The sequence below is a fragment of the Fundulus heteroclitus genome, unplaced genomic scaffold, assembly GCF_011125445.2.
Source record: "Fundulus heteroclitus isolate FHET01 unplaced genomic scaffold, MU-UCD_Fhet_4.1 scaffold_59, whole genome shotgun sequence".
Lineage (NCBI taxonomy): Eukaryota > Metazoa > Chordata > Actinopteri > Cyprinodontiformes > Fundulidae > Fundulus > Fundulus heteroclitus.
The window spans coordinates 45,244-115,505 of NW_023397022.1; the positions used below are offsets into that span (position 1 = coordinate 45,244).

Sequence of the window (70,262 nt, forward strand, 5' to 3'; positions counted from 1 at the left end):
GCATATTTTTCATTATTAATTGAAGAGAATAAGAATAATCCTATATTTCTCTTTAGTACAGTTGCCAAACTTACACAGAGCCACAGCTCTGTTGATCCATCCATTCCCTTAGCTCTTAGTAGTAACGATTTTATGGGATTCTTCATAACTAAAATTGATTCCATTAAAAATAAAATAATTGGCATCCTCCCAAACATGATTACCTCGTCCTCAGTAAGTGAGGCAGCATTGGAGGAATCTTTAGAACCTGTGCAGTGTCTGAACTGTTTAAAAGCAGTAGAGCTTTCTGAGCTATCTAAAATTATAGCTTCATCTAAACCTTCTACCTGTATGTTAGACCCAATCCCAACCAAGTTGTTTAAGGATATATCCCCTTTGATCAGTGGCCCTATTTTAGACATAATAGTAGCTAATCAACTATGTGAACATTTACAAAGTAATGACCTACTTGAGGAGTTTCAGTCAGGCTTCAGAGCTCATCATAGCACTGAAGCAGCTCTGGTGAAGGTCACTAATGATATTCTCATGGCCTCAGATAATGGACTTGTGTCTATACTTGTCCTGTTAGATCTCAGTGCTGCATTTGATACAGTTGATCACAATATTCTCCTACAAAGACTTGAACATACTGTAGGGATTAAGGGAAAAGCATTAAGCTGGTTTAAATCTTATCTGTCAGACAGATTCCAATTTGTTCATGTTAATAATAAATCTTCCTCAAACTCTAGGGTCACCTGTGGAGTACCACAGGGTTCAGTCCTTGGACCAATTCTATTTACTATATATATGCTTCCGACTGGACAAAATTATCAGACAGCATGGGATTAATTTCCACTGTTATGCTGATGATCACTCAGCTATATTTATCCATAAATCCTGATGAATCCAATCAGTTACTTCGACTGCAGTCATGTCTTGATGACATCAAAAGCTGGATGACTTTAAATTTCCTGCATCTAAATTCTGACAAGAACGAAGTTGTAATCTTTGGACCAGAGTCTTCAAAAAATAAACTTCTTAATCAATCACTTAATCTGGATGGCATTAACTTGGCCTCTGGTAATAAAGTAAAAATCTTGGTGTTATTTTTGACCAAGACATGTCATTTAAATCCCATATTAAACAGGTTTCCAGAGTTTCCTTTTTTCACCTCCGGAATATCGCCAAAATTAGAAACATTCTGTCCAGGAGTGATGCTGAAAAACTAGTCCATGCATTTGTTACTTCAAGGCTGGACTATTGTAATTCTTTACTATCAGGAAGTCCACAAAATGCAGTTCAAAGTCTTCAGCTGATCCAAAATGCTGCGGCAAGAGTTCTGATGAAAATCAACCAGAGGGATCATATTTCTCCAATTTTAGCTTCCCTTCATTGGCTTCCTGTTAAATCAAGAATAGAATTTAAAATTCTCCTTCTAACGTATAAAGCCCTTAATAATCAAGCTCCATCATATATCAGAGCTCTGATTACCCCGTATGTTCCTAACAGAGCACTTCGCTCTCAGACCGCAGGTCTGCTGGTGGTTCCTAGAGTCTCTAAAAGTAGAATGGGAGGCAGATCCTTTAGCTATCAGGCTCCTCTCCTGTGGAACCAACTCCCAGTTTTGGTCCGTGAGGCAGACACCCCGTCTACTTTTAAGACTAATCTTAAAACTTTCCTTTGTGACAAAGCTTCTAGTCAGAGTGGCTCATGTTACCCTGAGCTATCTCTATAGTTATGCTGCTATAGGCTTAGGCTGCTGGAGGACATCAGGGTCTATTTCTCTCTCTCTGCTGAGTTCTCCTACTGCTCTCCAATTTGCATTGTTTGTTGTTATTTCAGCTTTTAACTTTTTGTTCTCTCTCTTTTTCTTCATAGTAGGTACACCTGGTCTGGCGTTCTGTTAACTGTGACATCATCCAGAGAAGATGGCTCACCCGCTACTACCATCTAATGTAGAACAGATTACTAGATCAATGTGTGCTTCTGTGCTTTTTTGTTTCTCTTGTTGTGTCTCTGCTCTGTCTTCTGTAACCCCAGTCGGTCGAGGCAGATGACCGTTCACACTGAGCCCGGTTCTGCCGGAGGTTTTCCTTCCCGCTAATGGGGAGTTTTTCTTTCCACTGTCGCTTCATGCTTGCTCAGTATGAGGGATTGCAGCAAAGCCATCAACAATGCAGACGACTCTCCCTGTGGCTCTACGGTTCTCCAGGAGTGAATGCTGCTTGTCGGGACTTTGATGCAATCAACTGGTTCCTTATATAGGAAATTTTTGATCAATCTGTATAATCTGACCCAATCTGTATAATATGATTGAACTTGACTTTGTAAAGTGCCTTGAGATGACATGTTTCATGAATTGGCGCTATATAAATAAAATTGAATTGAATTGAATTGAAATGTGTTTTAATTATAAAAGATAATAATAATAATAATAATAATTGTTATAATTTAAATAATTAGATGTTTTTTTAACCTCAAACTACTCGCTTTATATTTTTATTCTCCCTTATTATTATTTAACGTCTATGGAAAAGGCGACAGAACCGGCCTCGTTCTACAGTTGAAGTTTTTTATCCTTTGTAAAAGTTGGATGATTTATTGTGTTTCATTTAATTTCCTTTCAAAACGTTTTCTTTCTGGCTTCTGGGAAACGTTGTTCTGATGCTTTTCTCTCAGAACCGGAAGGTTCCTGATCCATGTTCCAAAGCTGCTGAGCTGTAGAACCTGCTGGATCCTGGAGGACCTCTATGGAACCTGGAGGAACCCGGACCAGAGAGGTGATGCTGCCACCAGGGGGCAGCAGAGTCCAACCCACCTCCAGGAAGGTCGGTGCGCCTCAACGAGCGTCTGAGTCCAGACCAGAACCAACAGAACCAGAACCAACAGAACCAGAACCAAAACTCTGGATCCATCCTGCTATGAGCAGAAAAATTATAAATTATTAGAAGCGAAAGCCTCCTGTCTGCTGCTGGGTTCCATGGTTCCAGGTTTTAGAACCAAGATGGTTCTGGTTCTTCATCATCATAATGAAAGGATTAAAATCCGAACATTCAGTCCTCCAGGCGGTTCTGAGAGCGTCGCTGTCGGCACAGAATCCCGCTTTTATTTTGAAAGGTCACTTATGACACCGACTGTGTTCTGACCCCCATCTTCCTCCTTTATGACCCACCATCATCATCATCATCCTCCATAAAGTCAGGTTTTATGAGCACCTGGGTTAATGATTCACCTGCGGACAGGTGAGAGGGAACAGAACCTCTGAGCTTCAGGGTTCGGCTCAGTTCTGCGTTTCAGCTTCCGCGACGCTCAGAGGAGCTGATTCACTGATTCACTGATTCATTGATTCACGGATTCACTGATTAAATCAGGCGGATCCGTTCAGCCGGTCCTAGTTCAGCCCAACACCGGGAACACTGAGTGGACCGGGTTCTGACCGGGTTCTGTTGTTTCCCCGGGTTTCTCCAGGGAACTTTAGAACCTCACAATAAAAGTTTAGATCCCGCAAAATGAAACATTTCAAATAATAATAAAAATAACTGGTTGTTCTGACAGAAAGACCGACCCGGTCCAGTCCCTGCCCAGAACCGTTTTTCCGTCTCTTTTATTTTTATTTTACTTTTTTTTAAATGTTGTTTTTCTGAAACCAGAAGATTTTGGTTCTGGTCATTAATTGTTCTTCTGCTTGGTGCTTTTACAGAATAAATCTAATATTAGTTCATCACAGCTGTTTTCATTCTTTAAAATAAGATCAAATCGATAATTTTATTGCCTAAATAATTAATAATAAAAAGAAATTATATAAGGTTTATTATTTAAAGGTTTCTACCAAAAACGAAATGATTCAAAGTGTTGAAACACGTTGATGAAGGTTCTGGATGTTCCTCCTGAGGTTCTGGATGTTCCTGCTGAGGTTCTGGATGTTCCTCCTGAGGTTCTGGATGTTCCTGCTGAGGTTCTGGATGTTCCTCCTGAGGTTCTGCTGCAGGCAGAAGGTCAAACATCATTAAAGCTGCAGTCAAACACTCAAACACATGAAATCTGACTAAACTAAATACTCATCAGCGTAAAACAATAAATCTCCCATAAATCCATAAAGACTCATTCCTCAGCAGGAGGCATGGAGCATTTCTCAGGGTTGTCGGTTTGAATCCCTGCCGGGAGAAAACACTCCGAGGCTTCCTGAGTAGAAAATGTGATAAAAGTTAAACTAGAGCTGCGGTCCATACTGGAAAAACTGTTATAATCAATAAAGGAGAATATTATTAAAAAGTGCATTTATTCAGTGAAAAACACACTTAGATTAATTAAACATAGGCTGATGTTTTCAAGCTTTATTTCTATTAATTTCTATTATTATGCTGCTTCAGATACTACTACTACTACTAATAATAATAATAATTATTATTATTATTCTGGTGACTATTATTACAGCTACTGTATCATCAGCGACCATGATTATCCTCGTAATCAGTTCTGTTTGCCATGTATTTTTATTTCAGATGTTTATTTTAGTTTCCTTTTTATTATTAAAGTGAAATGAACTAACAGCCTCTGAGTGGCTTTCTGACCTCCTGCAGCTCAAAGGAACCAAAGTTACGTGTGAAATAATATAAAAATATAATATATATATATATATATATATATATATATATATATATATATATATATATATATATATATATATACACACACACAGTCGTAGTAACAATTATTTTACAATATGCATTTGTAAGATAAAAGTATCTTTGGAAAAACTTTTAAGCTGGTAATAAACACACTTTTCATCAACTTCCCATTTCTGCATGAAAAACTTTGCAATAATCGGATTTTATTAGCTGGAGCAGGAAAAACTGAATTAAAGGCTTTAAAACATCATCAGTCTGTTTTCATCACTATACTGATCCATATATAGCTATGGAATTATGGAGTTATGGAATTAAGATATGTAATGAAGGAACTGAAATAAATAAACTTTTCTTCGATAGTAGTCAGGTTTATTGAATAAGAGATTATATATATATATATATATATATATATATATATATATATATATATATATATATATATATATAAAATCTCTTATTCAGTAAATACATATATCGGCTCGTTTCCGGCCCTTCTCTTACCTGCACACCCACAGGTGTGTTTTCTTGTGTCTTCTACCTGCTTGGCTCCGTCTGAGCATGCGTGCTCCTGCGTGGATCCGCGCAGGTGACAGCGGTCCAAAGGTAAAGTTCGGTGCTGGTCGTACATTGAACGGGGGAGGGGGTTCTGGATCAGCCCCGCAGAGCTCCGATGAAGCCGGTAGACAGGGCCGGTCCGGACACCAGAACCCGTCCGCGCCCGAACCCAGGTCCAGTTTGATCAGTTGGATGAGGAGGACTGGCCGGCTTCATGTTCATGGGCCATAAAGGAGGCAGAAGGTTCTGAGCTCGGTTCGGTTCTTCTGGAGCAACAAACTGCAGTAAATTACAACCTGGCATCCAGGCGGCCCGGTTCTGGTCCGTCCAACAAACACAAGGCGTTTTAGTTTTAGTTTCACTTTAATGAAGATTTTCGTCCTGAAAACATTTTAAATTCTCAGCCTTAGAATTAGAATATTTCTATTAAATTTAAAAGATTGATTCAGATAAAATAAACCAGCGGAACATTTTTCTCATAATCTCCATCCTTCATCGATTCAGTTCAGAACCAGAACCAACAACCTTTTGAAGTCTGACTCTACTGTATTTCAACCTGTTTAAATGTTTAAATTTCTGCTATATTATTATTATTATTATTATTATTATTATTATTATTATTATTATTATTATTATTATTATTATTATTCATTTGCAGGAAAGCTGAACTTAAATTAATTTCGTTAGACAAGAATCAAACGAAACCAAAAAATGTTTAAGTTAATAAAAAAACTAATATAAAATAAAGTGTAAATATATATTTCCAATTATAAAAAACACATTTCCAATTTTTTATAACTTCAACTCCAACAATATCAAATTATTTATTTGTATTTATCTAGATAAATATAATCAACATTTTAACATAAATTATGAGAAATATTTATTCCGATCTTTAATATCAGTTTATTTTTTTGGTTCAGAAGGAAAAAATCTAGATTCAATTTTTCTGTAAATAATTTGATGGATGATGGATGGATGGATGGATGGATGATAGATGATGGATGGACGGATGAATGGATGGATAAATGAAGGATGGATGGATGGATGGATGGATGGATGGATGGATGGATGGATGGATGGATGGATGAAGGGTGGATTAAGGATGGATGGATGAATGATGGATGGATAGATGATGGATGGATGGATGAATGAAGGATGGATGGATGAATGATGGATGGATGAAGGATGGATGGATGAATGATGGATGGATGGATGGATGATGGATGATAGATGATGGATGGATGGATGGATGGATGGATGAAGGATGGATGGATGAATGAAGGGTGGATTAAGGATGGATGGATGAATGATGGATGGATAGATGATGGATGGATGGATGAATGAAGGATGGATGGATGAATGATGGATGGATGAAGGATGGATGGATGAATGATGGATGGATGGATGGATGATGGATGATAGATGATGGAAGGATGGTGGATGGATGGATGAAGGATGGATGGATGAATGATGGATGGATGGATGATGGATGGATGGATGATGGATGGATGGGCGGATCTGTGCGGCTCATTGATGAGTGCCGCCACGGACTGTGACGTCACCGCGGCGGTCCTGCAGGAGGCCGCGGTGAGGAAGAGGAGGAGGAGGAGGAGGAGGAGGAGGAGGAGGAGGAGGAGGAGGAGGAGGAGATCGGAACCATAAACGGACCATGTGACCGCTCCGTTTTTAACAGGTGGCAGCCGGAGCGCGCGCAGACAGACGAGCAGCAGGTGGAGGCGCGCGCAGGCCCACGGACACGCGGACACACAGAGCTCACCTGCGGACAGGTGAGCGGCAGCAGGCAGGCTGGAGCCGCAGTATGCTGAGGGAGAGCCCTCACCTGGGAAGATGTACGTCAGTTACCTGCAGCTGGACAAGGAGCCCGGCATGTACCCGCACCAGAACCCGGTGGGCCGCCATCCGGGCCTCAGCCTCAGCCCGCAGAGCTTCGCGGTACCGGCTCCGCCGCAGTACTCGGACTTCGCCGGTTACCACCACCACCACCACCACCACGGCCTGGGCAACGAGCCGCAGCAGGCCGGGCCCGGGCCCGGGGCCGGCGGCTGGAGCCCGGCCTACCCGCCGCCTCCTCCCCCGGCCCGGGACGACTGGTCCTCCCATCACTACGCCGCCGCCGCCGCTGCCGCCGCCGCGGTGGGGGGACCCCCCGCCGGGCCCGGGGTCAGCGGCCCCACGCTGAGCTTCAGCCCCGCCGAGTTCCCCGGACAGCCGCCCGCGCTGCTGCCCGCCGGCCTGAACCCGTCGGCGGGGCAGCTGTCCCCCGGATCCCCGAGGAGGAGGAACCCGTACGACTGGATCCGAACCTCCGCGCCGCCCAGCAACCCAAGTAAGAACCGGAACCAAGCAGAAATCACGGTGCCGGAATAATCACAATAATCACACTTTAAACTTTTAGTTTTATTTAGTTTAACATGAAAAATGTTCTGGTTCTGGTGGTTCTGCGACTTGGTTCAGGGCCGCTTTGGACCGTCAGTACAGCCGCTGCCAGCAGAGACTGTTGAACATTTTAATATGAGGGAGATATGAAAAGAGAGCAGATAGCAGCGGACACAGGCGCCTAGAATAAGAATAAAATAAGAATAATGTAATAATGACATAAGAATAAAATAAGAATAATGTAATAATGACATAAGAATAATGTAATAATAACACAAGAAGAAATTAAGAATAATGTAATAATAACATAAGAATAACATAAGAATAATGTAATAATAACATAAGAATAAAATAAGAATAATGTAATAATAACCCATCCATCCATCCATCCATTTTCCGAACCGCTTAATCCCTCATGGGGTCGCGGGGGTTGCTGGTGCCTATCTCCAGTGTTCAATGGGCGAGAGGTGGGGTTCACCCTGGACAGGTCGCCAGTCTATCGCAGGGCAACACAGAGACAAACAGGACAAACAACCATTCTTGCACACACTCACACCTAAGGACAATTTGGAGAAGCCAATTAACCTAACAGTCATGTTTTTGGACTGTGGGAGGAAGCCGGAGTACCCGGAGAGAACCCATGCATGCACAGGGAGAACATGCAAACTCCATGCAGAAAGACCCAGGGGTGTACTTGAACCCAGGACCTTCTTGCTGCAAGGCAACAGCGCTACGCACTGCGCCACTGTGTAATAATAACATAAGAATAAAATAAGAATAATGTAATAATAACATAAGAATAACATAAGAATAATGTAATAATAACATAAGAATAAAATAAGAATAATGTAATAATATAATAATATGATAATAAAATAATGATGATAAAAATTATGCTGATTATATTATAATTATTATCATTTTTATTAGTAGTTAATAATAATAATAATAATAATAATAATAATAATAATAATAATAATAATAATAATAATAAATAATAATAATAATAATAATAATAATAATAATCTGAGCCATTTCTTTTTATCAATAAATCTAATTTATCATTTAGCTCCCAGGAGGTTGGATCTGATTTTTTAATTCATAATAATTTTAGAACCGTTTTGCTTTCTTCTCTCACTTCAATTTCATTTTATCAATAATATTAAACTTTTCTCGTTCAACTGAAGCATTCGTTCATTTTTAACCTGAGAACCGAAACATTTCATCAGAACACGTCGGAGTTCTGACCCAGTTCGGCGGCCGCGGTCCGGTCCACCGCGGTTCGGTGCGCCTTAGCGGCGCTTTAAATGTGCCGCCGGGACGCACGACGCTGCTGGATGAAGCGGAACCAGAACCGCAACTTTTTCCTTCGTTCATTTCTGTTCCTGAATCTTTTATTTCTGCCCTGAAATAAAATACAAGGAAAAAAAACATCGGAACAAATGTGCCGAACCTTTAAAGGCCCAGATCATCCGAACCCAGCTGGTTCTGTCCTCTGAACAGAACCAGACTGTATCTTCATTCTGCCTTTCAGGATTCGGTTCTAAGCTTGAGACGTAAACCTTCGGCTGGTTCTGTGATAACTGGACCCGGTGCTCAGTGGGCCGGTTCGCTCCAGTACCGGCGGCACGCTGCCGTGTTTACCTGGATCCAGGAGGCTGAGCGGACCGGAACTGGACCGGAGCTGCATGATACTGACCAGTCCTTCAGCAGAACATCAGCGGGTCCAGCAGAACCTGCAGGTCCACTGCAGGCTCAGCGCGTCTCTGTCTGCAGAATAACTTCATAATTTAATATTAATTAAAACAGCAGCAAGAGAAAATAAAATCCTGCAGAAACAAGAAAATGATTTTATATCAACAATGGAGCACAAACCTCCTTATGAAGGACGATAAATTAAAATAAAGTAGAATAAATTAGAATAAAGTAGAATAAATTAGAATCAAGTAGAATAAATGCAACACCAGGCAGTTTGATACAGAACCGGGACACAAAAAATTATTCTGTCCTGATTCTACAGGTTAGTTTGATGAAAACGCCTAAAAACATCATCAGTGGGAGACTTTAAACCGCGCGATGATGATGATGATGATGATGATGATGATGATGGTGATGATGATGATGGTGAGGGTGATGATGATGATGATGATGGTGATGATGATGATGATGGTGGTGATGATGGTGATGATGGTGATGGTGGTGATGATGATGATGGTGATGATGATGATGATGGTGAGGGTGATGATGATGATGATGATGGTGAGGGTGATGATGATGATGATTATGATGATGGTGATGATGGTGATGATGATGATGATGGTGGTGATGGTGGTGATGATGATGATGATGATGATGATGATGATGATGATGATGATGATGATGATGATGATGATGGTGGTGATGATGATGATGGTGATGGTGATGATGATGGTGATGATGATGATGATGGTGAGGGTGATGATGATGATGATGATGGTGATGATGGTGAGGGTGATGATGATGATGATGATGGTGATGATGATGATGATGGTGGTGATGATGGTGATGGTGGTGATGCTGATGATGGTGCTGATGATGATGATGGTGCGGGTGATGCTGATGCTGATGATGATGCGGGTGCTGCTGATGATGCTTCTGCTGCTGCTGCTGATGGTGATGATGGTGATGATGCTGATGATGGTGGTGCTGCTGGTGCTGATGATGGTGGTGCTGATGCTGCTGATGGTGGTGCTGCTGCTGATGATGCTGGTGCTGATGGTGCTGATGCTGATGATGGTGGGGTGCTGCTGATGCTGCTGCTGGTGCGGGTGATGGTGCTGCTGCTGATGCTGCTGCTGCTGATGGTGATGATGATGATGCTGCTGATGATGGATGCTGATGCTGGTGGTGATGCTGATGGTGGTGATGCTGCTGATGATGGTGCTGCTGCTGATGCTGGTGCGGGTGATGATGATGATGATGGATGATGGGTGATGATGATGATGACTTATGATGATGGTGATGATGGTGATGATGATGATGATGGTGGTGATGATGGTGATGATGATGATGATGATGATGATGATGATGATGATGATGATGATGATGATGATGGTGGTGATGATGATGATGATGATGATGATTAGTTTTCCTGAGGAAGGTTAATTAGGAGGAGCTCGTTAAGACGAGAGGAACCGCTAGTAGAATCTGGGACCAGTTCTAATTTCTTACTTTTGTTTTATAATTTTAATGTTTTTCATTCGTTCAAAGACTTTTATTGTTGCTTTATTGAAAAACTGCAGGTGAAATGATGCTTTGCTGCTGTTTAGTTCCAACAGTCCTCGTGGCTTTTAGCCTCACCTGTAGCTCAGGTACCGTTTCTCCGCTCAGTGACACGCGGGGCTCAGACTCGTTCATCTCCAGCAAATATATCCATAATATTTATTTATATATATGATAAAACGCTTCAAAATGTTTTAAATATGCCGTTATTCTGAGGACGATAACCAGGATTTTACTCCAGCTGGAGCGGCTGATCTGATTGGCTGCTCCCTGATGACGTCACAGAAGGGTCGTCCCCATTGCTGTGCTTTCAAAATAAAAGCATGTGAACAAAGACGGATGTTCTGGATCCAAACATGAAGTTCTGACCCAAAGACCATCATACAGACCAACGGAACCAGAACCTGGAAGGATCGGGTCAGAACTTTCTGCTATAAATGTCCAACATGTTTAAAATTAATCACAGCGGCGCCGTCTGGACCGTCTGGACCGGTCCAGACTTTTAACAGATTTCATCCTGGTCGGCTGCGATGATCCAGAACCAAATGTTTGGTTTTCAGTCCAAACTTTGATGACACGGAACCAGGCAGCTTCACTGAGTCCGGTTTGACCCTCAGAACTGAGACCCGACACTGATGCTGGTGCTGAAAACATCTGGGGGTCACCAGGTCCACACGGCCAGCTTCAGTGGCTCGTTTTGGGCCGGTACCGGGACCGCGGCGCCCGACATCACTGTAACTGGACTGCGGGCGGTTCAGAACCAGCTCCATGTGTGGTTCTGTGGGCCCGTTTGTCTGAGAGCCCGGTTAGAGTCCACGGCATCATGACCTGTCTGACCCAACAGCACATTGAAGATGCTGGCAGAACCCTGATAATGGGTCGGTTCTGTCTGGATGAGAGGAGACCCGGTACCGGAGGTGATCCAGAGATGGTCTCAGCTTCCTGTTGCTGAAACCTTTGGTTGCTTTGAGCTTTTTAACGGGTCCAAAGTTTCGGCGTCTCGTCTCCCAGAACTCTGCAGAACCTTTGCCATGGTTCTGGTTCTGATCTGGGCTCTGGGGACAGCCTGCAGCTGCTGTCCGTCCAGCCGGTCAACGCCTGGATGAACAAAGTCGATTCCTTCTCCTTCATTATGTCTCGTTTTATCCGCCCACGTTGGTTCTGACTCGGCGCGGAGCGGGTCGGACAGATGTTGCTGCGGCGCCGACATGTTTGAGTTGGTGGCGCTGAGTGGGGGGGGGGGGGCAGCCGGCGCCGACCGGACCGCTGTGTGTTCAGAGTTAATGTGGAACCGGAGCGTGATAATGAGCGCTTTAATCGGACCGCTCCGACAGGCCGGCAGCAGAACACGGCCCGGTCCGACAGCTGGTTCTGCTGTTTCCTGCTCATTCAGCTCCAGCTGGGATGGTTCTGTCTCCTGGAAGCTCTTCCAGAATCCGCCTGGCGCCCCAGAACCGGGCCAGAGGTGAGGGTCCAGCTGTTGAGGCCCAAAGTCGGGTTCTTCTGACCCGCATCGGGTCCTCCAGAACCAGCTGTCAGAAGGACGGCGGCCTGGTGGAACCAGGAGACGTGGACCTCGGTGGCTGTGGTGACCGCCAGAACCTCAAATCGGACCTTTCACACGATGTTCTGGATGGATGCGGTCAGAAGGACATCCGGTTCCGTAGAGGTTCTCTGGGTCACAGCTCACATGGAGAGAGTCCAGAACCTGTGTTCTGATGGCAGGGGCAGATGTCCTGTGGTTCTGTTGAACCTGGCTGGTGAACAGAACCACCAGGACTGGTTCCGCCAAACTGGTTTCAGTTACAAACCAGGTGCTGGGCCCAGTTCTACTGGTTCTACAGAGAGTCCGTTCGGACCGCAGACAGAGAACCACTTTGATGGTCCAGTCTTTCTGACATCAGCAGGGAGACTGGACCAGAACATCTGTGAACAGTACCAGCAATATGGACCAGCACATCTATTCAATTCAATTAAATTCAATTTTATTTATATAGCGCCAATTAATGAAACATGTCATCTTGAGGTTCTTTACAAAGTCAAAATCAATCAGATTATACAGATTGGTAAAAAATGTCCGATATAAGGGAACCAGTTGATTGCTTCAAGTCTCTCCAAGCAGCATTCACTCCTCCTGAAAGAGCGTAGAGCCACAGGAAGAGTCATCTGCATTGTACATGGCTTTGCAGCAATCCCTCATACTGAGCATGCATGAAGCGACAGTGGAGAGGAAAACTCCCCTTTAACAGGGAGGAGAACCTCCAGCAGAACCAGAACCAGGCTCAGTGTGAACGCTCATCTGCCTCCACCCACTGGGGCTTAGAGAAGACAGAGCAGAGACACAGAAAGCACAGAAGCTCACATTGATCCAGGAGTACTTTCTATGTTAGAGAAGACAGAGCAGAGACATCTGTGAACGGTACCATGACCTGGACCAGAACATCTGTGAACGGTACCGGCGATCTGGACCGGCAGCCAACACAATGTTCCCAACGTTCTCTGGTTGTGGATCCAGCAGAACATGTGGTCGTTGACTCGATGAAGTGACTCGACCCACTGAAGTTCTGGGACGGGTGAAGATCAGAACCAGAGTTGAGGCTCAACGGGTCAAAGGTGAAAGTGACTGAGAAGCTTCAGACGTGCTGATCGGGTTCTGGTCTTCCCTGTCTGGTCTGGGCCTGGTACCAAACAGAACCGGGCTGTTAGGGCTGCAGAACAGATCATTGATACCAACCTGGTCCACGTACATAACAGTGAAGGTAATTCTCATTTTCTGCACCCATCACTGTGTGTATGTATGTGTATGTGGACCGCTGCAGCACTCCCACCTCCTACATGAACATAATGATGAAATTATATCTCCTCCTGCTTCCTCATCGCTGCTTCATGGCCTCAGTCTGTCCGCTAGTCCACAGTGTGTTCATGCTTTCTAGCCTGAGTTTGATTTATTGCTGCATTATTGATTTATGGTATTATTGTATAATCAGCTAATCATGATCAGAGTCAGATTCCTCCAGTGGAAACAGAAGCACTGGTGAATTCTGCTGCAGGTCAGGTTTTCTTTAGGCCTTAAAAGCATAACCCTGATAGCCTGGTGCAGTGCCAGATGAATTGTGGGTAATGTAGGCCCCGGGTTGTGGCCTGAACACAAACAGCCCAGGTTGTGTCAGCTTTTAACAGCAACATGTGAACTCGGAGCCCATAAATGAATAAAAGCTGATAAAAGCTCAGTTCATGCAAATGCAGCCGGGGCAGGGAGCCATTTGAATAGAGGAGTGATGGTGAGAACACACGACTCCTCCAGTCTGACGGCACCTTCTGCCTCAGCTTTACAACACATAATATAAAAAGTTACGACTTCATTCACATTTTTACATACTGACAGCTGTGATTTCACAGCTCGGTGGAATCATGAAAGGCTTGGCCTGCCTGCAGTCAGCAATAAAACCTCTAAATGACACTTTCATCAAACAGATCGGTTGCTGGTTTGCTAATTATTTACATTATTTACATTAATTACATCCAGTGAGAACTGAAAGCACTAAGCTGATGGATGGATGGAACCAGAACCAGAACCCAACCTGGAGAAGCAGTTTTTAGTTCCTATGCTCCACTTATCTGGAAAAAACTCCCAGAGGGCTGGAAAAGAGCTGAAAGCCTGAGTTCCTTCAAATCAAGATTAAAAGCTGTTTGGTTAGAGTTGCCTTTAAATGTTAATGCTGACGTTTGAGTCCAACTTGTCTGATAGCTTAACCTGCTGCTACTATTTCTCTGCAATGTTTTCTGATCTGGTCGTTTTCAACACTTTGAATTGTCTGGTTACTGAAATCTGCTAAACAAATAAACTGATGATGGATGATGGATGGAGCTCTGTCACACTTTCACCAATCAGGCATTACATTATGACCAGGTCTCTCCCCGTTTTCAGAGAAAACGGAAACACTAATTATCGCACCTGAATGTAAAATCCCTCAGATAAAGCAATATATTGCTGACTGAGGCTCGTCTGTTCAGCCGAGCCTCAGGAGCTTAGGTGTTGTGTTCAATACAGCGATGTCCTCCTTGGAGAACCACTCCAAACAATTAGTTAGAAACTGTTATTTCCAACTAAGAAATATCTCCAAATTAAGACCATTTGTGTCAAAGGGTGAGTTGGAAATGATTATTCATGCTTTTATCTCCTCACGGTTGGACTATTGCAACAGTCTTTTTACACGTTTGAGCAAGAAGGAGCTGAACCGTCTCCAGGTTGTCCAGAACTCTGCTGCAGGAACACATTACCCCAGTATTGCCGGCTTTGCATTGGCTACCGGTCCAGTATAGAACGCAATTCAAAATGTTTGTCCTTACTTTTAGAGCCCTGCATGGTCTAGCTCCTCCCTACATTTCTGAGCTGATACAGCTCCATACTCCGACCCGTAGTCTGAGGTCACTGGGCCAATCATTGTTAGTGGTCCTACACTCTTATTTTAAAACTAGAGGGGATCGCTCATTCCAGGCAGTGGCTCCGAGGCTGTGGAATGTTTTGCCTCTTTCTTTACGTTGTTTGAACTCTGTTGCTTCTTTTAAAAAGCAACTAAAGACGCTGCTATTCAAGCAGGCTTTTAATTAGACATGTGGGTTTTATGGTTTTGTTTGTATGTTTTCCATTTTGTTTTAAAATGCTGTTTAGTATTGCTGTATACTGTTTTTTCCTTTGTATTTGTATTTTACTGTGAAGCACTTTGTGATTTTTATCTGAGAAAAGTGCTATATAAATACATTTTACTTACTTACTTACTGCTGTGACAGCAGGCCTCACCCAGCAGCCATGGACTCCAGCAGATCCCTGAAAGCCTGCTGAGGTTTCTGGCACCAAGCTTCCTGAGTAGTGGAAGGTGTGAGACGTTCCTCCAGGTTCTCTAGAGTTGTTTGTCCATCACATCCCACAGACCAGGGCAGTTTGGAGGCTGCCAACCATACCTGAACCATTTGTGTTTGGTGGCAGGGAGCATCCTCAGCCACCAGTGGTTGAGTGGGTGGTACGTGCTGAAGTAACATCAACATGGATGGCACAGCCTTTTCCTGCTCTGATGCCCACACGCCTGTTGTTGGTGGACAGGAGTGGTCAGCAGCCATGAAGTCTCACACAGAACATCCCTGCTGTAATCTACTCTGTGTTCTGACACCGTTCAATGTCAGCCAGCATTAACTAGTCAGAGCTAGAGTAGCTTGTCTATTGGATCAGAACACGTGGGCCATCCTTTATGACTCTGTTGCTGGTTCAACGATGTCCCTTCTTTGGTCCACACTTGATAGATACTGACTGTTGCAGACCAGGACAGCTCCAGTTTTGGAAATGTTCTGACCCAGTTGTTCAGCGATCACAGTTAGATCCTTCTTGTCCTGCTTGCTCAAATCCTCACGCTGGCCATTCTTCCTGTAACACATCAGATCTGATCTTCACTTGCTGTCTTCCCCATCCCACCCTTAAACAGATGCCATCATAAAGAGACAGAGCTGCTTACCAGTCAGTGGTCATAATGTTGCTAAAAGCAGAGATAATGGACTGAATGCTTGATGTATGTAAAAACACCTGATAATTTAGCTGCCAGCATGAAATAATAGCGTCATCTGCATAGAAAGATCTTAATATCATATCATCTGCATAGAAAGAGCATAATATCATCTGCATAGAAAGATCATAATATAATCTGCATAGAAAGAGCATAATATCATATCATCTGCATAGAAAGATCATAATATCATCTGCATAGAAAGATCATAATATCATCTGCATAGAAAGATCATAATATCATATCATCTGCATAGAAAGAGCATAATATCCTATCATCTGCATAGAAAGAGCATAATATCATCAGCATAGAAAGAGCATAATATCATCTGCATGGAAAGATCATAATATCATCTGCATAGAAAGATCATAATATCATCTGCATAGAAAGAGCATAATATCATCTGCATAGAAAGATCATAATATCATATCATCTGCATAGAAAGAGCATAATATCATCTGCATGGAAAGATCATAATATCATCTGCATAGAAAGATCATAATATCATCTGCATAGAAAGATCATAATATCATCTGCATAGAAAGATCATAATATCATCTGCATAGAAAGATCATAATATCATCTGCATAGAAAGAGCATAATATCATCTGCATAGAAAGATCATAATATCATATCATCTGCATAGAAAGATCATAATATCATCTGCAAAGAAAGAGCATAATATCATCTGCATAGAAAGATCATAATATCATCTGCATGGAAAGATCATAATATCATCTGCATGGAAAGATCATAATATCATCTGCATAGAAAGATCATAATATCATCTGCATAGAAAGAGCATAATATCATCTGCATAGAAAGATCATAATATCATATCATCTGCATAGAAAGAGCATAATATCATCTGCATAGAAAGATCATAATATCATATCATCTGCATAGAAAGAGCATAATATCATCTGCATAGGAAGATCATAATATCATATAATTTGCATAGAAAGAGCATAATATCATATCATCTGCATAGAAAGATCATAATATCATCTGCATGGAAAGATCAAAATATCATCTGCATAGAAAGATCATAATATCATATCATCTGCATAGAAAGAGCATAATATCATATCATCTGCATAGAAAGAGCATAATATCATCTGCATAGAAAGAGCATAATATCATCTGCATAGAAAGATCATAATATAATCTGCATAGAAAGAGCATAATATCATATCATCTGCATAGAAAGATCATAATATCATCTGCATGGAAAGATCATAATATCATCTGCATAGAAAGATCATAATATAATCTGCATAGAAAGAGCATAATATCATATCATCTGCATAGAAAGATCATAATATCATCTGCATAGAAAGATCAAAATATCATCTGCATAGAAAGATCATAATATCATCTGCATAGAAAGATCATAATATCATCTGCATAGAAAGATCATAATATCATCTGCATAGAAAGAGCATAATATCATCTGCATAGAAAGATCATAATATCATATCATCTGCATAGAAAGATCATAATATCATCTGCATAGAAAGATCATAATATCATCTGCATAGAAAGATCATAATATCATCGGCATAAACATTTTTCTGGAAAAGTCACAGAAAGTTTTTAAGTTTATATTTCTGCTGGTTTATTATCCAACACGGTATTCTGACGTGTTTGAATGAAGAAACGAGATATTGTTGTCGGACTGAACGCTGCTGCTTTAACAGACTGTTAGCTAAGTGAATCATTAGTGAAATTGATAAAAGCTCCTGAGCTCATCTCACGTCCCGACAGAGGAGTTGATCTTTTCCTGTCTGTCTGTGTTGTAGATGGGAAGACTCGGACGAAGGACAAATATCGGGTGGTGTACACCGACCACCAGCGGCTGGAGCTAGAGAAGGAGTTTCACTACAGCAAGTACATCACCATCCGGAGGAAGGCGGAGCTGGCCACGGCGCTCAGTCTGTCGGAGAGACAGGTACGCAGACCAGGGCTGCTGGTCTTCTCTGATCTGTTGGTCAATCAGGAAAAACTCTCAGAACTTTCCTTTCTGAGGATTTCAGTTTTTCACTAGAATAAAGTAAACGTGTTTTCCTGCGGAGGTCTTCTAGGCTTACATGTTCTGACCCAGTAAAGCCGTGTAGAATAAATGGTGTTCCTCAATTTTGAAATGGGTCCAACTTTTCCAGGTGAAGATCTGGTTCCAGAACCGACGAGCGAAGGAGCGAAAGATCAACAAGAAGAAGCTGCAGCAGCCGGCCTCCTCCACGACCACGCCCACCCCCCCCACCGGCAGCGGTGGCAGCGGAGGAGGAGGCGGACTCCACGGCAACGGCAGCAGCAGCGTGGCCATGGTGACGAGCAGCAGCGGCAGCAACGGGCTGGTTTCTCCATCGTCTCTGACTCTGAACATCAAGGAGGAGTTCTGAGGAGGAGAAAGACGACGTTCCACTGGAGGCTGATATGGGCCTGGAGAGCCTCGGCAACAAACTGAAACATTTCAGCTTCTGGACTCTTCGCCTCTTCATGAGTTCTGAAGCTAAAGCCCTAAGAGAAGGTCTGCACATGTTGATGGGTGAATCTTCCAGGAGGTGTTTGCTCACAGATGTTCAGCCTGTTTGATCCCAAACAGCTGGAAGAACTCTGAAACATGCTGATCGACGCTGAGCTTCTCTGCTGGGTCCATCACCTTCAGCCAAATGTTCCTGACGTTTGGACCAATCAGGGAGCTTCATGAAGGTCTGCTCAGTGGTTCTCTGGTTGCTAGTTAAATCCCAGCTTCACTTTAGCTCCTCCTCCCTGTGGCTCGCTAGGTCTGCTGCCCACATTTTACTGAGCATTTAACCTTCAACCCGTCACTTTGGATCAGAATCAGAGGTTCTAGAAACTCCAATCAGACCCTTTTTTCTCATCTTATCTGGACTTAAAGACTCTAAAGAGTTTTTTGTCTCCATTTGACAAGAAATGATGAAATAAAAATGTAGAAAATTTATAAAATTTAACTTTTTATTGAACGGTTTTACAACTAAAATAATTTTTAAAAGTTTATATTTCCTCATTTTTTGTATCTTAATTAATACATTAATTAGCAATTAGGAATTTGAAGTCATGTAATTATTATAACTAAAAGACATTTTTTTCATAATTTTTGAATTTTATACATTTTTATAAAGAGTTTGTAAATTATATTTATCAACCTGTTTACTCGACACAGCAGGTTCTTCAGGAACGTCTACCTTGTTAGCAGAGACTAAAAGGTGAAGGTCTGGTAGCACCGAGGCTGTTTTTTTGCTAAAATTCAGCTTGAACTGAAATCTGGCAGAGCTGAATATGGAGAATCCGCTTTAATGGGCTGTGAGTCCATCTGTGTGATTTAGATGAATACGATGTTTCTGATGCGTCCTAAAGCGGCAGAAAAGGTCCAAAGTATTATCATCTGAATCTAAATACCTCCCTATTTATTTTCTTCTTTCATTAAATTTATTTTGAGAATTCCACAAATAAAAGTCTAAATCACTGGAGGAAAAGTATAGAAACAGATTTTTGTATTTAATTTTAATCTTCAGCAGTAAAATATTTATTTGGTTAGAATTCTTAATAAGGCCTTTTGAGGAAAGTTTGTGTTAATTTCAGGAATATTATCACATCAGAACTTTTAAAAACTCCAAGACTGTAACATTAAAACTATTAAAAAGACACAAATAGATAATGAAATATACAAAGAAATGCAAGAACATTTAGATTTCAACAAGATTTAAACTAAAGGCAGGTATGAATGAGAAATGAGTGCAAACCCTGAGACACTTTAAAACAAAAAAAGCTGGTTCTACAGTGCAGGTCCAGTTTCTGTCTGCTCCCTGGACCCCAGAGGAGATGCTGGTTTGAGTCTCCAGCAGTAATTCAGGAAGGAACCGGACCATGCAGGGCCACCAGGTAACCAGTAACAGACAGGTAACTAGTCACAGGTAACCAGTAACAGACAGGTAACTAGTAGCAGGTAACCAGTAACAGACAGATAACTAGTAACAGGTAACCAGTAACAGACAGGTCACTAGTCACAGGTAACCAGTAACAGACAGGTAACTAGTAGCAGGTAACCAGTAACAGACAGGTAACTAGTCACAGGTAAGCAGTAACAGACAGGTCATTAGTCACAGGTAACCAGTAACAGACAGGTAACTAGTAGCAGGTAACCAGTAACAGACAGGTAACTAGTCACAGGTAACCAGTAACAGACAGGTCACTAGTAGCAGGTAACCAGTAACAGACAGGTAACTAGTCACAGGTAACCAGTAACAGACAGGTAACTAGTAGCAGGTAACCAGTAACAGACAGGTCACTAGTCACAGGTAACCAGTAACAGACAGGTAACTAGTCACAGGTAACCAGCAACAGACAGATCACTAGTCACAGGTAACCAGTAACAGGCATATGACTAGTAGCAGGTAACCAGTAACATACAGATGACTAGTTGCAGGTAACCAGTAACAGACAGATCACTAGTCACAGGTAACCAATAATAGACAGGTAACTAGTAGCAGGTAACCAGTAACAGACAGGTCACTAGTCACAGGTAACCAATAATAGACAGGCAACTAGTAGCAGGTAACCAGTAACAGACAGATCACTAGTCACAGGTAACCAGTAACAGACAGGTCACTAGTCACAGGTAACCAGTAACAGACGTGTCACTAGTCACAGGTAACCAGTAACAGACATGTCACTAGTCACAGGTAACCAGTAACAGACATATGACTAGTAGCAGGTAACCAGTAACAGACAGGTAACTAGTCACAGGTAACCAGTAACAGGCAGGTAACTAGTCACATGTAACCAGTAACAGACAGGTACCTAGTAGCAGGTAACCAGTAACGGACAGGTCACTAGTCACAGGTAACCAGCAACAGACAGATCACTAGTCACAGGTAACCAGTAACAGACATATGACTAGTAGCAGGTAACCAGTAACAGACATATGACTAGTAGCAGGTAACCAGTAACAGACAGGTACCTAGTAGCAGGTAACCAGTAACGGACAGGTCACTAGTCACAGGTAACCAGTAACATACAGGTACCTAGTAGCAGGTAACCAGTAACGGACAGGTACCTAGTAGCAGGTAACCAGTAACAGACAGGTCACTAGTCACAGGTAACCAGTAACAGACAGGTAACTAGTAGCAGGTAACCAGTAACAGACAGGTCACTAGTCACAGGTAACCAGTAACAGACAGGTAACTAGTCACAGGTAACTAGTCACAGGTAACCAGCAACAGACAGATCACTAGTCACAGGTAACCAGTAACAGGCATATGACTAGTAGCAGGTAACCAGTAACATACAGATGACTAGTTGCAGGTAACCAGTAACAGACAGATCACTAGTCACAGGTAACCAATAATAGACAGGTAACTAGTAGCAGGTAACCAGTAACAGACAGGTCACTAGTCACAGGTAACCAATAATAGACAGGCAACTAGTAGCAGGTAACCAGTAACAGACAGATCACTAGTCACAGGTAACCAGTAACAGACAGGTCACTAGTCACAGGTAACCAGTAACAGACGTGTCACTAGTCACAGGTAACCAGTAACAGACATGTCACTAGTCACAGGTAACCAGTAACAGACATATGACTAGTAGCAGGTAACCAGTAACAGACAGGTAACTAGTCACAGGTAACCAGTAACAGGCAGGTAACTAGTCACATGTAACCAGTAACAGACAGGTAACTAGTAGCAGGTCACCAGTAACAGACAGGTCACTGGTCACAGGTAACCAGTAACAGACAGGTAACTAGTAGCAGGTAACTAGTAACAGACATATGACTAGTAGCAGGTAACCAGTAACAGACAGGTACCTAGTAGCAGGTAACCAGTAACGGACAGGTCACTAGTCACAGGTAACCAGTAACAGACAGGTAACTAGTAGCAGGTAACCAGTAACAGACATATGACTAGTAGCAGGTAACCAGTAACAGACAGGTACCTAGTAGCAGGTAACCAGTAACGGACAGGTCACTAGTCACAGGTAACCAGCAACAGACAGATCACTAGTCACAGGTAACCAGTAACAGACATATGACTAGTAGCAGGTAACCAGTAACAGACATATGACTAGTAGCAGGTAACCAGTAACAGACAGGTACCTAGTAGCAGGTAACCAGTAACGGACAGGTCACTAGTCACAGGTAACCAGTAACATACAGGTACCTAGTAGCAGGTAACCAGTAACGGACAGGTACCTAGTAGCAGGTAACCAGTAACGGACAGGTCACTAGTCACAGGTAACCAGTAACAGACATGTCACTAGTCACAGGTAACCAGTAACGGACAGGTACCTAGTAGCAGGTACAGGTAACGCCATCTGCACATAGGGATTTTAGAGCACAAAACACTGCTAAAATAAACTTTAATAATAAACTTTAATAATAACTTTGGAGGAAATTCTTCCAACTTGGAAGGTTAAACATCTTGAACCTAAAATATTTAGAATTGTAATTTTTCTGCCAAAGTTTCCATCAGACTGAGAACTTTTCCATCTGTTGCCTCCATTTATGCAGCTGCTGGTCCTGCTCTCTGGATGCTGGTTCTGGAACCAGGACCGGACCAGAGGTTCTGCAGCTCATTTAGAACCGTTTGAAGGTTTCAGCTTTTAAAACTCACTTCCTGTTTGAAACGCTCGCTCCTAAGCTCCGGGGCTTCAGACCTCGGTTCAGAGTGCCAACATTTCTGTGACATTTATTGCCTTTCAGCTGTTTGATGAACGGACGGTTCCAGTCGCTCTGCGATGGTCCGCTCCTCTGAGGAGAAACCCGTTCTGAATATGTTGGAAAATTTATTTAGTCCATAAGATGTTGAGAAACCACCAGATCTGGATTCCAGTGAAATCATTGTTGACCCAAACTGTACTGTACTGGACCGAGCAGTACCACTGGTTCTGATTCAGATGTATAATATTATTGGACTTTCATTAGAATCAGTTTTAACGTGCATACAAGGTCGCATCTTGATCTTGATTAAGGCGGAAATAAGTCAGAGGTTTTTCTTTGTTTTATTCTGAAGAGAACATCCCGGCTGTTTTTCTCTTGCTTCGATCCCAAACGGCGCTGGTGCTGATCCAGACCTGTAGGAACCGGTTGCTTCAGGTGGTGGAAATGTTGTGAACTACTGATTTTATTCCCTTTTATTTTCACAGAAAATTAAGATTTTTTGCTTTTCTGCACCACGTTGCCTTGATGTTCTGTAAATGTCTGTGATTTTGGGAGAATGCATCATGTGTATATTTCAAATATAATTTTTATTAAAAACAAAAAGCTTTATTGTAAAATTGTCTGTTGGCATTTTTATCAGACTAAAAACATTTTAGAGACAGAGACTAAAGTTCTGATTGGGACGGTTTATGTCCAGTTTGTTCAGTTTGACCCGCCAGCATGTTGTGATCAGGTAAACTTACCTGCAGTTCAGCCTCACGGCTCAGAGCCGCCAGTGAAGCAAAGATGACCTTAACGGCAATTAAAAACTTTAACATCACCATTTTGATGCTTTAACCCTCCTATCGTCCTCAAATATAGTAACAAATTTGGTCCTTGGGGTCAAATTGACCCCAAGGACGATAGGAGGGTTAAAGAAGCGTTTAGTTGGAACAGAGAGAGAATGCGGCGACACAGGATGGGAGCAAACAGCGGGTACGATTCTCACATATTCCATCTACAGATATCAATACTCTGTTTTTAATAACCTCTCGTTGAGTATTACTCAAACACACGGAAACATGTTTGCCAACTGATACATGGGTTGAGGTGTGGTGTCCAAAGGGCAAAGAGGAACGCTGGGCAAACAGACGCAGGATCCTGCTATCTGCTGCTCTGTGTGTTCATGTGTCCACAGTGGGACCTTTGTCCTCCAGGGCCCACTTTGCCTCCAACAACAGTCCTATCTTAACTCTGATACGATTATCTGCAGGGTGGATGTAGGAACCAGTCGGCCATGGAGACCGCCGAGGAGCCGCTCTGAACTTGAGACCTTCGGTGGAAAGCTGAGAGACTCAGAAATAAATGGCAGCTAAATAAAATAATCTTCATGAAATCTCTTCTTACCTCACTAACGACACGATCTGTCTTTTTATTTTTACATTTTATCTCAAATGAACAATGACTGAGGCCTGGATGTTAAATTGTTCTAAATCTAATAGAAAGGCTCCAGAACTCCTCCTTGAGGAACTCCTCATATGATCAGTTTTACTGACTAAAGAATTACTTTATAGCAAAAAGCTAATTCAAGAAATAACATTTTTGTGACATAAATCTCATTATCTGCTGTGTTATAGAGGAGCTATTTTTCTCAGTCTTGGCTGCATGTGATTAAAGTTTATTCGCTGTTTGGCTTCACTTTAGTCATTTAGAGACAGAAGAATCTCCTCTGGACCTGCTGGAGATCAGCGGCTTGGGACGGATCAGAACCGGCTGTCCTAAAGTCCTACAGGCCACCTCTGCTCCTTTCTAATAAACTAAAGGCGACATTTAAAACATTTCACCATCTCTGACTTATTAAGAATTATTATTTGTTGCTTTTAAAAGGAAAGTCAAGATATATAAAGATAATATAGTTGGCATTTTCATTTTACACCTCATATTCCAACCAGTGAAACTATAATTATTTTTATGACTCAAACTACAAAAATCAGCAAAAAATTCCTTTAAATCAACCCAACGTTAGAAAAAGATCAAACGTCTTTAAAGGAGAAGGAAACCGACACTCAGCTGCTATTTCTGGTTATCCATGTCGCCTCATCCCAAACTCTTATCATTTCATAGAACTGATTAACGCCGCTGACACCTGCAGCTTGACGTCATGAATTAAACATGGCGTCATGTGGCATGGTTAGGCCACGCCTCGTCTTTATGCTCCAATCAGAGCGACTCGTTAGATGCAATATATTGATGAGTCATCGTGACAGAAGAAAATAACAACATAAATACACCCTGAACAGATGCCAGAAACTCTGAGATTAGTTTCATATTGTTGTGTGGAAAAATGTTCTTTAAATTAATAAAAATATTTTTTTCTCAGATATAATATTGTTGCATAATACTATTATTATATATATTAGACATATTATTGTCAGATATAAATAAATTAGTGAGAAAAGAATTCAACCCTTCTAGGACAAAAATGTCAGATGTAGCAGATGTTTCTGTGAGACCAGAACCAGAACACTCAGGTCTAAAGACAATGAGACCAGAACCAGAACACTCAGGTCCAAAAACAATGAGACCAGAACCAGAACACTCAGGTCCAAAAACAATGAGACCAGAACCAGAACACTCAGGTCCAAACAGGCCAAACATGTAGGAACATTCACCTGCAGCTTAAATAACACCTTTCCTCTGGTTTCACCGCTGCACCAAGGCCCAAGGTAACAGAGTCTACTATAAGCCCGGTGGTCCAGAACCAGAACCTCAGAGGTCCACAGAAAGTCTGTCTATCACACATTTAATGTAAGGAAATTAAGAATAAAAGACCAAAGTTTCAACGGCTTGGAGAGACTTGATGCAACCTGCTGGGTTTCCTTAGAGAGGAAACTTTCTGACCAACCTGGAGGATCTGATGGAGTCTGACTTTGGAAAGAGACTTGAGATGATGTGATGGAAAAATTTGCATTTCCTGCGAAAATGCACTGTGAATGCAGTAAGCTGAATGATTAAGCAAAAGATGCAGAAGTTCTTTGAAGAAGAGAAAAATAGCTGAAAAGCATTGAAGAAGTTGAAAAAGTTGAAGAATTTGAAAAAGTTGAAGAATTTGAACATGAACGAACAATAGCTGAAAGATTAGAAGAAGAAATAAACTGAGGGAATGGCACCAAACATCTCCTAACTCATTCTAAACACTGAATCGTTTAACAAAGCAGAAGTAGAACTTGAATATACTGTAGCCATATTTGGGCCCGCATTTCTAGGAGTATAAGGGGTTTTGCCCCCCATTGAAAACTATTGGATGTTTGACACCTCATAGCTTGGAGATGCTTTATGTGACGTAGGCCAAATTTCTTGTGGAGCTTTCTCTCTAAAGGAAAGCAGAAGTTTGTACGAGCTTCCTAGAGCTACTTCCGGTTAGCAACATGCTAACAGTTAGCCGCTAACATGGTTGTGTTCAGTATCACCGGGTGATTGTACTCTGTCAGTTTGGTCCAAATCCTGTACTGGGAAGTGCCTCAAAAATGGGTGCCAATACTTAATGTCACCAAACGTGACCAAAGTTTGTGTCAGATTGGCCTCCTTTAGCAACTCAGCCTCACCACATCTGGGCCCAGAACTCAACATTTGACCAAAATGGTCAGTAGCGCCATTTCCCACAGGTGGGTGGTGCTGTATTGGCCAATTGGGTCGTTTCTGGGCATCATGCCAGGTCCTTTTGGAAAAAAAGGCCCTATAGGAAAGCACGTGAAATCCAAAATGGAACAGAAAAGTGACACATGGCTGATAATCATATGAAAATTTTGTAATGTTAAGAGGAAGTGACTGTGCGAATTTCAGATTCCTACATTAATCACAGCCACTTCAGTGGGTGTTGAAAGTTGCCATTCTATCCCAATGGAGCCTGTCCCTCTGGTCAGCAGAGTTCCGTCGTCATGGAAACTCACTGACACACCTGCAGCGGCCAGTCTACAGAAGTGCAGAGACTTTGCTCAAAATATGTCCCATTGGGTTATAATGGAGAACTTTGCCTCATTGGAATAGAATGGAATACTTTGCCTCAAATAACGCTTGATATCTCCTGATCCGTAAATGGTAGAGATGTAATTTTTTCTGCGTTTATTTCGTAACGGATAGGAGAAGAAGACAAGCTATCAGTTTTTGCTGGAAATATTTTAATAAAGGCGTAAAAAATTATGATCTAAAGGGGATTTTCAAGGAATTTCAAAAATCCTCAAAAAACGGTCCCGAACAAATCGCTCTAGCTGAAAAAGTATAAGAGATATCAAAATAATTCTTTCACTGTGAGTATCAGCAGGCTTTAGAGGACTATGTTGCTAATTTTTATGTTTGTACAAAAATCGATGTAGGCACAGCGATGATGTAAAAAAGTGGATCATGTGGAAAAATGCAGCTCTAAAGCATTTTAAGGATTTTGCACATTCGCTACTCCCGAACAAATTGTTCCCGTGGCAAAACCGTAACAGTTATCCAAAAAATTCATTTTTTGTGAGTGCCAGAAGGGTTGGGAAATTAATGTGTGAAAGTCTCATGCCTGTACATCAAACGGTTTAGGAGTAGCGACGATGCGAAAACGTGTGATGTTTTGGATTTTCAGACGTCATTTTTCAAAACCGCTCCATAGGAAATGAATAGGGGAGGTTTCGGGTTTGTGTCGCTCTGAAGTGATTTGCGGAAAATCTATAAATGCTACACAAATGAGGGTTACATTTCCTGAATTCAGACAAAAATTCCTACGCTGCCTCCTTGACGACCATAGCAACGCATGTTATTTGCTGAATTTCTTGAAAAGCCAAAATTATTTTAAGGAGGTACTATATGAAAATGGTAAAAGATATGAAAAAGCTGAAACATACCATAATAGCTGAAAGATATCACTACATTTTAAAAGTTGAATGGCGTTTCTAGCTGAAAGTAGGCTGAAGCAGTAATATGTCAAAAAGCAGCTGAAATGAGCAGAATTTTAGTGAATTACATTCATTTCCTATGGGAGAAAAAAAAGATGAAAATTTGCAGAAAAAGCTGAATATTTTAAAAAGTTGAAAAGTTAAAAGTACAAAAAGACATAGCCATCCATTCCAGAAGAAGCTGAATAGTTTTAAAGTTGAATGGTTGAAATCGGACAAAAACTGTAGGAGGAGAAGCGAATCAAACTTTAAACAGTAAAAACGTGAAAGAGGATCTCAATAACTGTGATGGAAACTGGAGTTATAGAAATAAACTGGATTAAATCTGCATTCAGTAGACGGAGAATTATCCAGTCATATTTTAGCTGAAGCTGATCTCAGAGCAAAGAGTTGCTGGAAGAGGCTGCTCCACATCCCAGCATTTCTCCTTTACATCAGACTCTCCAGGTCCAAAGCAGCATTTAGCTGAAGCTAACGGTTCTGTTAGCCGTAACCCAGAACTCAGCACAGCCCAGACGGACTTAAAGAATGATGGGTTGTTCCTGAATAAAACCAACGTGGAGCAGCTGACCAGCTGAACTCTAATTAGACACAACCTGTATAGATATGAACATAAACAGGTTTATTACTGATGCAGGACATAAACATGAAATAATGTGAAGCAAGCTGCCAGGTGGAAACCGGGTCAGAGGAAACAGAAACATGGTGTTTGCAGCAACAGCTGCAGCGGCGTCTCATTTTTAGGCAAACAGAAGGTAATGGGAGCAAAGCTGCTCGGCCTCGGCTCTTCAGGGCCATAAAGTTTATTATGGGATGGACGCAGTAAAAGCGTCTCAGCACAGAGACGCAGAAATGTTGGTGGAGGAGGAGGGAGAGCTGAGGGTTCCTACAGCTGGTCCTGAGATGAGCTGAATGATAATTCAGTCTGAAAAACTCACAGAGAGAGAAAAGACAATTAGAAGAAATACAATAATTTAAGAGTTTGGCGCTCAGACCTCGGCAGGAAACATTCACGCTTAATTATACTTCAATATGCATAAGCAGGCGTATGAGAACAGGGATATTCCCCCAGGCCTGAAACTGGTGGTGGAGTGGAGATAAATAAAGTTTGTTCAGTCCATATGATGTTTGAGCTAGATGTCCAATTTTATAAACACAGGTTTGCATGGAGAAGGGATGGAGGTGGAGAAGGGATGGAGGTGGAGAAGGGGATGGAGGTGGAGAAGGGATGGAGGTGGGGTGAATCCAGTCATCAGAGTCCAGATCAGCCACTGCTTGCTCACTGAGGAGAAGGCCGAGACGAGGATGTGGAGTTCTTTTAAGATGAACCCAGGATGCTGATTGGCTTCAAGGAGGAGCAGGTCAAAGCTGATTGGCTTGTGACGGAGACGGATGAGTCTCTGATTGGATGGAGGTAGGCAACAGAGTTTGTTCAGACTGAAATCCCGCTTAAGCTGCATTTTCCTGTTTTCCTATTTATTCCAGCCTGAAAACTGTGGAGATGATGGAATCTTCATCTGATGAAGACTTCTTTTTAAACATCACCTGATTCAGAGACCTAGAAGGTTCCCTCAGAGGAACCTTCTAGAACATGGTCCAGGAACAGACGGCCTAAACTCTGGGAGCTGAGGAAGTCCTGAAGAATAAAGGTCCTGCTTGGAAGAGACCTGGAGCTACCGGACCCCAGGTGGGGAGGGAAGGACCAGAACTCGGACCAGCTGCAGGAACGTCCTGAGAACCTGAGAACCCTGTAAACCTGACAGACCCAGCCCAGTTACTGCTGGACAGTAACGGGTCTAGACTGGTTCTGTCTACGTCTGACCCGGGCCAGAACACAGAACCGACTGGATCAGGAGGCGGGCTGCCGGGGGCCAACAACCAATCAAAATGTTTAAAACTCCTGAGAAGCCTCGTTGATGATTGCCTGATTTTAGAGCAAAACAGTAAAAACTTCTGCACTGGACCCCAGACGGCACCAGGATGGCCCGTGTTGACGGTCTCAGCAGAACCACATGGACCTGAGCTTTCCTCTGAATCCACGAACATCTCCAGACCTCCAGCTCTGGGCCGGTCAAAAAAAAAATTAAATTCAATTTTATTTATATAGCGCCAATTCATGAAGCATGTCATCTAAAGGTTCTTTACAAAGTCAGACTCCATCAGATTATACAGATTGGTCAGAAATGTCCTATATAAGGGAACCAGTTGATTGCTTTAAAGCGTAGAGCTACAGGGACAGTCGTCTGCATTGTTGATGGCTTTGCAGCAATCCCTCATACTGAGCATGCATGAAGCGACAGTGGAGAGGAAAACTCCCCTTTAACAGGGAGGAGAACCTCCAGCAGAACCAGAACCAGGCTCAGTGTGAACGCTCATCTGCCTCCACCCACTGGGGCTTAGAGAAGACAGAGCAGAGACACAGAAAGCTCAGAAGCTCACATTGACCCAGGAGTACTTTCTATGTTAGAGAAGACAGAGCAGAGACACAGAAAGCACAGAAGCTCACATTGACCCAGGAGTACTTTCTATGTTAGAGAAGACAGAGCAGAGACACAGAAAGCTCAGAAGCTCACATTGACCCAGGAGTACTTTCTATGTTAGATGGTAATAGAGGATGATCTGCCTCCCCTGATGATGTCACAGCTAACAGAACACCAGACCAGGTGTTCCTTCTATGAAGAGAAGACAGAGCAGAGACACAACAAAAGGGACAAAATAGCTGCTGGGACCCATCAGGGATCCCTGCTGGACCTCCACATTGTCTCCAACTGGGTCAACTGCTGGTGATACCAGAACATCTGGTCCAAACGCTCCATCTAACAGAAAGTCTTTGTTTCCTGGAGGAGGCGTTCATAATGACAGCTCTGAGGGAACCAGAGAAACAATCAGGACCGGTTCTGGTACCGGTTCTGGAGAAGAACGGGACCGTTTGGGTTGGCAGCCTTTGTTCCAGGTCTGATCTCAGGACTTTCCTCTGATTCTCTGCCAGGTGAGACACGCCTGCAGCGCTCTCTGTGAAAGGGTCCGGCCCGGGTGGTAAACGGCTGCTTTATGGCCGGCCTGGTGGGTAACTGCTCTCTGTGATGAGGAACAACATCCTCGTCTCTTATCTGGGGTCAATGTTCAGCTGGCAGCAGCGAGGAGGCGAGGAGGAGGAGGAGGAGCAGGAGGAGCAGGAGATGAAGGACGGCAGCACCGCGCTAACCGTAGCTCCTCCACCTTCAACCAGACGGTCTTCTTCTGTCTGTGGGTCTGCGGGTCCAGGAGGACCTCTGGGTCCGGTCGGGTCTGGGTTTGGTGCCGCTGTCGGTCGGCGCACGCTGAAAACAAGCAGCAGGGCGGCGGCCATTTTAGGACTGGTTTCAGCTCCTCCAAACAAAATGGCCGCCACCAGAGCTGCGCGGCGAGAGCCATGTGGTCTCTTCTGCCTCAGCAGCTCCATGGACCAGTCCAGATGTTTCCAGCTGCTGCTCCATAAACAACAATCAGAGGAAATAAGTGGCAGCTCTCAGCGGCGCCCATAAACACGCTGAGAATCATCCAGACTTATACAGCCGTGTGTTTATGGGCCATTTTACCATAAACTTTCATTTACAATATACTTACGGCCCCTAATACGCGCTTATTGGCCACATTGATTGTGGATAAACACAGGAGCTGTAAAGGAGCGCTGCTGCGCGGCAGTAAAGGCCCCGTCATGACGGGACTACCGGTATTCCCCACCAGCATCTCAGAGGGCCGAGGCTCCTGAGGGCCGACCGGCCGCTGGATCGGCTCCGGAGCTGCAGGCGGGACCGACGTCCCACTTCCTGTCTGCTCCTCCACCAGGGGCCCCAGGAACCCCAGGAGCCCCAGGAACCCCAGGAACGTCAGGAACCCCCCGCCCCCCCCCCACAGGAGCCCGGCTCGTTATGGCCTCAGCAGACAGGAAACGGCTGCCGCCTCGTTAAGCTCCATCAGAGCCTCTGTTATCAGCTCAGATATCCCAATTAACTGAGAAGCCTCAACATCATCCTGAAGATTTTATGATCAGTTTACTGCCGTTAAACTTTATCTGCGACACAAAAAAGGCTTTTAATAGGCAGGAAAACAAATATCACTTTCTACTCATTTATGGCTTTAGTTTACGCTGAGAAAAGGACGTTTAAAAGGACAACAACAATAATAATAATAATAATAATAATAATAATAATAGGAATACTACTGCTACTAAAAATAATAAGAATAACAATAAGAAGAATACTAATAATAAAAATAATAAGAATATTACGAATAATCATAAACTAAAACAGTTTCAGATAATCACAAAAGATAAAAATGAGAAAGTTCAAAATTTAAAACCACAACCAAAAAGGTAATGAAATTCAAACAAAAGGCAAAATAAACTAATTTTATTTTACTTTTGAATTAATTAATTAATTAATTAAACAATTAATTAAACATTTTGACATTTCTATTTGGTTTATAAATAATTATAGAAAATTAACTTTGTTTTAAATTAGATTTTTAAAGCAGTTTTAAGATTTATTGTTTAATAATGAATGTATTGTTTAGTAATGAAATAATTGATCATTATCTGTATTTTATTTAATATGAATATAATTCATTTATTTTTATTTTTCCACTCATGTGAAATATTCAGATTAACTGGAGTGGCTCCAGCCCAACAGAACCCGTCCTGCTGCTGATTGGTTGGTTTTATTCAGCGGTTGCTGGTGCGATTCCCGGGTCAGCTACTGCTGCTGATAAACCTCTGAGGGACAATCAAGGAGGATTCTGTTCAGCGTGGGTTCTGGTTTGACCCGGTTCTGCTTGTTCTGCCTGCAGCTGTGGGAAAGAGGAAGAAGTTGTTCTGCTGGGAGGAACATCAGCGACCATAAAATCAGCGATAAGAGACGCTGCAGCTTCTCTGGTCCATCAGCGCCGCCATCATCAGAGGGGAACCAGGGTCTGGACCCGACCCACAGAACCTCACCAGAACTTCACTGCTACAAAGCCTTAAATGGCCTTGGCCTACTTTAGCTCTCTGAGCTGCTGACAGAGCCTAAAGCGAGGCTTAAGCTCAGAGGGAACCAGAGTTTTCCGTTGCAGCTCCAGAACCTTGGAATGGGTTTCCAGAACCTTGGAATGGGTTTCCACTGCAGATTAGACAGACAACTTCTCTGTCTCATTTTAAAACTCTTCTTTTCTTTGGCTTCTCACACCATGTAGAGCGTTGATTTTATGTATATTCATGCATATTTTTATTCTGAGCAGGCAGCGCTTTAACTTATTTTTATTTATTTTATCTTTTTGTGCAGCACTTTGGAAACCTTGTGTTTGTTTAAACCGTGCTATATAAATAAAGTGGATTGGATTACTAAACCAACAGGAAGCCATTCACAGGAAGTTAATGACTAAATATACTATAAACTAATTATAACACAAGTGCTAAAATAAAAGCATAAAATTATAATAAATGATCAAAATAAATGGAAAACTATACTGAGCTGCTGCTAACATCATGTTTTTAGTCCACATTTACCAGAACCAGCAGGTTCTGAACATCCCGGATTTGTTTGGTCCGGGGAACCTAGAAGCTGCCTCTCCTTGTTTGGTTCTGGTTCTGGTTCTGGTTCTGGTTCTGGTTCTGGGGACGCTGGATTAGCAGGTCTCTAAAGACGTGGGGGTCCAGTGGGGTCAGCAGGTCCAGTTGGTGCTTTATGGATCCAGAGCAGAACTCTTTGAAAACATGGAGGCGGCGATGAACCAACTGGTTCTGGTGTGACCCGTGGTTCTGGAGGAGCTGCGGTGATCTGAGCAGCTGGCAGCTTTAATACTTTAATCTGCCAATAATAACAACAACAATAATAATAATAATAATAATAACAATAACAACAACAACAACAACAACAACAACAATAATAATAATAATAATAATAATAATAATAACAATAATGATAATAACAATAATAATAATAATAATAACAACAATAATAATAATAATAACAATAATAATAATAACACCAACAACAATAATAATAATAATAATAATAATAATAATAATAATAATAATTATTATTATTATTATTATTATTATTATTATTATTATTATTATTATTATAATCAGCATTTCTTTCTGCTCTCCAGCGTTTTATTCGTGTTTTATTCAGATTTAAAAGGCTCCTCTCTGTGGGACAATTAAAGTATTTCTAGACTTTGAAGGTTCGGCCCAGTTTGTGGAACGTCAAACATCATAAATGCAGAACCAAACTGGGCCGCTTCACCTGCAGCACCGAGGCTCCGCCCCCTTCACCTGTCCCCTCGTTAACCTTCGTCCCGCTGATAAGGTCAGACTTTGGGCAGGTTCCTGATCCTCTCAGCCCAGAGCAGCAGATTCACCTCAGAACCTTAACCGGGCCGCCGGTCCACCGGTCCAGGACAGTCCTGGTTCTGATCGGGTCGGCCTGTGGAGAACTGTGGAGAACCGGACCGTTCTCTGCGTGTTTAGGTTCTGAGCTTCCTCTCTGACCCGCGGGCCGTTAAAGGCGGTCAATAGTTAACCAGCAGGTAAAGGACACCTGAGTTCATCACCTGAGTTCATCACCTGAGTTCATCACCTGAGTTCATCACCTGTCGCACGCCGCTGTCCTCATGGCGACCCCGTCAGGCCGCCTGGACGGTTCTGGGTCCGTGGTTCCAGAACCAGCGGCACCCTGTGGTGCTGCAGCATCAGGACGGTCCTCCAGGTCTGCAGCAGACGGCGCCGCTCAGGTTCTGGACCCTCTGCTGCCACCGTGTCCAGAACTCCAGCAGAACCAGCAGAGGACCGCAGCATTGGGTTCTTGGGTTCTAAAGACGCCAATAATTCTGCTTATGGAGTCCAAACAGAACCTCCTCTGAACATTGGCGTGTTCTGAGGTTCTGATGGAGACAGGAAGTGTCCATCAGAACCTCAGGGGGTGTATGTATATTTATGATCCTGTGTGAGAAAGCCCAGAACAAATTGGGTCGGACCCGGTTCTGTCCAGCTGTATGATGCAATCCACCCTGGAAACAGTACGGTTCTTGTTCATGACGGGAGGTTCTGCACATTATGGTACCGGTGTCACGGTACCGGTGTCATGGTACCGGTTCTATGACGGACACGTGCGTGAACATGGATGGTGGTTCTGATCCGGACCGCAGTGAACGCTGGCCCGTCCTGCAGGAGGTTCTCCTTCAGGGACTCGGACCTCTGCGCTCTCTGCAGGAACCACGCGGTTCTTTACGATCGGACCAGGAGGCTGACGGGTCGTAAAGGTTAATGATTGTCAGAACCGTACAGTGGAGGAGGTGTTCTGGTTCTCATGGGTTTATGATCCGATTGTGTGTCAGCAAACAGCGGCGGAACCGACCAGAGTCAGATTCTACTGCAGAGCCGCGGTGAAGACTGAGCCCATCCCAGCTTTCAGAACCTCCTGCACCAGCCCGTAGAACCCGTAGAACCTCCTGTCTCAGTCCGTAGAACCCGTAGGACCTCCAGCACCAGCCCGTAGAACCTCCTGTACCAGCCCGTAGAACCTCCTGCACCAGCCCGTAGAACCTCCTGTACCAGCCCGTAGAACCTCCTGCACCAGCCCGTAGAACCCGTAGAACCTCCTGCGGCAGCAGCACCTCTTAGCTGGAGTTGAAGTCCAACCATCCGTCTCTCACATGGTTTGCAGGAGTTCTGGTGGAGTTCTGGTGGAGTTCTGGTGGTCCCACCACAGAACGTGGACCGGGTTCTGTTCTGGCCTTTGACTGAGCCGCTGTGGGTCGTGGTTCTGATGACCCAGTTGGCCACTAGAAGGTGTCCAGGTCCTGTGGTCCGCATGGTGGTGCTGCTGATCTGCTGCGTTTGGGTTCTGTCCCGGTCATGGTTCTGTGTTCTAGGTCCAATCTCCTCCATCTGGATCAGGACCTTCCAGAATCAGAACCAGAACCGGTTTACATTGATCCCAGCATGTTCCACTGGAGTTTTAGTGGGTTTTTCTTTTGGGCTGAGGTCTTTCAGGCTGCTCTTCCTCCTCCTCCTCCTCTTCCTCCCCTTCCTCCTCCTCTTCCTCCCCTTCCTCCTCCTCCTCTTCCTCCTTTCTGAAGCTCTGCTTCCTGTCGTCATGGTGTTATAGTTCACGCCACATCCCAGGTGCATTCTGGGTAAACCGCAGTCAGGGAGAATCCATCATTAGCATGACGGCCAGGGCGTCTCACTATCAGGACATTAAAGTCTTCATTTAGTTCAAATGTGGTTCAGACGGTGAAATAATGAGGCCATCAGAACCCATTAGAACCCATCAGAACCCATTAGAACCTATCAGAACCCATCAGAACCCATTAGAACCTATCAGAACCCATTAGAACCTATCAGAACCCATCAGAACTGTGTCTGAACTGAAGACATTCAGCCAGGTTCTGAGTTCATTGGTTCTGGATTAATTTGTCGTCATTTAAACCCAAACAGAACCATCTGCCTCTCCTCTTTGACCCGTTCTTCAACACGACTCACATTTCTACTTCTGACCTTCTTTATTCCTTCGTCTCCTTTGTTTCACCCTAAATTCATCTTTTCATGGACTGTAAATCACATTTATTGGATGAAAAATTTAACTTTTTATGCAAAACTATAAAAACCATCAGAGTTAAAGAACATTCTCTCAGAAGGTGGGAATGTTCTGACATTCTCCGTGTGTCAGAACCTGCTGCTGAAACGTTTCAGTCTGGTTCTCTGGATCTGATCCAGGATCAGAACCGAAGCTTTTAATCCCGTTCTGGTCCGCATGGACGGGTCCAGCCCGTCTGTGAGGCCAGAACCTGACGTTCTACGGGAACCCACTTTAACAGCAGGTACCTGCTAATCTCTGTTCCTCCAGAACACGGAGGCCCGTTTCTCCTGCAGGCTCAGGGAACCTGACGTTCTACAGGAACCCTCTCAGGGAACCTGCAGCGCTGCTTTTCTGAGGCCTTCCTGCTGAGCAGCAGATAATCCTCGGCACGCAGCCCGTTTACGACTTCTCACAAGGTTTGCTCTTATCTCAGCAGACGGGAACACACGGGTTCTCTGCTCTGTGCAGCCTTCAGCTCACCGGCTCTGCTAGAACACTGACGTCTGAAGACACACCAAGGTTTTCACTTACAGACGGAGGCGGCAAAGGTCACTGGTTCAAATCCCAGTCTGTCACTCTGGGCCCCTGAGCAAGAGACCCTTGGTCCTGGATAGCTGCCCTCAGTGTGGCAGCAGGCTGCTCCCTGAGGGACGGCTGAAGCAGAGACACGTTCCCCCGCTGTGGACTATCATCATTATTAAAGACACAGATAGGTCAGCAGACATACAGAGAAATAAATAGGAGAAGAAGGAAACTATAAAAATCTATTAAAATAATCACAACTGAAAGGGGAAATGTGTTTATTGTCCTGCAGCGCCACCTGCAGGCTCTGACCTCAGGTTTTAGATCTTTCAGATCTACTTTTCTTACTCTCTGTTCAGTTTCTCCTGTAAAAGCGCTCATGGCTGTAAATCTGACACATTCCTGACGTTTTAAGCCAAAATAAAGGGAAATTAAAAGCTGAAGGAGTCAATTTGTCAGAGATTTTTTCTGACAGCCCAGGGAATAAACTCTACAGCTCTTAATTATTAGGATGTAAGAAGAAGTGAACTCTTTGATAAAACAGATTAACCCGTGGAATAACTAACTTTTTCATTTAAATCATCATCAATGTTGACATTGATTCCTCAAAAAGAGAAACATCAGATGATTCGTTTTTAAATTCAAACCCACACTGCTTCCAAACTTTTATTTTGTATTGTATCCCACATTTTCTCCATAAACGTTTAGTTCTGTTCTTTTTTTCTTTTTAATGCTGAGTGCGGTTTTGATAATTTATTATTTCGGATGTATTAAGTTATTCATTTCTTTACTGTATTCTTGTGTTCTCACAAACTGATTCTATTTAATATCTCTTAATTAATCAATTATCCAGTTTTGGACTCCAAGTCGGTATCGGGCTTATTTGCACCAAAAATGACTTCTACTAACCTTTGGTGTACATGTGCACTACTTGCGCTCCCCTGTGGCTCTGTGCAGTTATTCCGCTCTGCCTGTAGGGGGCAGCACCGCCGCGCTGTCGCTCAGCTGCTGCTTGGTCAGAGAGAAGCAGGAGCGGCGGAAGCTGACAAGATGTCTGCACCGAAAACGATCCCGAAAGATGCTCAGGTAACTTTCAGGCATTTAACAGGGAAACTGCTTGGTTTGGCTGAACTGCTGCAGTCATAATGATCATTTGTCCAAAGTGTCGTTAGAATGAGGCTCCAGGTTCCTCCAGGAGGAGCGACGCTGCAGGTCAGTGACTGGATGCTACCTGCTGGGTTCCTGAGAGAACCTCAGAACCAGCCTCCCTGGAGCTCTGCCTGAACTTTCTAAAGAACCCTGAGATGACGCTGTTAGTAACGGCGCTATAGAAATATACCCATTTGATTTGAATGAATGGAGACCGGAGTGAGCCTGTTAGCTTAGCTGCTAGCCGTTAGCTGCTAGCGGTTAGCCGTTAGCTGTTAGCTGTTAGCTCTGCGCTGTTTTCAGGCTTAGAATAAAAACAATAAATGAGTTTTATGCTAGCAGAGTAGCCATGTATTAATTAGATCTTCTGTCTGGTTCCCGGAGCCTCGAAGCTGATTGTCGTGGCGGATTCGGTCTCTGTGTTCAACCCGAACCGAGTCAGTTCTGTTCTGACCCAGAACGGCCAGTAAGATTCACGGTAAATAAAACTTTAGGTTAAAAAGATAAAATGAATTATTTGCGGAGGGATAAACAGATTTACTGCGTTGTTTAGTTTACGCCCTTAAATAAACAGATGCTGATTAGACCCGGTTCTATTTCTGGCCCAACAGAACCAGCCTGCTGCTCTGGACCGCCTATAATTCACATTTAATGCTGTTAGTCATTAAACATCTGACACTTTTTAAGCTTTATTCTGAAATACGTGTTTCTGCAGTGATCAGAACGCACCAGAACTCTGGTTCTCTAAAAACCTGCAGTTCTCTGATCTGGTTCTGATTGGTTCTGGGCTCAGATGTGAACCTGCAGGTCCGGTTCTAAGCGCCCGGAGGAGAGAAATTAAAATCCAGGTTCCGCCGCCTGACACTGGTTTACAGCTGAGAGGAACCGGGTCCTCCTGGTGGTGCCGTTGGTTCTGATGGTTCCTCCTCCTGATGAATCGGACCTGAGGTCACCGTTGACAGAACCGCCATCCCTGCAGAGCGGGACTCCACTTTCCTCAGAACCTAAGGGGACCAGAACCTGACGGTGTGAGTAAAAGCGGGCCTAATGGACCGTGGTTCTGGTGCTGTTTGCAGGTGATGATCCAGATCCTGAAGGACATGGGGGTGACCGAGTACGAGCCCCGGGTCATCAACCAGATGCTGGAGTTCACCTACAGTAAGTCTGGAGGAACCGGCCGGTGCCGTCGGTTCTGATGGTTCCTCCTCCTGCTGTATCGGACCGGTTCCGTCGGTTCTGGGGGACGGAACCGGCCCGTGGGCTCGCCCGTGACTCTGCTGTGTCTCCAGGGTACGTGACGACCATCATAGAAGACGCTAAGATCTACGCCACGCACGCCAAGAAGTCCAGCGTGGACGCCGACGACATCAAGCTGGCCATCCAGTGCCGGATGGACCAGTCCTTCACCTCGCCGCCGCCCCGCGACGTAAGCTCCGCCTCCTGCCGGAGACCTGGACTCCACCTCCTGGTTCTCCTGAAGCTTTAACACAAACGCTGCTCCTCTGCTTCCAGTTCCTGCTGGAGGTGGCCCGGCAGAAGAACCAGACTCCTCTGCCCCTCATCAAGCCCTACACCGGCCCCCGCCTTCCTCCAGACCGCTACTGCCTCACCGCCCCCAACTACAGACTCAAGTCCATCCAGAAGAAGGTGGAGCTCCTCCTCCTCCTCCTCCTCCTCCTCCTGCTGCTCCTCCTCTGCAGCTGACCTCTGACCTTTTGTCTCCTCAGGTGTCCTCGTCCGCCGGCAGGATCACGGTCCCCCGCCTCAGCGTCAGCGCCGTCTCCAGCAGACCGGCCACGCCCACGCTGGGTGAGTTCCAGCAGGGGGCGCCGCAGCGGCCAGAACCATCACTGGACCCGCTGCTCTGACCCGCTGCTCTGACCCGTTTCTCTGACCCGTTTCTCTGACCCGTTTGTCTGACCCGTTTCTCTGACCCGTTTGTCTGACCCGTTTCTCTGACCCGTTTGTCTGACCCGCTGCTCTGACCCGCTGCTCTGACCCGTTTGTCTGACCCGCTTGTCTGACCCGTTTGTCTGACCCGTTTGTCTGACCCGTTTGTCTGACCCGTTTGTCTGACCCGTTTGTCTGACCCGTTTCTCTGACCCGTTTGTCTGACCCGTTTCTCTGACCCGTTTGTCTGACCCGTTTCTCTGACCCGTTTGTCTGACCCGCTGCTCTGACCCGCTGCTCTGACCCGTTTGTCTGACCCGCTTGTCTGACCCGTTTGTCTGACCCGTTTGTCTGACCCGTTTCTCCTCCACAGGAACTCCGTCGGTCCAGTCGGTCTCCTCCAAAGTGGGAACCCCGGTGTCTCTGACGGGTCAGAGGTTCACGGTTCAGATCCCGCCGCCCTCTCAGACGGCCTCCACCAAAACCAGTAAGCAGCTCCGTCCTCCCCGTCGCTCCAGAACCACAGATCCTGCAGGAAGGTCCGAACCCACCGAGCAGAGGCCCGATACGCTCTGGGCCAGAACCGGAGGTTCTCCCTCACGGCCGTCTGAGTTCTGGAAGGTTCCTGCAGCTTCTGTTCTGAACATTGTTCCTGTGTGGTGTCGGTCCATCAGAACCGCTGCAGGGCCCAGGGAGGACCTGGTTCTGGTGGAGCAGGAACCCGTTGGTGCCGTTGACTCCGGCTAACGGTCAGCGGTCGGGTTTAAAAAGAGAAGAACCGGTTTTTACTCAGTTTAAAGTCGGTTCAGGTGAAACGGGTCGGCTCGGTTCTGGAGCTCAAAGCGTTTTGGTGATCAGGAACAAAACGTGGACCGGTTCTGCAGATGGAGAACTTTCCTTCTCTTCTCATTCGTTTGACATCTGTGGCTCAGAGTCAGTACCTGGTACCATGAGGCGGTACCGGCACCATACAGAGGTTGACCCGCCGTCGGTACCGGCCGCCTCCCAGCACCGTCTCAGGAGTATGGAGGACAGACAGGTACCGTAGGAGAGCTGGACCGGGCCACCAGGTTCTGAACCCGTCAGAACCGGTCTGTGCTCCTGTGTTCCTCTAGAACCTGAAGGTCTCTGACCAAAGCATAGAACCGGACCTCATGACGGCCTCTGGTACCGTGGAGCTGGACCGGGCTTCACCAGAACCGGCAGGTTCCCTCTGGGTTCATGTGACAGAACGGCACCGTTTCAGTGGCGGGTCGGTTTTGGCCCGGGAGGCTCGGTACCGATGTAGCTGACTGAGCAGCCGCCTGCTGCCATAAATAATGAAAAATGAACATTTGTGCTGCTAATTGTTCTGAACCTCTAAGATCGTCTGACACCAACTCAACAAAATAACTTAATGAATAAATTAATAGGTAAATTAAATAATAAAGTGCTTCGTCTTTGAAGTATTTTGAAAATACATTTTCTTAAACATATATTCAACATTGCATTATGTTACAAAAACAATTTCCCCTTTTAGTTTATCAGAATCCCAGAGACATCATTGGCTAAAAAAAAATCCCCATTTTTCCCAAAATGAAATCTTCAGGAGTATCAAATTGTAATAAATGTATAAACTGTATAATGAGCCGGCGTCAGCAGACGGTGAGGCAGCTGCAGGCGGAGCAGAACCGGATCCCTGCAGAACCTCTGCTCCTGTTTCACGTGTTGCTGACAAAGTCTCCAGCAACACGCTAAACTTCCTTCATTTGTCACTAGATGCTTCCTTCAATAAAGAAAAGTCTGAAAAGCATTTACGGCCTTCAGACACAAGGGGGCGCTGTAAGGGCACTGATGGGAGCTTTAGAACCAACAGGATAGATTCAGTTTATCTAAACATCAGAGTGCTGGTGAAGATTCTCAGTCATCCACAAAATTAAAAAACAAACAACTGGACTTATTTCAGAAGTCTGAAGGAAGCGAAACGTTTTCAAACTTCTGAAATAAGTCCAGTTTTTTGTTTATTTGCTTTTTGTAAGACCTCAGAGTAACGAACACGCTGCTTTTCTGTTGAGCAAAATTCATAAACATCAGAATATAATTAGACTGAAATGAGCCACAAAGCTTCTAGAGATTCTTCAGTAATGTTTGTGGAGAAATTCAGTTTAAAATTGTTTCAGATTATGAAGTAAATGCCGGTCCTGCTGATGCTGAGCGCTTCATATTCATGTCCTGATCAGAACCTCAGCTATCAGCCTCACTCCGGTCCTCTCTGTCTCCTCAGCCACGGCCTCCACGCCCGCCGTGTCCAACGTCCTCATCAACCCGTCTCTGATTGGCTCCAAGAACATCCTCATCACCACCAACATGGTGTCGCAGAACGCCGGCGGGGACTCGCTGAAGAGGAAGCACGAAGAAGACGACGACTACGACGCTTTATGACGGCGGCCTCTCCCTGTCAGGACTAAAGGCGGCCGCAGACACGGCGGAGGAGGAACCAGAGGAGGAACCAGAGGAGGAACCAGAGGAGGAACCAGAGGAGGAACCAGGGGGGGAACCAGAGGAGGAACCAGAGGAGGAACCAGAGGAGGAACCAGGGGAGGAACCAGAGGGGGAACCAGAGGAGGAACCAGGGGGGGAACCAGAGGAGGAACCAGAGGAGGAACCAGAGGAGGAACCAGGGGAGGAACCAGGGGAGGAACCAGGGGAGGAACCAGAGGAGGAACCAGGGGAGGAACCAGAGGAGGAACCAGGGGAGGAACCAGGGGGGGCTGAGAGTCACGCAGTGGAGCAGCTGGAGCTCACCAGCTTTAAAGCTTCAGACCTGAAAATAACTTCTGTGGTGATTTTCAATAAAACAATAAAAATTTTGAAAAGTGTTGAATCTGTTGAGTCATCAGTGAACAATCGTCAATCAGAAAAAGTCAGTTATAAACGAGCTGAGTTCTGCTGATCACCTCCAAGTCTTTCATGGCTGCGTGTGAAAGAGATGTTTGATATATTTTCGCAGGTCTACTGCTCATCCTGGACTCGTCTTAGAGCTGGAAGCCCAAAACAGATTTCTGCTCCTCATCTGCGGGAGATTTAACTTTTTACTGAGAGCCTTTGGCCAGAAAGACGTTAATCAGAGCAACAGAACGAGCAGACGGGTTAAAACAGAGCAGGCCGATCGTTTGCAGTACGCAGTACACCTGTGTACAGTCACCTGGTTGCAGTGAAGCATTCTGGGAGGTGTAGTTTTGAAGGCTCTTGCTGTAAAGACCAGTGTTGTATAGTAATGAAGTAAAAATACTTCACTGCTGTACTTATGTATATTTTGGAGTACTTTATACTTTCCTCGAGTGTCATTTTTTTGATAACTTTTACTTTTACTTCACTATATTTCTGAACTTAATTGCATACTTTTGCTCCGATATATTTTCAATGTTTGGTTTAGTTACTCGTTACAAAAAAAGAGAGAGAGAGAAACGCAAGTGTTTTGACCCCACCTACTGATTGGCTAAATTAGCTTTCACAAATCAAGTGTTTTAGGAAAGACCTCATCTGCCATTTTACCTATTTTTATATATTGTATGGAAATTGAGAAGGTCTATGTATTATTATTGTAATGACTTAGATCAGTAGATTCCTGTCTTAAAACCTGTAAGAATGATTTAAACTCAATTCAATTAAATTCAATTTTATTTATATAGCAGAGAGAGAGAAATAGACCCTGATGTCCTCCAGCAGCCTAAGCCTATAGCAGCATAACTATAGAGGTAGCTCAGGGTAACATGAGCCACTCTGACTAGAAGCTTTGTCACAAAGGAAAGTTTTAAGATTAGTCTTAAAAGTAGACGGGGTGTCTGCCTCACGGACCAAAACTGGGAGTTGGTTCCACAGGAGAGGAGCCTGATAGCTAAAGGATCTGCCTCCCATTCTACTTTTAGAGACTCTAGGAACCACCAGCAGACCTGCAGTCTGAGAGCGAAGTGCTCTGTTAGGAACATACGGGGTAATCAGAGCTCTGATAAATAATGTGGGTTAATGCTGTAACTTACTGTTCAGGTTCTTCCTTACATTGTTTAAACCAAAGCCAGCAGCTTAAAACTCAGAGACAGGATTTAAAAACAGGGAAAGATGAGAAGAGCTCAAAGAAACCAGAGCATGTGAAAAGTACTATTAATGTAGTACGACTGAGGCATATTTATAGAAAGTTAAATAAACTGTGGTTAGAGAGGTGGATGTTTGTGTCTTAGAGAGGCCCTAAGGGTTGCTGGTCCAAAACCCAGTCTGTCATCCTGGGTCCCTGAGCAAAAGCCCAGCGTGGCAGGCCCTGCTCTCTGTGGGTGAAACACAGAGATGCATTATTATTTATTCTGGGCTAAATGTATTTAGACACGTTTTAGTATAAGCCAAGCACAGGTGACATAACATTTAAGTTAATCACTGATAATTACATCACAGGTAAAAAAGCTTAACCACCACAGACGGATGGAAGCACAGGGAGGAGGAGGAGGAGGAGGAGGAGGAGCAGGGCGGTCCTCAGCGGGCCTCACCCTTCCTCGTGGTTCTGACCTCCGTCTCCTCAGTTGATTCATCCATCAGCGGGTCGACAGCAGCACAGCAGAGACCTTCTTCTTCTGGAGGTAAGTCCAGGTTCGTTCCCACTGAGATGTTCTTCTTCTTCTTCTGGAGGTAAGTCCAGGTTCGTTCCCACTGAGATGTTCTTCTTCTTCTGGAGGTAAGTCCAGGTTCGTTCCCCCCAGGCTTCGTGGAATCAGCCCAGGCGTGGCCTCTGGGTGTCTCTGCTGCTTTAGTCAAACTTCTTCCCAACCTGACGTGTTTTCAGTGGAAACTGAGCAGCAGCAGGACCGAAGGACGGAGAAATGATGTTTGACCACCAAATGAAAGTTTGCTTACCTGAACGGCGTCAGAAATAAATTATTATTAAAAAAAAGAAATAACTTTATTATGAAGGTTAATGTCCAGATCACCAACAGCTAGTTACCCGTAACTAAACATTAGTTGGAGTTTAACTTCTGGTGAAGACCAGGAGAAGCTACTGAGGTTCTATATGGGCGTCTGGCTGGTTCTGATTGGTTCTGATTGGTTCTGATTAGTTCTGACTGGTGGATCTGTTGTTTATGTGAACCATCATTACAATAGGATCCAGTTTAAATCCCAGAAGATGCTAAAAGCTGAAGCATGAGGAGCCGGTTGTCCCAAGCAGGACAGATGGAGGTCTGTGGCTGTCATGGAGGGCAGTAATCAGATTAGCGTTGGTATGAAGGCAGCTGACCTCGTCACCAAGCGCTGATCATTGTGTCCTCCAGGAGACACACAGTCACGTCTAAATGTCTCTGCAGGGACTCTGCCTCCAGGTTACTGATCCCAGATCAGAACCAGAACAGTTCTGGTGGTGCAGCGCCTCCACACACCTGAAACATTTAGGTTCTGGTAGAAGGTCACAGAGGGTCAAATGAGCTGATTAGAAATCTGTCGTCATGGTGATGAAATGACCAGCTGAGACGTTGCCTGAACAGCAGACAGGATGAGATCTGTGTCCCACAGCGTCCTTCATCTGTCCTCAGAGACAAGAACCCTGCTGGAAGATCTCAGATCTACAGCAGCTAGATCAGATCCTCACAGCAGGAGGTCCACACTGAAGATATGAAACCATCAGATAAAGCTGATTTCTTCTCCATCCTTCCTCCAGATGAGTGAGCAGCCTCCTCCGTATCGTCCCTTCTTCCCTGAAGGACCTCCTCCCTCCGCCTTCGCTCCAGGTTTGTTTTCTCAGGGCTTCAAACTTTTGTATGAATGTATTTTTATATATTAGCTAAAACTGTCACTATGTCCTGAAAATTTGAGACGGGTAAAAATCCAGCTGCTCTGGCGCCTCCCAGTGGCCGAGCTGCCATCTGCAGAAGCCCAGCGCTCCCGGTCAGAACCAACCAATCAGAACCAACGCCTGGCTCTGATTGGTTGGTTCAGCTTAGTTTACGTTTTTTCACAACTCCTGACTGCAGCTTTAAAAAGACAAATCATTTAGTAATGTTATATTGCTAATTGTTTTTATTCTAAAAATGCAACAATTTAATTGATTTTAATGTAACTGTTGTAATCTGCGTAATTCTAAAAATTGTTTTTATATTTGTGTAACTTTATTGTCCCGCATAACCGTCTTTACATTATTCAGACAAAGTGGTTTATTTTAGTGCTTTACACTTTATATAAAAATGTTTTCATCAAACTGAAATTCTGTTGAGTTGATCATGTGACGTCTTGCGTGTTCTCACAGCTTTTTACTCTCCGCCCTCCGCCTTCCCTGGATCCACCTATCAGGTACCCAGAATGCATTGTGGCAGCTTGTGGCAGTTTATCACAATCCAGTCCAAACATATTGTTGGACTAAATCAAATCGTGACCAGCAGGTAGAGCTAAAACATCAGGATATTTGTGGTGAATGTAATCCTCCTTGGAACAGGATGGCTGATTTTTTATGGCACTCGTCCTAAAGTGGTTAAATCAGGACATAAATGTTTCATGTGTGAATTTTCACAAACCTCATTTTCCCTCTCAGCCTTAAAGTAACTCTGGCTGCATTCAGGTTATTTTTATTCCTCATCAGTAAATTTCACCTGTATGAGACCCAAAGTCTAGAACTCCAGTCCTGGAGGTCCTGCAGCTTCTCTGTGTCTCTGCTTCACCTGAGCCAAATAATCAGGTCCTCAGCAGGTCTTATGGGAGACTGGGTAGTTCCAGACCTAGTAAGAGTATGAAGACCTTTTACTGATGCCAAGTTTGAATCCTGTTAATATTAACAACTGAACATCCTCCTAACAATGTTATGAGTATTAATGTTTAGCTGGTTCCTGTTATACACAGTATGACGGTTATATAAGCATTCCTTCCAGGGATGATAGGAAACATCTGTTCCAGGTAGAACGTTCACATTTATGTAACCGTGACCGTCTATAAGGAAGACACTTACCCGTGTTTATGGGGACTCTGCTGAATGAAGATGTGACGTAAGTCTTGGAATTAAAAATCCCCATGCTGTCGATAAGAAGAAGCAGTTTTGTCTCGTCTCTACGTTTTTCCGGTTCTTCCCAAGTTATCTTTCTCCCACAGTCTCTGGAGAAGTTAGCTCCATGCTAACCCCCTTATAGATCCAGCAGAAGTCCATCAGCGGTCGCCATGATCAGAGCTGTGTGAAGAGAGCAGTCAGTGAGGAAGGAGGCAGGAGAACACGGCATGGCTCCTTTCCTCCCCTGATAGAGTTCTGTTGACCCCTGAGAGGAGCTAGGAGAAGGAACTAGGAGCTAGGACCTAGGAGAAGGAGCTAGGAGCTAGGAGCTGTTATTAAGGTATTGGGATGGAGCCATAGGCTGCATGCTGAGGAGGTCAGCTGACTGATTCAGGTGTTTTGGACCAGGGACACACCTGAAGGTTGACATCGGTGCTCCCTCAGTCTTTTCTATCCATCATTCAGAGAAAACCTTTAAAAAAGGAAAATAATCATCTTTATTCGGCATGAATGTGTTCACAATCAACCAAACTGTAGTTACAGCGCTCACAGAGTACCAACAATTAGGTATAAATATATAAAAATAATGTAAAGAAAGAAAGAAAACATTCAAGAGTGTCATCCAATCTGCTGAAAACTTTCATTTCTGATTATGTATCACATCAAAGTGAAAAATCAGCCAATCAGTAAATAATTAAACCTGATCCTAACAACCAATTACTTCCTGTCACATGACCAACACTGTGTCCGTGTTAACCTCAGACGTTCCCTCAGAGCTTCCCAGCTCCAGAACAAACCATCTTCCATCCGGGACTCGCTGGACCACCGGGGGTCTCACCTGGTTACTATGGCAACAAGCAGGACTCCTCCCATCCACCTAAACCCGCAGGTAGACCTCCACACCTGTAGATTTCTGTGACATAAGGCTACAGGTGGGTTACAGGTTGGTGTCCTCCACAGTGCTGGTGGTGGAGCAGCAGCGCCACCAGGCGGAGGGCGGCATCGGCTCCTACCTGGCGGCGTGTTCTGCAGCTCTGTGCTGCTGCTGCCTCTGGGACCTGCTGCATCGCTGAACACCTCCAAGCTTCTCACCTCCTCACCGACCTCAGCAGCAGCTCGCTACCATCCGGCTGGTCCATCCGGCAGCAAATATCCTCATGTTTGGCTTTAAAAATGAAACAAATGTGCTTCCTGATTGGCTGGTGAGCAGATCTGGACTACAAACATGGAGGACGACGAGAACTCTGTAAATGTTGCTCCTTCCTTATTGAACCCAGCTCTCTGCCTGGTGGTAATTTACTGCTAAATAATCCAGTTTGGTCAGAGCTGATCTAGAAATAAAGTCTGATTGGTTAGTGTTTGTCCCTCATAATTTAACCCGTTTTTCTCTGTGTTAAAAGTGCATCACCTACTGATTGCTCTTATGGGCCCAAAGTCTTGTATTTATGCATTATTCTATTTCTAAAGAACAACGTAAAGCCACTGACCAGCTCCCTGCAGTTGCTGATCCAGGATCAGTTCCTCTGAGTCTGGATCTAAGAACAACAGATGAGGGCTGGAGCGGACAGAGCAGTAAAAGGAGAGTTTCTGTAATCTGCTTTGGAACATGTACATTTACCAAAATTAATATTAAAATCACACTAAAACCTTCTAGTCTATTTATATTAATAATGTCCGTCCGTCCATCCTCTCTCTCTTATCCGGGGTCGGGTCGCGGGGGCAGCAGCTTCAGCAGGGAGGCCCAGACGTCCCTCTCCCCAGCCACTTGGGCCAGCTCCTCAGGAGGAATCCCAAGGCGTTCCCAGGCCAGCCGGGAGACATAGTCCCTCCAGCGTGTCCTGGGTCTTCCCCTGGGTCTCCTCCCGGTGGGACGTGCCCGGAACACCTCACCAGGGAGGCGTCCAGGAGGCACCCTGACCATGTTGTTGTGACACAACAAAGTTGTTCTTACTACTATTTTATTTAGATGTTTTTTTTTCTTCTTGGCATATGTTTCTATATATATATATATGTATGTATGTCTGTATGTATGTATGTATGTATGTATGTATGTATGTATGTATGTCTGTATGTATGTGTATGTATGTATGTATGTATGTCTGTATGTCTGTGTCTGTATGTATGTATGTCTGTATGTATGTATGTATGTATGTATGTATGTATGTATGTATGTATGTATGTATGTATGTATGTATGTATGTATGTATGTATGTATGTATGTATGTATGTATGTATGTATGTATGTATGTATGTATGTATGTATGTATGTATGTATGTATGTATGTATGTCTGTCTGTCTGTCTGTCTGTCTGTCTGTATGTATGTATGTATGTATGTCTGTATGTCTGTATGTATGTATGTCTGTATGTATGTATGTCTGTATGTATGTATGTATGTATGTATGTATGTATGTATGTATGTATGTATGTATGTATGTATGAATGCATGTATATATATATATATATATATATGTGTGTGTGTGTGTGTGTGTGTGTGTGTGTGTGTGTGTGTGTGTGTGTGTGTGTGTGTGTGAAATAAACCTTAATGGTAGAATGAATATGTTTGCAGGTGAATTCATCAAAAAGCCTCTTCAGGTGTTTTAAATCAGCGTTGGCTGTCTGACGGCTGCAGTTAGAGGCGAACAGAGGAGGAAGAGTGTTAAGAGCTTTCAGGATGTTAGGACGGGATCATCAGGTGTCGTTGTTTTCTGTTAACATTCAAATGTCAATGTGAAGGTGGATCCAGGAGATTAAAGGATGTGGATTGGTTACCTGGATGGAGGTGATGCTGCAGGCTGATGCCTCAGCTCCTCCCAACCCACCTCTCCTGTGTCTCTTCATCCTGATGATGCTTCTGTATCATCCAGGAGTCTGTAGGAGAGAGCTGCCGCTTTCTCCTCTTTATTTTACTCAGGGGGGTAAGGTGCCCTGTCATTTATTCACGTTACCTATAGGCAGGCCAGCTGACAGCTTTGCCAGGGCCCGGGACAACGCAGTCTTTTTGGGTCCCCCCCCCCACACCTGCCGCCACCACACACACACACACACACACACACCAAACAAAGTCAACTTAACTGTATACTTCATGCCCTGGGAATCTCTGTATTTTATACTGGATATTTTCAACCCATCTATTGAATTTAGTGCACTAGTTGATCTTTTCTTCATAAGAGAACAGAAAGCACTGCAGCCAAAATATGGCCTTTTCTGACCTGCTGTGTATTAGCCAGTCCCTAAGCTTGATGTATCATGAATCTGTTGACCTTTTGGTTTTTGTGATTTTTATTTTATTATTACAATTAAATAATAATACTACTAATAATAATGTTCATAGTGTTTTTTTTCCTAATCCACCTCTTATATCTTTCAATCCTTATGTAATTGTGTCTGTGTTTTGTGCACCTGCCTGTTGCTTTAATCCTATAGTTTTCCCCGTCGTGGGATAAATAAAGGATTAGCTAATGTTATCTTATCTTAAATAACACTTTTTAATAGGATATATGTACTGGGTTCTTTCAAGGTCTTAATTACATTTTCTGTGTGGGCTCCAGTAACATATGATAGATAATATCTACTTTGAAAGTTAACATGAACTGCTGCTGAAGATGACCACTCTGATCTACCTGGATGTTCTCTGGAGGACTGAAACGCCTCAGTCAGAGACGTCTGTGGGTCTGTCGGGGCAATGAGAGAAGTTTCGTCTCCTCTCTCCATTTCTGTGGCTCGATGTTTTCTTGCTCATGGTTTTTCACGTACTTATATAAATTTACTGTGTTTCTACTGAATTTAACCGTCTTTTTACAAAACATACAACTTGATTTCATTTACAGTATTAAAATAAAGCCAAACGGCGCTTCTTTCCCTCTTCATGTTTTTCCGCTGTTGCGGTCTCTCTCAGCAGCGCGGTTGTTTGTGAGAAACAATTGAGTGGGCGGGCCAGGCTGAGCCTGCGTGCTGATTGGCTGGCGCCGCTGAGCCATGTACGAGAGGGGAGGAGGAGCAGCAGAATGCCGTGACACAGCGCGCTGCAGTTAGCGCACACGCTGACTGGCACTGACCATTTTAATGGTCAGTCAGAGTGTCAGTTTTGGGTCCCCCTCTGTCCTGGGCCCGGGACAACTGGCCCACTTGCTCCCCCCCAGTCGGCGTGCGTGCCTGTAGGTAACCTATACCTGTTTTCTTTCTAAATCTTCCCCCTACCAATAAATGTTGTTTTATTCAGGTATGAGGATTGTAAATAAATTACTAGTGTATTTATGTGGGTTTTGTTGGCCGGGTGACCAGCCTCTGCTGTGTTTTGGGTTTCCTTATCAGCATCAGCTAAAGTTGTGTCATAATAAGTGCATTAATGAGGATATCTGTGCTGGTGGATGCTGGAGATGCAGGCTGACTCATGCTGGATCTCTAAAATGTCATTTTCAGCAGGAAGATCCTGGAGCAAACCTCCATTAAAGAGGCTTTAGATTTAAAGTAATTGTAGCTGTTGATTGGTTGAGGATTAATTGATTATTCTGATTCTTATTTTCATAGTTTCATTTCATTATTTATTATAAATGTGGTGAAACTGACTAAGCTATCACAATGAGCTGTGATACTTTGTTCACTCTTATTGAAAACAGTTTATTTTGATCTGTAGAGATGATTACATGTAGAAAATATCAGCACAGCGTGTTCATACAGGGCAGAACCACGGCGGATGTCTCACATCACGTTACACAACAGATTCACTTTAAGCAGAAATAATCGATCAGATTCCAAGTCCAATTTATTCCCCGTCACCAACAATGCAGTTAATCCAAAACCCACATAAAGGAGCCATGCCTCTACTTTCTGAGCAAACCCAGCACATTGCTTTGAGACATTGACTTGCAGCTTTTCCTCACACTGAGCATGCGTGTAGCGTGTTATTGACGTGTTGCCGTAGCTAACAGATGACTACTGAATGGCACAGGCCTTCTTCCCTATCATTGCTACAGCTAACACACCCAGAGTGGCAGCAGTTCCTACAGTCACATTATTTCTAAGAAATCTAAGAAATCCACCCTCTAGATCTGTCAGAAACCTGTTTTTCTTCTCAGCTCCTCTTCGTGCTCCATCGACCTTCATGTCTGGGTTTTTCCTCAGAAGTTCTTCCATCTCCTGCCTGATTGCTTTCTCAGCAGCATCTAACAGGTCATTGGTGTAGTATCTCCCTCCATTCACCTCAACCATCCTGTTGACCATCTTCAGCAGCTCTCTGACCTGAGACGGATCGCTGCTCCTGTTGTTGAAGACAAGATATCTTCCACCACAGCCATTGATGAAGGCCCGGAGAGCGGGATTTGTAGAAATGAAGCTTTCTATGGAGACATTCTCCTCCTCCAGATCGTCTCCTCTAGTAAACACCACCATGGTGTAATCAGCTGCCTTTTCTCCAAAGGTCTTTTTTACTAGTTTGACTGTATCTTGCTCCTCCTGAGTGAATCTGCCCAGACGGATCACAACCAGGAACGCGTGAGGACCAGGAGCAAGATAGGAGATGCATTGGTAGATCTCCATCTTCACCTCCTCCTCAGTTTTAAAGGTGTCATATAGACATGGAGTATCGATCACTGAGAGGGTCTGACCTTCAAATTGTCCTACTTCCTTCTGACACACTGAGGTTACGGTAGCAGAAGACATTTCGCTATTGAAAACCTCCCTGCCTAAGATGGTGTTTCCTGTTGCGCTTTTACCATCTCCGGTTTTCCCAACCAGAACCATCCTGAGGTCGGATCCCTTCGTGTCTTCTGAACCTGTTTGAGAATTTAAAACACATATAAATAATTAAAAGTCAATAAACGGTGTTCATTAAGATGTGAGCAGGTCACTGTGGGAGAAACAGACTTTCTGAAGCTACATAATCAACGTCCATGAAGAAGGAAGTGTCTCATCGAACCAAACTTTATTATTCACGTCCTGCACCAGTGATTAACAACCAGAATCAGTTTGCATCAATCGCATTTAAAATGACTTTAAAAGTCATGAAATGATGTCATGCAGATCCCAGCAGGAAGGCTGAGCAGAGGACGGATCAGGAACCAACCCTGGAGAACTAGAGTTTCAGATTAATTCTCCCAATGCTCACAATTCCAAATCTTGAGTTTGAGCCAGGAGCATGACTGACTGAAATGCTTTCATACCAGAACCGTGGCCATGATGATGAAGGTTTGCACCGTTTAAACTAATAGGAAAATTAAACTGCAATAGCCGCCTTCAACCCTGGGAGGGCAGCACTAAGACAGTTTAAGAGAAATGTTGCAGAACTGAACAAGTTCACATAAAAATGTAATAATCGCACAGAAATATTAAAGTAGCACCTTAGGCCCAATTTATACTAAGAGTGGATATTGGGGAGAGTAAATTTTAAACTCATCATTCTGCATCACCTTTTCTCTCGTTGGACATTTCTGGGTTGTTTTATTTGTCATCAAAAACTGGTCATTTGCTATATTAGTTGGAGCTTTAGCCACTTTGTACACCTTAAAAGGAGCCATGCCTCTACTTTATCACATATGGCTTTTTTGGCTCTTGAGGGCCGGATAAATTACCTTAACAAGCCAGATTCGGTCCATGGGCCTTGAGTTTGACACACGTGCTCTAGAGGAATCCTACGTTATCTGGAAATTAGTCTCCTGTTGTGTAACAAGAGCCTTCATCAAGTTAGAGCAGCATATTTTTCAGAGTCAGAGCTCTGTTGATCCATCCATTCCCTCTCAGCAGTAAGGACTTTATGGGACCAGAGATCATCCAGTATTGTCCTCACAGTGGTTGATGCAGTCTGTGATGCTGTCAGTGTCCACGGTGATCAGACAAAGGGCCCGTGACTCCTCCTCCTCAGCATCAGGGTAACATGGGCCCTCTTACAGGGAAGTGGTGCTGCAGCGTTTTGTTAGACTAACAGCGTATTTCCGGAGTCAACAGTTGGACCGTGGCCCTCCAGGGCTGGGTGTGGTCAGAATAAATGAAACTAAAGTTGTTCACAAAACAACCATCTCCATTGTCCCTCCATGTAAAGCAGGGGAGAAGGAACACAGATCTGTCTGGAACTAAATTTAAGAGAGAAATCTCTGAGAAATCACCGAGAGGACGGACTGCAACTTCTGGGAGCTCCATGTTGAAGAAGAAAGCGTCACATTAGCATTGACAGGTGCAGAGCCTGAGTCAGCAGAAGTGAAAGGAACCTCCACGTCTAAAGTAGCATTGCTTGGTCTGAAGAGCTGTGAGCTGCCAAATATGAAAGCATGTTTAGGTCAAAGAGCTTTTATTGCTGAAATCTGACCCTTTCTTATTAAATCTGATTAAAAATGTTTTAATCTGTAAGATAATTTCAGATGGCTGCTGTAGTGAACAGGGATATGCAGCCTTAGCTGTGAAACATGATCAAACAGGAATATTCCCATAGAGTGATGTAGATGGTGAAAGATTAGAAAGGTTCTTACCGAGCAGAGGAGTTTTGTCGCTCATATCTACTTTGTGGCAGTCGGTTCTGGATGGTTCCACTGCTGAGGTCCTGATCCTGAATAACTTCCCTCTGTCCTCAACTCAGATATAAAGCGTCTGTCACGTGTTCTGACCTGTAGACGTGTGGTGCACAGGCCAGAACACGTGAAGAAGAGAACCCCCATCAGTTACTATTGCTTTAATCACAGAGAGTAAATAAAAGACGAGTTTACCACAGAAGGGTTTTATTTTTCAATGACCCAGTGAAACTGGGTTGTTACAGTTCCTGTAAGGACCCAGTTTCACTGAACAGCCTGTAATACCCACGTTGGCCCGCAGGGGGAAACACAGTATTGTTTACTTTAATCTGGCTTTTCTAATCAGACTTCTGTTCAAACCAACCAACCAAAGTGTACGCTCCTTTCAGGCACCATTTTGTGCGATGCAGCTTTAGAAATGAGAGCCCAGAAATATTCAGTGTTTGGTCACATCTGATTGGCTTCTGTTTAGGTAAAACTCCATGTTGTCATCCTGGGAAACATCAGCGCAATGTTACATGTAGACTAAATGAACCCGACCCCAGCTGAGACCTGATCCTGACACCTTCTGCCTTCATCCTCACAGATGTAGCATGGTGGGTAACTAGGATCCATAAAAACATCAAATTATGAGAGGATTTATGATTCCTTTAAAGGCTAAACTTCAGTTTTAGGGTTCTGTGAAACTTTTTAATTGCTCGATAATATACATCCATCCTTGAAGCACAGAAGGTTTGGATTAAAACTCCTCAGATGTCCTTCCTGAGGATCAGCATAAAGTCATTCATGAAATCTACTTTTCAGGAAACAAATCCAGCATTGATACTATGAGAATGTAGTACTGTGCTCCACCTCATCAGTAGCGACCCGCTGAGCATTATAGGGCGTTCAGCATCATGGGCAGTGGTCTTCTTCAGGGCTGAACAACCCTAAGCCTTAGCTAACCAGCTAGAAACCATGAAACTACCATCCTAATGTTGAGAGGAGGCCTGACTCCAAAGCCTCTGGTCAAATTATTAGCAGCGATGGTTACAGGCCAGAGAAACGCCAAGTTCTGGTTCTGATTGGTTGAACCCTGACTGTTGTGTTCAAAGTGTTATTCATTCTCAGATCTGAAAAAGGAGAAATAAAGCAAGTCAGAACAATACGTAGCGATTATAAAACACTGAATGAATCTGATCGTTCTCATTCAATGAGGCCAGATTGTGGTTTTATGTTCTTACTGAAGCTTTACAGCAGATCCCTTTATTCATGACACATTTCACTATGTGTGGTTTCCTCCATTAAACACCTTGTTCTCACTAATTATGTCACATTCGCCCTGTAGTTTAATGTAAACATTTCTGAGATCCAACCGGACCGGTCCAAGAGGGGCAGCACCGGAGGAGTGTAATCCGGCCTGGCGGACCCAAATGGTCTGCAGGAGAAACCGGGAGTCAAAGATCTGGTCCACGGTTCCCCAGCCCAGAAGAAAGCCCAGCTGGTCCTTCAGAATCTGACGAGGGATCTGAGCCTCCCTGGTGGTGGTTCTGCTTTATTATTTATAGTCAACATCAGCTAATTAACATCAGTAGAACCTTCAGAACCGCGTTCCTTACAGAAAACACCTTAACAAGTGTTCTGGACCACAGGTTCTGCTCAGTCCAGAGAACCTAGGTTCCCCTCGTGGAGGCCTGCAGACTGAGATGGTTGGGGGACACGCTGTACTACATGTTGACAGGAAAGAAACCTGATCTTTCTAAAATGAAGGAGTTTGGATCAGTGTGCTACTCTTACAAACAAAACAAGAAAAAGTTAGACCCAAGGTGTGATGAAGGAGTTTTTGTTGGTTATGATAAAAACAGCCCATCATATTTGATTTATTATCCAGTTACAGGAAGGGTGTGTAAACACAGGTTAGTCAGATTTCTGACTAAACCTGAAAATGAATGCCAAACTCAGACTGATCCAGAGGAGTTGGAGGATGAGTATTACAGAAAAACTGTTCCTGTTAAGTCAGAGTTAAAAGTAGAACAGCAGGTGTCAGAAGGAACAAAAGAGATGCGTGCTGAACCTTCAAGTGTGGGGAACACAAATATCAGGCAAGATGAAGAACTTTGTCTACGACGCTCCAAAAGAGAGAAATAAGCTCCTCTGTATTTAAAGGACTACGAATGTAAGGCAGATAGTGATGATTTTGCCACGGCAAATTTTGACAATGTTGATTATCGTTTAGTGTGTAATACACCACAACATTTTAAAGAGGCCCTGACTTCACCTGAGTCTGAGAAGTGGGTAGAAGCTATGAAGGAAGAGGTTGAATCCTTGAAAGAGAATGACACATTTACCCCCATTGACTGTGAGGTGTTTATAGAACAGCCTCAAGGTTTTATGGTTAACTCAGAGTTTAGTGAAAAACAGTTTTTTAAACTTAACAAGTCGTTGTATGGTTTAAAACAATCAGGACGAAATTGGAACAAGATGCTATCTGATTATTTGTCTGAAAACGGTTTTGTACAAAATCAAGCAGATCACTGTGTGTATACAAAACATACAGCAAATAATAGAGTGATTCTAGTCATTTGGGTTGATTATCTTATTCTAGCAGCAAGTGAGGATTCTCTAATAGACAGTTTTAAACACATGCTGAAAGCAAAGTTTAAGATGAGAGATATGGGGACGCTTAAACATTTTATGGACAATGCATTTACACAGACAGATGGAGAAATAAAAGTTAACCAAAAAAGGCACATAACTAAAATACTGGAGAAATTTGGTATGTCTGAATGTGGTACTAGATGCACTCCATGTGAACAGAAGTTAAACTTTGAAAGTGAAAGTGAACTTGTAGATCCAAGATTGTATCGTGAGCAAATCATAAAAATCTAAGAAAAATCAATACGGTTCACCTTGAACCTAAAAATTAAACAATTAAATGTGGTCTATTAAATATAAGATCTCTCCCTCCAAAGACTTTGTTAGTTAATGAATTGATTTCTGATTATCAGATTGATTTGTTTTGTCTCACAGAAACCTGGCTACAAGAGGACTACGTTAGTATAAATGAGTCAACCCCCTCCAGTTATTCAAATTTCCACATTCCCAGATCTGTGGGAAGAGGAGGAGGAGTGGCAACTATCTTTCAGTCTGATTTATTAATTAGTCCCAGGCCAACTAATAACTACAGTTCTTTTGAACATTTAACCCTCAGTTTCCCTCATCCAAACTGCAAAGCAATAAAACCTCTTCTGTTTGTTGTTTTGTATCGTCCACCAGGCCCTTACACTCAGTTTTTGGATCAGTTGTCAGATTTCTTATCTGATTTGGTGTTAAATACTGATAAGGTTATTATAGTGGGTGATTTTAACATTCATGTTGACCCTGAATGTGATAATCTTAGTGTAGCCTTTAAAACTATCCTAGATTCAATTGGTTTTGCTCAAAATGTGCATAAAATGACGCACTCTTGGCTCCATACTTTAGACCACAGGTGTCAAACTCAAGGCCCGCGGGCCGAATCCGGCCCGTCAAGGTAATTTATCCGGCCCTCAAGAGCCAAAAAAAAGGCATATAATTTCATAAAGTAGAGGTATATATCCTTTTAAAGTGTATAAAGTGGCTAAAACTGTGCCTCATGTAAGTGTAACTCACCCCAATATCAACTTTTCTTGCAGATAAATTGGGCCTAAGGTTGCTATTTTACTGTGCATTTTTTATACTTTTATGTGAACTGCAATGAAATTATGAAATGAAAAGCATCGTCTATACACGTGCTACCGGCCCTTTTAATGACTTCATGACGCCAAAGTGGCCCCATATAGAAATGAGTTTGACACCCCTGCTTTAGACCTTGTTCTGACATATGGCATTGATTGTGAAGAATTAACAGTATTCTCTCACAACCCTGTCCTGTCTGATAATTTTTTAATAACATTTGAGTTTAATCTAACTGAGTTCTCCACCCCCAAAAGAGGGTTCCATTATAGTAGATCTTTATCGGACAATGCTGCATCAAACTTTAAAAAGTCTGTCCCCCTCTTAATATCGTCAGTATTGCAGAAATACCCTGTAGATAGCAGCAATGTTGTTTCTTCCCATTCACAAATAGATGTCTTTGTAAACGGTGTGACTTCCTCATTGCGTTCTGCATTAGACAATGTAGCTCCCTTGAAAAAGAAGGTGATTATTCACAAGAAGCACAGCACTGCCTCCTCATTGCAAATGCTATGGCAGGCGCCTAATTAATAATAAAGAGACGCCTTTAGAGGTGAATAGTAATAGGCCCTGCCATAGTTTAAAGTGCCATTTGTAAAGGTAGGAAGAAGTAGGAAGCTACCCTGTTGGATCCGTTTATGATAAAAGGGACTGAGATGAATAGTAAATGAAAACAAGAGAGAGAGAATTTGCGTGTGTTTATTATATTAATATATACCTGTGTGTATATATCTCATCCAGTTTGACTTCAGTTTAAATCGTTTTGGTTCTGAATAAATATGGTGAAAGGTCACGATCACTGTGAACATGTGATTAAAATTAAATCTGAGTTGCCCACAGATCAGACAGCAGCTGTCTGATCTGTGGTCTGACCCAAGATGGCCGCCATGTAGGCACGCCAGCCTAGCGGCCAATGGGGCGTCTACGTATATGATGTCTACGGACTGAACAGTCAGTGGTTCGCTTGTGCCGTTAAAATGATCGTTTGTTCTGCTCTGGTTTCAGATGTAAGTTTTAATTTGGGCCGATGATGTCACCATACCCGCAGCAGCCAATCAAAGCGCAGCGCTGCATTTTTAGTCTTTGTGTTCAGCTTGAACCAGAGCGGTCTACTTCTTCAGTGTTTGCTTTGTGCTCCTATCTGAGACATACGTTTTAAAGCCTGTCAATGATGTCACATCCTGTTGCTTGCTCCAAATTGAACCAAAGTGGTCAAATCTTTGGAGTGCGTCGTTTGTGCAGGTTTCAGCTGTTAAAATGCTCGTTTGTGGTGCTTTCATGTCTGATTCCAGCTATATGCTTCATTCTTTCAGCTGATCACGTGACAAACCGAACTGATCACACCTGTGCAATAAATCTCACCTGCTGCTGTTTGTTGCTCCACGTCTTTGTTCCTGTGAATATTTGTCAGTCTGGGACAAAGGTTAGTCATTTGATTTGCAACTCTGGAAAGAACGTACGCCTTTAATATGTCTCTGCTGAAAAAACAGAAAAACAACTCCAAAGTAATTTACTGGGGCCCCCCCCCCCCCCTCCTACTTACAGTATATATTCAGTTATTGGCAACGATCTCTTAGGAAACATGTTTTTATTGTTTTCTTCCAGTTTCCACTGTTATAAATATGCTTATTTTACACGGTGGCTTGGTTGCCACATGCTGGTAAAAAGTGATTATTTAAGAGCGACAGGCCATGAAGTCGGTGATGGTAGCTTCACCATGATGAGTCTCATCTCATCTTAGCTGTTACAGAACTGGAGCTGCTTCACTGACAGACTGCTGCCTTAGTCCTCCCTGCTGCTCTTTAACTTTATCATCACTTCTCCCAACAAAGCAGTTCAAGGATTGATGGAGTTTTATTGTCCTCATCGTCTTTCCACTGACGGCAGAGAAGGCACCAGACCAACATCGCCCTGAGCCGTTCTGCCTTCTGTGAGTACGTCTTTTGTGTCACATCGTCTGCAGTAATGCCCTCACCAGCTGAGAGATTTGATTGTCACCTTCTTGCTTTACAGCATTTTGAAATGCAGAGCTGTCACAGAAAGCCAAGACAAAAACATCTAATGCGCAGAGATAATTCGCCAACTGTAATCGGCTGATTTCCATTTCTTAATACGGCCTCTCTTGCTCTTTTTGCCCCAAACAAGGGATCTACATTCTGCATTCTGTGCTAGATGTGAGACGAGAATTAGACCCTCCAGTTCTCAGCTGCATCATGGTGTGATGGAGGAATGTTTGTGGTTTCATCAGATTCCCAGAAGGTGAGCATCCATGCTACCTGGCCTTCATCACTGTGGTCACAGACGCTGGATTGATCTGTTACTTTCACTGATTGTTTAGTTTTGTCATCTTAACTTCAATAAGGGAAAGATGATGAACAATAAAGCGACTAAGTCGAGCAGGAGAGTTCTCGTGTTTAAAAAGTCTATGTTTTATATTTTCTAACTCAGCCTCAGCAGTGGCTGAGCTTGCTGTGAGTTAGGTTAGGGTGAGTGGTATTATGTAGGGTTAGGGTTAGGGATAATATATAGGGAACAATCTCAGGGAGAAAATGGACCCTATCTCTATCGCCGTTAGCTGCAGCACCTGCTCTTCTCATGTTTGTTGGACAATGCCTTGAACACATGTAGCTGAGTTTGACTCCAGTAGTGACAGAGAAAACTGGTCCACTTAATATCTGTAATAATGCCACTGTGAGGTGTGCTGTGTTTTAACTGCAAATATATAATAAGATCTTTGGCACCCAATTCCAAATCCTTTCTCTCCTATTTTGCTTTTTGTAGGGTCACCTCATCAGGCAGCTTGCCTCAGGATCTCCATCCATCACATCTGCTGCCAGGATGGAGTCACACTCACACTGACTCCATCCCGCCCTACTCTTTAGTAATCTGTGCATGGCCGTTTACAGTTATATAGATTTTAGAGAGACAGACTTTTTACAGTCATTTTCAGATTTCTTGAAATAAAACTTTGTTAAATATGTTCAAAGTACTTTTATGTAACAAGCCCAAAACAGAAGAATCAGTTTTCCTTCATGATTTTTGCTTGAAAAGCTCTGAATCCCATTTTCTTTCATCTAAAAGGTTTTAACTGGACAGAAAGTCAGAATCATCTTAAAGGAAGTTTCTCTCTAATATTTATCAGGGTCCATTCTCAGTTATTTGAAGTTGTTTTTCTCCTGGTTGTTTCCTAACTAATGAAAGGAGAATTATGAATAATATGGATGTTCAGTGAAAGTCTGGAGCAGATTCTGACTCAGGTAGAAATGGCTGCATGAAAAAAAAACAGATTATCTGGGTGGAACAGGCAGGCAGAGGACATCTTTATAAACTTTATTTGGCCTGTGATGTCATCGCTGCCCTAAGCTCTGATTGGTCCCCTGCAGATGCTTTATAAAGCCTCAGAGCCGGGGGCCTCCCCCCACAGCAGCAGACTCAGGGGAGAGGAGACTTCCAGCAGGACTTGGTCTGCAGCCTTTGCTACAGTAAGTGTTTACAGGATCCAGGCTTTACGCAGGAGGCAGAACCTTCTGGTTCCTTAAGGCATTCACAGAGAACAGGGCAGAGGAACCAGAAAGCTGCAGGAAACTAGTCAGTCCAAAGGTCACAAACAGGGAAGACAGAGGAACTGGGAGATTTCCAGCCCTCCTGAGGTTGCTGGTACAGGTTGCTGCTCCGCTGGCAGCTTCAGTAACCTAGCTGTTGTTTCTGCAGGTGAAACATGCAGGAACCTTATTATAAGATATGTGATAGGCCACAGTAATGGGTATGTGGAGGTCAGAGGTCACAAGGATAATTAGCCAAATAGTGACATAAAACCACAGGAAGTGGCTGAAATGTGAAATACTGAGGGAAGTTCTCCTTGTTGGGCTCAGATTGTTGAATCGTATGATTTCTTTTTTTTTTTTGGAAGCAGCCGCATCTATTCCCAGTTATTTGAAGCTGGATCAAAAAGCTCTGTGTTTCTCCTGGTTCTGTTTTTATTTTTTACTAATTAAGGGAGAATCATTATCAGAAACAACAGATTACTAACTGTCTATAAACTGTCTATAAACAGCAACGTCAGTTTGACTCTGTGGTTTCTCCTCAGGGAAACGCTGCGGTGTCGACCCGTTAGCTCAGCGTCTCCCTGCCTTCCTGCTCTGCTGCAGCGCTGCTTCCTGGAAATCAGCTGTCAGGGAACAGGCTGCTTTCTCTTTCCTGTAAACCACGTGGTTCTCTGGGTCTGCTCCAGCTGGCCTGGCACAGCGGTTTCATTTTCAACCTACAGGAACAACCCAGGATCTGCTCCTGGTTCTGTCTCTGACCCCAGGTCAGTTTCCTCTGACAGACAGAAAACAACAGATCTTTGCCTGGTTTCTCTGTTCAGGTGAATCATGAAACTGAAGTGAACCATGTGGAGATTTAAAAAGATTTCAGTTTTCTGTATCATTTATAACCAGCAGGATCTGAGCCGACATGAACAGTTTTTCAATCTGTGCTGCAGAATCCATCATTAGCCATATTCAGGTACTGCACCCACAGGTGGCGCTGTAATAATCTAGTCTCAGATCTTAAAATGTCCTGACTAAAACAGAAGGGAAGCACAAGGAACAGAAACACATCAGAGATGTTCTCCAAACCTGTGGGTACCCTAACTGGGCTTTTGTCAAATCAGCAAGAAAATCCAAAAGACCCGCTGCAGAACAGAATGGTGAGAAGAATAAACGCAGAAACATCGTCATCCCAGATGTTGCTGGAGTCTCTGAAAAACTCAAGAGGATTTTCTCCAAACACAAAATCCCAGAACATTTCAAAGTAAACAGGACCCTCAGACAGAGGCTGGTGCAAAGGACAAAACCCCCAAACCTAAGATGAGCGGAGTGGTGTATGCAGTTCAGTCAGTGAGGAATGTTCTGATCTTTATATTGGAGAAACCAAACAACCTCTCCACAGACGCATGGCTCAACACAGGAGAGCTACCTCCTCAGGACAAGACTCTGCTGTCCACCTATACCTGAAGGACAAAGGACACTCTGTGAGGACCAACATGTCCACATTTTGGACAGAGAAGACAGATGGTTTGAAAGGGGTGTGAAGGAAGCCATCTACGTTAAGAGAGAAAGACCAACCTTAAACAGAGGAGGAGGCCTTTGGTTCCTACTCTCAAAAACTTACAACACAGCTATAGGATTAATTCCTGCCAGGTTTCCCTCCAGTTCTCACCTCCATGCAGGTGGGCTCAGCATTCCTCCAGGGAGCCAGGCTAACGAGGGGCCTAACGAGGGGCCTAACGAGGAGCCTAATGACTAAGGAGGCCTGCAGGTCTATAAAGCTGGGACTCCTCACTACTGCAGACATCTTCAGCTTCATAACAGAAGTCTAGTTGTTTTATTTTTAACCTTTTTTGGACTGATCCTGACCTGGATGACTGAGAATGTTAGCAAGTGTTTCACTAATGGGTTCACACACTGATAATTTAGAGCTACTTAGAAAATATTTCTCAGTTTTATTTTTTCTCATGAAACTTAATTTCTGGTCTCTACTTACCTAACCGTAACCCTAGATAAACCGGGTTAGAGTCTTGGAGACAGAACTAAGGTTCTGTTACAATGGGAACAAAGCACTGGGAAGACCTCTTGCTAATGACGGCTGAGTCCTTGCATGTCCTGCAGAAACCTTTGCAATAATAAACATGTAACAGAAGTATGGAGGGTCCTTAAGAAGCCTTGATGCTTCTGCTCTGTGAAGATTGTTTTTAACAGGAAAAGAAACAGAGGTCATGTTTGGTCACAAATGATTTTCAAATCTGGAAATGTCCTCATCCTTCTTTGGTCTGAAACAATCACCCTCTGTTTAAAACATGTCAACCATAGAGAAACCCGAGGAGATACCGTGGATTCTTCAGCTAAGTCGATCATCTCAGAGCTGGACCGCCGTCCCCTGAGAGATCTGGATCAGAAGCATGATGCTGTGCTATTACACACTGTTTTAAGTTATTTAATGTTTTATAAATAACTCTGTTAGGTATTGCTCTGGTGAATATCAGCCCAATCAGCTGATATCAGGACAATGATTGAGAGGAATGATTCAAGCTCTGGCGATCTTTTAACAGCAAAAGCTGCACACATATAAAATAAAGTAGTGATGACTTCTCTTCAAGTTCAAGAATTTATTAACAGAAATAAAATGAACATCCAGAGAACATCACTATGCAATGCTGCTTATCTGAATTAACACTATATTTCAATCAACATATCCTGTCTACTAGGCTAGTGAAACTTAACTAAAACTACTAAGCAACATTTAGATAAAAAGAGAAGCTAAGCTAAAGAACTATGTACACACAAAATATGTCTGATATCACTTCCTTTGTAAACAATATGAATTACTGTGTTGTTTCATTTATCAATCCCCCAACGCTCCTCCAAGCGTTCATTAAGCCTTCATTTAAAGAACTGTGCAATCTGACATTTCCTAAGAAATTAGAGTGAGCAAACAGGCATTACCTGTAGAGTGATTGTCACAGGTAACAAACCACAAACTTTCCATCAGAGGGCAATAGCCCTCCAGCTCTCTTTGAGTCTATTACTTTCTGATTTAATGTTTCTGAATTATTCCCTGATGGAAGTGGGTCAAACAGTGCATTGCCTGGGTGGGTGGGATCTGTGGCAATATGTGGCAATAGCTGGTCAACAGTTCTGATGAGGTAGTTGACCGCTGTACCAACTTCAGTAAGTCTTACTGAAGCATTCGCTGAATTCTGTATTTCCCAGGTTATATTCCAGTGTTTTTATCTTCTGCACTGAAGATAGGACAGGTTAGAACCTGAACCTGTATGAGCTCTACTGAGTTTTACAGGAAAGTTCATGTCATCTCAGATTTCTGGCCCTTTTATGGACATGCGCAGCAAAACCGTGTCTAGATCTGGTGACAGCATCCAATAATTAAGTCTTCACCACTCGTGCTAAAGCCTTCATCTCCTGCACTGTGCAGCTCCCAGACCACACTGGGAGACAAAATGCTTTCTTTTGTAGCTCTGTAGAAGTTTATGAGCAGCTAAGTAGAAAGTCCAGACCGTTTCAGTTTCCTGAGGAAGAGGAGCCGTTGTTGGGCCTTCTTCACCAGGTGGAGGTGTTCATAGTCCAGGAGAGGTCAGAGGAGATGTGAACGTCCAGGAACTTAAAGCAGTTAAAATGTTTCACAGCAGAGCAGATTCCACTATTTCCCCCAGACACCTGCAGCTGATCCTGCTCAGCTTCACCTCACCTCACAAACACTTTTTGGTCTTCTTCTAAATTGATTGAATTAAACAATATTCCGAACTCTACCTGTGAAAGTGTGGATGAATTCTAAACAATAATTGGCTTTCTAGAGTTAGTGAATAAGGAAACGGTGGAGTGATGAAGTTTTAGCACTTTTATTGAGAAACAGAGCAGAGATCACATAGATGGAAAGTAATCACACCCCACGGTCCGCCACGTCTGCCTTATTCTGCCCTGTTTCTGCCGCTCTTCCTCCCCGGCTCTCCCTTAATACCCGACAGCAGTACCATGAGATACCAACAGAGACGGTCATATCCCAAACATTCATTATCTGCATAGCAACACCGGAGAATTTGTTCTTGGCAATCAGCAGAGCCGAGGAGCTGAAGAATAATATTTCCATAACAAAAAGTACTTCAGCTGGAGGTAAAAAAGCTCGGGGTATCCCAGAACCAACATCCAAGGGTATTGTTCAATTCAATTCAATTTTATTTGTATAGTGCCAATTCATGAAACATGTCATCTCAAGGCACTTTACAAAGTCAAAATCAATCAGATTATACAGATTGGGTCAAAATTTGTTCCCAATAATAATATTTTCTTTCTCCTCACAGAGCTGAAAATGCCAATCATCATTACCATAACTAATGAGACCCCTTACACCTGGTACTACTCTTATGAAAAAGACAAGGTAAGTGTCTAAATCCTGCCTGGAGATGTGAACGAGTGAATGAGCGTTCATTGATGGTCTCTCTTGTTCTCCTCAGGATGGGAGCAAACTGAAGGCACATGGCACGGCCACTGGACGATGGCCTTTAGGGTTTTCTTTATTAAAATATCCATTCCGGATGTTTGACGCTGTGTTGGATAGAGGGATCTTCCTTAGCTATGGAGACCACTCTAGGTGGGACCTTCAATCTGACAATCGCATCGATGATTTCACTTTAAGAGAGAGCGATGATCGGAGAAACTTTGAGCTGGTCAACAGTTCTGATGAGGTAGTTGACCGCTGTCCCAACTTCGGTAAGTCTTACTGAAGCATTCGCTGAATTCTGTATTTCCCAGGTTATATTCCAGTGTTTTTATCTTCTGGACTGAATGATAGGACAGGTTAGAACCTGAACCTGTATGAGCTCTACTGAGTTTAACAGGAAAGTTCATGTCATCTCAGACCAAACTACCCAGTTTTACCACAGTTTAGATGATGGATCAACACTGCAGAGCTGATTCTGGATCATTTCCAGACATCAAGACAAACTCACAACTAATTAGGTTGACATCATTTTATATGTGAGGTGATTCAGTATATAAAAGGTCAGAGATCAGATACTGATACATTTCACTGTTACCTGTTGGTCACTAAGAGGCAGAGCATCAAACATCTGCTGAGTTCATGGATGGATGGATGGATGGATGGATGGATGGATGGATGGATGGATGGATGGATGGACGTTGCTTCAGGATATTTGATCAAACATCTGCTGAGTTCTGCTCTCTGCTCAGCAGTCATCCCTGAAAACTACAAGTCAGGAGCAAAAATTCAGCTTCTGTTAAGATTGCATTTCACACTGAAGCAACATCCATCCATCCACCCCTCCATCCATCCACCCCTCCATCCATCCATCCTTTCATACATCCAACAGGAACTCAGCTCTTTGCAGATTTTTTTTGTACTAAAATTCTATCAAAATTAAAGTAACTTTAATAAATCATCTATGGAAACTTTAGATCACGCTCTGTTGGATGTAATTACATGGAAGATAGAGTAAAATAATTCACAAGAACATTACTTAATTTTTCTTGTAGCAAGAATCGAAGAAGAGAAACGAGAACGAGAGGAACGCAAAAGACGACAAGAGGAAGAGAAACGCAGGAAGAAGGAAGAGGAGGAGAGGCGTCAAGCAGAGTTGGAGCGAATGAGAAAGATCCAAGAGGAGAGAAAGAGGAAACAGGAACAACAAGAACGTGAAAGACTAGACCGGGAACGCAGAGAACGTGAACGACAGAAACAGGAACAACTAAAACGGGAAAGACTAGAACAGGAACGCAGAGAACGTCAAAGACTAGAACAGGAACGCAGAGAACAGGAAAGACTAGAACAGGAACGCAGAGAACGTCAAAGACTAGAACAGGAACGCAGAGAACGTCAAAGACTAGAACAGGAACGCAGAGAACGTCAAAGACTAGAACAGGAACGCAGAGAACGTCAAAGACTAGAACAGGAACGCAGAGAACAGGAAAGACTAGAACAGGAACGCAGAGAACGTCAAAGACTAGAACAGGAACAACAAGAACGTGAAAGAGTAGAATGGGAGGAAAAGAAAAAACGTCAAAGAGCGCTGCTGAGGAAAATGCAAGAACAGGAGGAAAGACGTGTGGCAGAGCTGGAACAAGCCAGGAGAATCCAGGAACAGATTTACTGGGAGAATAAAGCCTCAGAGTGGAAGTTCAAGGAAGCTCAGGAAAGACTTGAGGAGCAACAACAAGCGAGAGGACAAGTACAGCAGCAGCAGAGTGAAGTTCTGCACCAGCTGCTGGACGATCACTCAGCTCACATCGAGAGAGATGAGGTAAAGTTCAAATTCTTCTGGTTTTACCACATTAACTATGATGAACAAAGTAAAAGCAGACTAAATCACGACAGTCGTTGACCATGGCTGTTGTTCACTAGAACAAGGTTTAAGATCTGCCCACCTCTTAGCGCCTCCATACCAGTGGTTCACACCGGAGCATGAGGTCCTCACAGAGCTGCAGCCTTCTACCATGGTCAGGTCCTCGAGGTTCGGTGTCCTGCAACCTTTAGATGTGTCCTGGTCCACCACCACCTCCTCAGTCTGCAGTCAGCTTCCCCAGAGTCTTACTATTCAATTCAATTCAATTCAATTTTATTTATATAGCGCCAATTCATGAAACATGTCATCTCGAGGCACTTTACAAAGTCAAATTCAATCATATTATACAGATTGGTCAAAAATGTCCTTTATAAGTGATTGCTTCAAAGTCTCTCCAAGCAGCATTCACTCCTCCTGAAAGAGCGTAGAGCCACAGTGGACAGTCGTCTGCATTGTTGATGGCTTTGCAGCAATCCCTCATACTGAGCATGCATGAGGCGACAGTGGAGAGGAAAACTCCCCTTTAACAGGGAGGAGAACCTCCAGCAGAACCAGAACCAGGCTCAGTGTGAACGCTCATCTGCCTCCACCCACTGGGGCTTAGAGAAGACAGAGCAGAGACACAGAAAGCTCAGAAGCTCACATTGACCCAGGAGTACTTTCTATGTTAGAGAAGACAGAGCAGAGACACAGAAAGCTCAGAAGCTCACATTGACCCAGGAGTACTTTCTATGTTAGAGAAGACAGAGCAGAGACACAGAAAGCACAGAAGCTCACATTGACCCAGGAGTACTTTCTATGTTAGAGAAGACAGAGCAGAGACACAGAAAGCACAGAAGCTCACATTGACCCAGGAGTACTTTCTATGGTAGATGGTAATAGAGGATGATCTGCCTCCGCTGATGATGTCACAGCTAACAGAACACCAGACCAGGTGTACCTTCTATGAAGAGAAAAGAGAGAGAACAAAAGGTTAAAAGCTGAAATGACAACAGTCACTTCAATGTCATAACGTATAAAGCCCTTAATAATCAAGCTCCATCATATATCAGAGCTCTGATTACCCCGTATGTTCCTAACAGAGCACTTCGCTCTCAGACTGCAGGTCTGCTGGTGGTTCCTAGAGTCTCTAAAAGTAGAATGGGAGGCAGATCCTTTAGCTATCAGGCTCCTCTCCTGTGGAACCAACTCCCAGTTTTGGTCCGTGAGGCAGACACCCCGTCTACTTTTAAGACTAATCTTAAAACTTTCCTTTGTGACAAAGCTTCTAGTCAGAGTGGCTCATGTTACCCTGAGCTACCTCTATAGTTATGCTGCTATAGGCCTAGGCTGCTGGAGGACATCAGGGTCTATTTCTCTCTCTCTGCTGAGTTCTCCTACTGTTCTCCAGTTTTGCATTACATTGAAATGATTGTCAATGAGAACTTCCTTTATTACACCTTGCACGTACTAATGGGTACAAGCAAAAAGTTCTAACAAACAATACCGTGAGAAGACCTTTATAAGTCACAGATGTGTGTGCGTTAAAACAAGGCCTGGAGGGATATATGCATTTGTGTTACTGCTTGAATAATGGTATTTTCTAAAAGGTCAAACAGATAATAAGATAAGAGATAAGAAATACCTTTGTTGTCCCTCAATGAGATAATTCAGATGTGACGAAGGCAAAAACACAGTTACCCACTAGATGAGTTATGACAAAAGCTAATCTCAAGTTAAGTTCTGAAGCAACAAAAAATAAACTTATCAGAAAGGCAAAAATAAAACAAGACTAAGTATGACACAGTTAGTGATAATATGGCTTATTCAGATAAAATTAAAAATTCAAGTTAAACACAGGAACAAGTGCAACATGTGCGATTGTACACACACCATAGAGTAGCTAAGTATGTGCAAACTGACATCAGCATCTGAGAGACTGAAGATACTCAGAGAGGAAATGCAATATTCAGTGAAACAGAGGAAATGCGCAATGAAAGGGACAACTGCCCATTACATGAGATATGATGTATTTGGTTGGTTTCATGTGGACGTTTAGACTTGATGCTAATGTTGTTTTAATTATCGTTCATGCAGGTTGGAGATGTGCAGCT

The 70,262-nt window shown here is 43.6% G+C and overlaps 5 protein-coding genes across 16 annotated transcripts in view; 4 read left to right on the plus strand and 1 right to left on the minus strand.

Annotated features, from left to right (window-relative positions):
- The first annotated feature begins 2,432 nt into the window (after positions 1-2,432).
- cdx1b (caudal type homeobox 1 b) lies at positions 2,433-23,677 on the plus strand. 9 transcript variants are annotated; one of them, XR_004929892.1, is made up of 5 exons: positions 2,433-2,807; positions 6,859-7,512; positions 18,181-18,329; positions 18,541-22,538; positions 22,635-23,677. XR_004929892.1 is itself a non-coding variant. In XM_036133203.1 (4 exons), exons 2-4 carry the CDS (start codon positions 7,014-7,016, stop codon positions 18,778-18,780), a joined length of 888 nt encoding a protein of 295 aa, XP_035989096.1. In that variant the 5' UTR covers positions 2,433-2,807; positions 6,859-7,013; the 3' UTR covers positions 18,781-23,677. The 9 variants fall into 9 exon arrangements, 1 of the variants encoding a protein (XP_035989096.1); XR_004929896.1 differs by having other exon boundaries at positions 18,541-22,012; positions 22,589-23,677; XR_004929894.1 differs by having other exon boundaries at positions 18,541-21,596; positions 22,251-23,677.
- Positions 23,678-38,045: 14,368 nt separating this feature from the next.
- taf9 (TAF9 RNA polymerase II, TATA box binding protein (TBP)-associated factor) lies at positions 38,046-42,686 on the plus strand. Of its 2 annotated transcripts, none has more exons than XM_036133233.1 (7): positions 38,046-38,181; positions 39,321-39,402; positions 39,534-39,670; positions 39,757-39,891; positions 39,972-40,053; positions 40,508-40,621; positions 42,398-42,686. In XM_036133233.1, exons 1-7 carry the CDS (start codon positions 38,146-38,148, stop codon positions 42,553-42,555), a joined length of 744 nt encoding a protein of 247 aa, XP_035989126.1. In that variant the 5' UTR covers positions 38,046-38,145; the 3' UTR covers positions 42,556-42,686. The 2 variants fall into 2 exon arrangements, with proteins under 2 accessions (XP_035989126.1, XP_035989125.1); XM_036133232.1 differs by lacking the exon at positions 38,046-38,181 and adding an exon at positions 38,254-38,307.
- Positions 42,687-44,595: 1,909 nt separating this feature from the next.
- LOC105922318 (cysteine-rich and transmembrane domain-containing protein 1) lies at positions 44,596-48,775 on the plus strand. 2 transcript variants are annotated; one of them, XM_012858203.3, is made up of 5 exons: positions 44,596-44,741; positions 45,812-45,881; positions 46,397-46,440; positions 47,888-48,014; positions 48,086-48,775. In XM_012858203.3, the coding sequence occupies exons 2-5, from the start codon at positions 45,812-45,814 to the stop codon at positions 48,196-48,198; spliced, it is 354 nt and encodes a 117-aa protein (XP_012713657.2). In that variant the 5' UTR covers positions 44,596-44,741; the 3' UTR covers positions 48,199-48,775. The 2 variants fall into 2 exon arrangements, with proteins under 2 accessions (XP_012713657.2, XP_035989131.1); XM_036133238.1 differs by lacking the exon at positions 44,596-44,741 and adding an exon at positions 44,776-44,790.
- A 3,284-nt stretch (positions 48,776-52,059) lies between these two features.
- On the minus strand, positions 52,060-54,609 carry LOC110367667 (GTPase IMAP family member 9-like). Its single transcript, XM_036133235.1, has 2 exons — positions 54,585-54,609; positions 52,060-52,898 (listed from the first exon to the last, which is right to left on the minus strand). The coding sequence occupies exons 1-2, from the start codon at positions 54,607-54,609 to the stop codon at positions 52,060-52,062; spliced, it is 864 nt and encodes a 287-aa protein (XP_035989128.1).
- A 7,094-nt stretch (positions 54,610-61,703) lies between these two features.
- The window catches only part of LOC110367004, a 23,919-nt gene continuing 15,360 nt past the window's right edge, over positions 61,704-70,262 (plus strand). Inside the window, exons 1-6 of one of the 2 annotated variants that reach the window (XM_036133228.1) lie at positions 61,736-61,798; positions 62,404-62,625; positions 66,172-66,248; positions 66,325-66,580; positions 67,364-68,127; positions 70,246-70,262. The exon at positions 70,246-70,262 is cut by the window's right edge and continues 5,223 nt beyond it. In XM_036133228.1, the coding sequence (XP_035989121.1) occupies positions 66,180-66,248; positions 66,325-66,580; positions 67,364-68,127; positions 70,246-70,262 (1,106 nt within the window). In that variant the 5' untranslated portion in view covers positions 61,736-61,798; positions 62,404-62,625; positions 66,172-66,179. Of the gene's footprint in view, positions 61,799-62,403; positions 62,626-66,171; positions 66,249-66,324; positions 66,581-67,363; positions 68,128-70,245 lie in introns of both variants that reach the window. The other variant, XM_036133227.1, reaches the window with a different exon arrangement.

What these genes read in the sequence shown, in the direction of transcription:
- cdx1b (XM_036133203.1), top strand. Translation starts at nt 7,014, where the DNA reads ATGTACGTCAGTTACCTGCAGCTGGACAAGGAGCCCGGCATGTACCCG. An exon ending in CGCGCCGCCCAGCAACCCAA is followed by an intron (nt 7,513 to 18,180) that starts GTAAGAACCGGA and finishes TCTGTGTTGTAG; the next exon opens with ATGGGAAGACTCGGACGAAG. An exon ending in TCAGTCTGTCGGAGAGACAG is followed by an intron (nt 18,330 to 18,540) that starts GTACGCAGACCA and finishes CAACTTTTCCAG; the next exon opens with GTGAAGATCTGGTTCCAGAA.
- LOC105922318 (XM_012858203.3), top strand. Translation starts at nt 45,812, where the DNA reads ATGAGTGAGCAGCCTCCTCCGTATCGTCCCTTCTTCCCTGAAGGACCT. An exon ending in TCCCTCCGCCTTCGCTCCAG is followed by an intron (nt 45,882 to 46,396) that starts GTTTGTTTTCTC and finishes GTGTTCTCACAG; the next exon opens with CTTTTTACTCTCCGCCCTCC. An exon ending in CCATCCACCTAAACCCGCAG is followed by an intron (nt 48,015 to 48,085) that starts GTAGACCTCCAC and finishes TGTCCTCCACAG; the next exon opens with TGCTGGTGGTGGAGCAGCAG.
- taf9 (XM_036133232.1), top strand. Translation starts at nt 38,269, where the DNA reads ATGAGGCTCCAGGTTCCTCCAGGAGGAGCGACGCTGCAG. An exon ending in CCTCGCCGCCGCCCCGCGAC is followed by an intron (nt 39,671 to 39,756) that starts GTAAGCTCCGCC and finishes CTCTGCTTCCAG; the next exon opens with TTCCTGCTGGAGGTGGCCCG. An exon ending in GACGGCCTCCACCAAAACCA is followed by an intron (nt 40,622 to 42,397) that starts GTAAGCAGCTCC and finishes CTGTCTCCTCAG; the next exon opens with CCACGGCCTCCACGCCCGCC.
- LOC110367667 (XM_036133235.1), bottom strand. Translation starts at nt 54,609, where the DNA reads ATGAGCGACAAAACTCCTCTGCTCG. An exon ending in CGACAAAACTCCTCTGCTCG is followed by an intron (nt 52,899 to 54,584) that starts GTAAGAACCTTT and finishes ATTCTCAAACAG; the next exon opens with GTTCAGAAGACACGAAGGGA.